Raw genomic sequence first — 68,383 nt, forward strand, 5'->3', positions numbered from 1 at the left:
ACTTAATACTTACTAGCTGTGGACCCTGGGCAAGTCACTTAAAAACAAAAACACACCCATACACACACACACACACACATATATATATATATATGCTCTTTTTGTGATGGAAAAGAATTGGAAATTGAAGGAATGAAGTAGAATAGTATTGGAATTATGTATGTTATAGATTTGAAGAAACCAGGGAGGACTTTTCTAAGCTGAAGTAAAGGACAAGGAGTGGGACCCAGAGAATAATGTATAGAATGATTACAGTAATGTAAAAATTATAACAGGAGTCTGAAACTTAACTAAAGTGACATCATGTGGATGCACCGCAGCTCACTCAGGGCATCTAAGAACTCTGGAGGGAAAAGGAACTGGTCTGGAATTAAGAAAGCAGAGCCAGAGTCAGCCTAAAGAAAAGCACTTTGAAATCTTTTTCCTTTTTAATTTAGTCTTTATTTAATGAAAAAATGGAACAGTTGGCATAATTCCTTCTTTTTAAAAATAGTATTTTATTTCCCCCAATTACATGTAAAAATAATTTTTAACATTTACTGTTTTTTTTAATGTTTTGAGTTCCCATTCTATCCTTCCTTTCTTGCTCCATGAGACAGTAAGCAATTTGATATAGATTATATATGTGCAATCATGTAAAACATTTTCACATTAGTCATTTTGTGGAAGAAAGTTCAAATTGGAAGCAAGGAAGGAAGGAAAATAGTATGCTTCAGCCTGTATTCAGACTTTGACAGAAGCTGACAGTTCTTTCTCTGGAAGTAGATAGCATTTTTCATCTTGAGTTCTTTGGGATTGTCTTAAATCATTTTACTGCTGAGAACAGCTAAGTCATTCACAGTTGTTCATTGTACAATATTGCTATTACTGGGTACAATGTTTTCCTGGCTCCGCTCACTTCACTTTTCATCAGTTCATGTATGTCTTTCCAGGTTTTTCTGAAATCATCTTGCTCATCATTTCTTTTTTTTTTTTTTTTTTTGCGGGTCAATGGGGGTTAAGTGACTTGCCCAGGGTCACACAGCTAGTAAGTGTCAAGTGTCTGAGGCCGGATTTGAACTTTGAATCCAGGGCCGGTGCTTTATCCACTGAGCCACCTAGCCGCCCCTCATCATTTCTTATAGCATAATAGTATCCCATCAAAAAGATATACCACAACTTGTTCAGCCATTCCCCCAAGTGATAAGCAGCCCCTCAATTACCAATTCTTAACCATCACAAAAAGAGCTGCTATAAATATTTTTGCACAAATAGGTTATTTTCCATTCTTTTTTATTTTCTTTGGGATGCAGATCTAGTAGTAGGTTTGCTGGTTCAAAGGGTTTGCAGTTTTATAATCTTTTGGACATTGTTTCACAATGTTCTCCAGAATGGTTGGCTAGGCTTACAATTTTACAAACAGTGCATTAGTGTCCCAGTCCAACATTTGTCATTTTCCGTTTCTGTCATATTAGACAATCTGATAGGTGTGAGGTGGTACCTCAGAGTTCTTTGAATTTGCATTTCTCTAATCAATAGTGATTTAAAACATTTTTTTCATATGACCATATATAGCTTTTACTTCATCTGAAAACTTCTTGTTCATATCCTTTGATCATTTATCAATTGGGGAATGACTTGCATTCTTATAAATTTTACTCAGCTCTCTATATATTTAAGAAATTAGGCCTTTATTAGATACTTATAAAAGAATTCCCAGTTTTCTGCTTTCTTTCTGATTTTGGTTGCATTGGTTTTGTTTGTGCAGAGACAGGGAAATGGGGCACAGAAGGATGGGAGGTTCAAGGAAGAGAAGGATGGATAGACCTGTGGGTAGAGAGACAGGGATCAGGGAATGGAAGGATAGAGGAATGGATAGACAAGAGCAGGAGGAAAATAGCAAAAAAAAGGGAGGGGGAATGGAAAGACAAGAAAATAGAGGGATAGCAAGTGAGGAAGTCATGGATGGGGGGAAATGGGGGAAAAAGAGATGGAGGATTAGGGATTGGGGGAGGAGGGGAGAGGGGCACAGGAGACTAAACCCCAGGAAGGGTCTGGCTCAGCACTGACCTGGGCTTGGTCTGTCCACCCCTGGTTGCTCCCTCCTTGGGCGAGGTTCCTGCTCTCTGGAAGCTGCAGGTTTGAGAATGGGTCTTAAAGGCTGTCCAACATTCATGGGCTCTCCATAAGGACAGGCAGGAGAGACTTGGACCCTGGGAGTTGTTCTTCCCTCTGTTACTCAGTGACTAGGATCCTTCTGTCAAGCTTAGGTGTCCTCCACACTGCCTGAGTGTTTATGGAGGGCAGAAGGCCAACTGAGAGCTGATTTAAAGGGAAAGGAATGAGGGCTGAGCGGAGCTTTCCCATATCGTTAAAGGCAAAGCCCCTCTCCTGTATCCCACTGGCAGCCCACAGGCCAGGGGAGGGGGGGGATTGGGTGACCACCAATCTTTATAGCGGACAAGTGAAAAGAACTAAAAATGCCATCAAAGGGGAAACAGGGAACAGTCCCTGAATGTTGAGAGAAAAGCACTTTGCAAGCCCTGGGTCCTGGACAAGCTTCTTAACCCTTTCGATGCCCCTCCAGCTAAGACTGAGCTGCAGAGAAAAGGCTGAGCATGGAGAGAAGCTTCTTCCCTGCAAGTTCCCTGTGCCAATGAGATCAGAGGCCTAGTGCAAAAATCAGTGATAATAAGAGGAGGAGAAAGAGGAGGAGGAGGAGGAGGAAAAGAGGGAGGAAGAGAAAAAGGAGGAGGGGAGGAAGAGGAGGAGGGAGAGGAGGAGGAGTTAACTGGACTTTCTAGGTAACTGCAGGTTTACCTACAAGCCCTCTTTTAAAAAGTTTGCTCCGTTCCTTTCTCCATCCCAGCCACTTCCAGAGGGCCCCTCCTGACCACCAACACCCACTCGCCCAGTGAACACGCTCCACAAAGAAAACTGTACACAAAACCAACAGAGCCCCGGAGCTCATCTAGCAGCACCTACAATTCTCCTCCCCCGGCGTCCCCACCTCCAGAGCCTGGATGACAGGGAGCCACCCTCCCACCGACATTGCCAGAGAGCAATTCTCCAGCTCTTTCAGTGAGCTGGAGAAGCTGTACAGGATAAGCCCACCATCCACGAGCAGGGGGCAAAGGGTGGAAAAGGACAATCCCCAGGCAGGCCACACAGAGCCCTGAAGCAGCCCTGGGATGGCTCGGAGGCCCCTCTTCCAGGCCCTGCCCAGACACAGAAGGGTCTCTCCACTCAGGCAGTGGGGTGGAGTGGCTAGTGCCCAGGTTGGGGGAGGGGTATGACTCTGGTCCCACTCTCTCCCCTGGCCCCCCTCCCCAGTTTTGCCAGCGTCAGTGACTGCAGGTCACTCCTGCCTTCAAGGGAGCCTTGATCTTGAGGCAGCGATGGGCAAGGTGCCCTGCCCTGTTCAGCTGCCGGCCTAGAGGGGTCTCTTCCCACTGTCTTGTTAGTCTGCAATGCTCATCCTGCCACCCAGTTTTCTGAAACTCGAAACCTCCAACTTTGTTTCCGATGTGGCTCCAAACCAGTACTTACTGGGTCCCCTCTTAGAGTCATCTGTTTCATTTCCTGTAAAATGGGGGTGAGGTTCCCTCACAAGACTTTATGAGATGGAGAGGGATGGTGGTAGTGACCGGCTCCAGTTTAGTGCAAATGCCCAGGCTCAGCTCAGTGCCCGGGCATATACTAGGTGCTTAATAAATGTTTATTGAAAGACCTGACTCCCTCCCTCCCTCCCTGCCTTCCTTCTTCCTTTCCTTTCTTCCTTCCTTCCTCTTTCTCTTTCTTTCCCTTTCTTCCCTCCTTCCTTCCTTTCTTCCTTTCTTTCTCTCTCTTTCTTTCTTTCTTTCTTTCTTTCTTTCTTTCTTTCTTTCTTTCTTTCTTTCTTTCTTTCTTTCTTTCTTCCTTTCTTCCTTTCTTTCTCTTTCTCTCTCTTTCTTTCTTCCTTCCTTCCTTTCTCTCTCTCTCTCTCTCTCTCTCTCTCTCTCTCTCTCTCTCTCTCTTCCTTCCTTCCTTTCTTTCTTTCTCTCTGTCCCCTTCTTTGCAGGCAGGTTCCCCTCCCCTTCCCTTTCTCAGCTCATTTCAGCCCAGCTCTCCAGCCCCCATCATGCAGCAGAGCCCCAGCCCATCCATCTCCCTGCGGCCAGAGCTGCCACTGGACGGCCTGGTATTGAGCGGCAATATGAAGAGGTGTGAGAGAGAGCAGTGGGCGCCAGGGACAGGCTGGCAGGAGAGATGGATGAGGGAGGCAAGGAGAGGGCGGCAGGAGAGCCCCAGGCAGGAGGGAGATGGAAGTGTCGAGGCAGGAGCTGTCATTAGGAGCGAACACAGACTCATCCAGATGTACACACTCAGGGAGGCCCATGTATACACGGACCGAGTAGTAGAAAGACTGCTGAATTTAGGGTCAGGGCACCTGGTCCAGACCCTGTGTCTGCCAACAAGCGCTCCAGCCTGGCAGACTCTGTCCTGAGCTCATCCCCTCTGGGATACTTGTCCAGTTTAGTCATTTGAGGTGGTTGAGCCGGGATGACAGATGTGGTCCAGCCTGGGGTGGTGCTAGCTGAGGCCTGCTTCTTCAACTGGTACAGCCCAGTCTGGGGTCAGGGATCCCCTAAAACAAGCCCCTCACACACGAGAACTGCAGAACATGGGGCATAGGAAGGAGCAAGAGTTCTCCCCGACAGCCCTCAAAGCCCCTGCATCCTCTCACTCACTCACCAACTTTGCCAGGTGCTTGCTGTCTGCGCGGCCCAGGGCCAGGCACCATGGAGGAAAGAAGAGAGGGGGAGAAGGTCCCTCTTCCTCTGCCCTGGAGGATTCTGCAGTCGGGAGAGAAATAGAGCTGGGCAACACAATGGGAAGTAGGGTAGACTGTGGGGAGGGGGAGAAGGGTTGGGGGGGTGCGGAAGGGCCCCATGTAGACTAGTGACTCCAGCTGAATGCTGGGGGCCCTCGAAGCCCAGAGCAGGCCCCTTCCCACTCCATCACCAAGGCCCTGGCCCAGCTGCAGGCAGGGGGCTGGGGAGGGCGGGGCTGAGCCAGCCAGCAGAGAGGAGCAAAGGGATCCTGCTGGACATGGTAAATAAGGCAGATCGCCTGGGGAAGCAGCGGGATGTGCAGGAGACTCTCAGCTCAGGATTCTGCAGCACCTTGGCAAAGTTACCGACATCTTGCTCAGTCTCAGTTTCTTCATCTGTAAAATGGGGGTGATGAGATGTAAACAGTATCCTTTGAACCCCAGGGCAGTTTTTCTGGCCCTCTCACCCAGGGATCAAGAAATTACATGTGAACAGTGGAGGGGCCGGCAGAGGCAAGGAGGCAGGCTGACCTCCTTAATGCAGTCCAATGGTACAAGGATTTATGACGTCCCTAGGCACCAGGGACACAGTGGCCAAAGTGAAACTGTCCCTGCCTTAAAAGAACTTGGGTGGTGGGGGCAAAGGAGAGAACCGTAACTTCGGTGGGGGAGGAGAAATCAGGGAAGGCTTCCTGTAGGGGGAGGGCAGCAGAGCTGATCTAGAAGGCAAATAAGGCTTTGAAAAGGCAGAGGGGGGCAGCTAGGTGGCGCAGTGGATAGAGCACCGGCCTTGGATTCAGGAGTACCTGAGTTCAAATCCAGCCTAGACACTTAACACTTACTAGCTGTGTGACCCTGGGCAAGTCACTTAGCCTCACTAAAAAAAAAAAAAAGAAAAGAAAAAGAAAAAAAGAAAAGGCAGAGGGGAAGAGGATGGGCCTGGCAGTTGTGGAGGGCAGCCAGCCTGGACAAAGGCCGAGGTGGGAGATGGCAAGGCAAGTTTGGAAGCTAGACCATGAAGCCAGTTAGCCAGGCAGAGTATTTATTAAGCACTGACTGTGTGCCTAGCTAAGCCAAGGGTCAGAGCAAAGCCGTTGCATAATCCCTGCTCCCGAGGAGCTTACATTCTTATGGAGAAGGGCCTCAGATGCCAAGCTCAGAAGCATGTATTTGATTTCCGGACGAGAAGAGAGCCGTTGAACCCTGGGGAGCAGGGGAGTGACTGCTCAGCCCTGAGAACAGCTGCGGGGAGGAGGGATTGGAGGGGAGAGGCTGGAGGCTGGGAAGCTGCTGGGAAGTTGTTGTGAGCCAGGTGAGAGGTGCTGGGGCCTGGGGCACCAGGATCAGGACTGTGGGAGTGGGCAGAAGGGGAGAGGATGGGACTTGGTACAACCTCGTGGGGCTATCATGGTGACCTTCAAGCCCTTATTAGTGTTGTTGCTGTTGGAACACGAGAAGGTCATCTTCCAATCGGCCCAGTCACTGGGGCTGCTCCGAATCGTGCTTCCGTCTAGTATAGAGGGGCCTCAGATTCTCCCACTGCTTTCAGCTTCCTTCAGTCCACAGTGATCTCTTCCCTTGCCCCCACTGAAGTCCCTCCTCACCCTCAGTGCCATCACCATCACTGCCCTTGCTTCCAAAGAATCTTGACTATGCTGGGCTGAGCTCATGGGCACCAGGACTGGGTCAAACTGGGCTCCAGGGCACCAGGGCTGGGTCAGACTGGGCTCTAGGGCACCAGGACCAGGCTGGGCTGAGCTCATGGGCACCAGGACTGGGTCAGACTGGGCTCTGAGGCAACGTGACTGGCCTGGGCTGGGCTGCTCCTGCAAACACAGGTCGGCTTCCCCGAGCAGGGACCCCGAGGGCCCTTAGGGCAGAGTCCCCGTCTTCGTTATCTCCAGAGCATCATCTGGAAATTGCTTGTGAGCGGGTCAGCTGCCAAAGAAGACAAGGGGGCTGGCCTAGTGGGACCCAGGAGGTGGGAGGAGATGGGGATGAAAGGCTGCCATAATCCTCTCCACTGCCCCCCTTCTGGACCACTTGCTCCTCAGCCCCGCCTGGTCCAGAGCCTTCCAAGAGACAGCTCCTGCTCACTGCCCTCCAGGAGTCTGGCAGTTAGGGCAAAATCTGGGCAAGGCAGTGCAGCTGCCCCCTGTAGCCTGAAAGGGACCCAGTCACCCACCTGTGGAGAGGAGTTCTATCTCCAACAAAGAGTCGGGACAATAGAGGGAGACCCTCGGAGAGAGACAGACCTAGAGAAGGCACTCCAGAGACCGGCAAAGACAGACACAAAGAGACACGGAGAGACCTGCGCCGGACGTGCAGAGACAAGAGAGAGCCAGGATAAAGGACACAGACCAGAGTGTGAGAGGAGACCCCGGCAGAGACCCTCCAGTGATGGCAGGTAAGTCTTGTGGGTGGAGGCTCAGAGATGTGGGTGCATGGGAGCCAGAGCTGGCCAGCCCGAAGGGCTCTGAAGGACAGGACAGGACTGAACAGAGCATCCAGAGTCAGACGGGAAAGCAGCCGCCCCCCCCCCCTCCATAGCAGGCTCCCGATTCAGTTTCTCCAGCTAAAGAGAGTAGGAGTCCTGAGTGGTTCAGGAGCTCAGGGTTGCAATCCGCCTTTGCTTTGGACCTGTGAGGTCAGCCAGGATAAGGGCAGACTGAGGAGGGGGAGAACGAGATATCTGTTTAAATATCTCAAGGGCTCTCACAGGGATTAGCTTGGTTCTGAGTGATCCTAGAAGGCAGAAAAGGGGGCCGTTACAGGAAGGCAAAGGCTTGTTCACAATAAGGAAGAATTTCTAAAGACTCAGAGTTGTCCAAAAAAACCGGAGCAGGTTGCTTTGTGAGGTACTGAGTTTCCCACTCCCAGAAGGGTGCAGCTACTGTAGGAGATGAACGTGGGTGATCAGAGAAGGCCTCCTGGAAGAAGGGGCCCCTGAGACGTGCTTGGAAGAAAGCCCGGGATGCTAAGAGGAGGGTTAGGCCATGGAGCCTGGAGAAACACTGAAAACCGACTGTTCCCATAGAGAGGTTGGCTTGGTTTTGCTTGGCTCCAAAACCAAGACAGCAGAGCGGCTTGAGGCTGAGGGAGCCTGGGCGGGGATGCCTGAGGGGGGATTCTTCTTCTTCTGGGACTGGTTGGTTGGCTGAGAAAGGGAAAGGAATAGGCTTGTTTGCTACTTGTCTCCCCCACTCAATTGTGAGCTCTGGGAGGGCAGGAACTGTCTTTTGCCTTTCTGTACCCCTGGCACTTTCACCGTGCATAGTGCGCAGCACATAGTAGGCCCTTAAGAAATGATCATTGATCACACAGCATCTCCTGTGTAATGGGCGCTATGCTAAGTGCAATGACAAATATCCTCTCATTCGGTCCTCACAATCACTCTGCGAGGTAGGTGCTATTATCACCCCCACTTTGCAGATGAGGAAACTGGGGCAGGCATCAGTTCCACGGTTTGCCCAGAGTCACAACAATCAGTAAGTGTCTGAGGCTAGACTTGAGCCAGTCTTCCTGACTCCAGGCCCAAAGCTCTATCCTCTGCTACTACCGGCTCTGAGCAGAGACTGGATGCCTCTAAGGAGCCTTTCAACTCTGAGGCACCATGATTTCTGCATGGAGGTGAAGGACACTAGTCTGTGTCTTTACACCCGGAGCTGGCTGAACCTTGGGCATCAAGTCCTGCCTCTCATTTGACAGATGGGGAAACTTGGGCTCCTACATGGGAAGTCACACAACTCGGAAGCGTTGGCATTTGTGTCTCTACACACATTCCGGCAACCCTTGACTGCTTGCTGTCACCTCCAGCTCCAAAGGCCTTTGCTTTTTTTCTAAAGGGATTGATGCGGTTTGGGCACAGGGTGGGTAGTGGCTCTCTCACTGGGACCCAGAGCCACGTGGCATTGTGGAAGAGACTGCACTGAGTCAGGATGTGACCATAAGCAAGTCCCTTTTCCCCTCTGGACCTCAGGCTCTTCCACTATAAAATGAGGGTGAGACCATCCCTAGGAGCACTCTCAATGCTATAATCGAATATTTCCAATTCCCAGGCTTCTGAGAGAGTGTGGAATGAGAAAGGAAGAAAGAAAGGGAGGGAGGGAGGAAGGAAGCAAGGAAGTGAGTGAAGGAAGAAGGAAAGGAAGGAATGGAGGGAGGAAGAGAGTGAGAGAAGAAAGAAACAATCATTTTTTTTTTAATTTTTTTTTTAATTTTTTTTTTTTTGGTGAGGCAATTGGGGTTAAGTGACTTGCCCAGGGTCACACAGCTAGTAAGTGTTAAGTGTCTGAGGCCGGATTTGAATTCAGGTACTCCTGAATCCAGGGCCGGTGCTCTATCCACTTCGCCACCTAGCTGCCCCAAAACAAGCATTTATTAAGCACCTTAAACACCTAGTATGTGTCAGGCACAAAGTGTGCTTAGCACATGCACTTTATAAATATTACCTCATTTGATCCTTACAACTCTGGGGAGTAGGCACTATTATAGTCCCCTTTTTACAGTTGAGGAAACTGAGACAGATGGGGATCAAATGCCTTACCCAGAGTCACACCCCTCTTAAGTGTCTGAGACAAGATTCAAACTCAGACCTTTCCAATGCCAAGTCCAGCACTCTGTCCCCTGTGCTACTCGTCTACCCAAAAAATCTAGTGAGTGAGAATCTAGAGCCTGAGGAACAATCCTCTTTGCAACCAGGCAGAGCCCAGGTCCCGTCACACCCATTGGTCACCTCTAAAGCAAAAGTCTAGCCTGCTCAGAGACCCTCAATAACCCAGACCTGGCTTCCCATGAGTGCCCCACCCAGTGTTAGCTGCCAAGGATGCCCTGCCCCTGCTGCTGGGTCAGCACTCCTCAGGACAAGGCAAGTCTGAAGTCAAACTGATCTGAGATAGCTTGGAAAAAGACCCACTGCCTTCACCAATTAACTAATGGGGGACCAGGGGCACTCAGGCTCAAAGAAAATTCTGAATTGTAAAATAGCTCCACAGAACCTCCCTGTTCCACTAGAATTAACTTGAGTCTCAAGGTCCCCAGTGGAGTGGAGGGATGGTGGGTGGATAGATAGGTCTTATCTGAGAACCCAGGCCCAGAGAAGAGCTCATTCTGGATGTCCAAGGTCTGCTTTCTGCTGCCATTCACTGGGGAAAGGGCTGGGGCAGAGGTGGTGTGCAAAGCCCAGAACAAGTTGCCCCGAACTTTGGTACCTCCATGCTTGGGGTCCATAACCCAGGATGTGAGAGGGGAGTGGCCATGTTTGCCATCTCACTGCTGGAAAGTATCCAATGCAGGACCTGGCTGGTTTTCTGCCCCTGGTGCCAACCACCCCCACCCGTCAGGTGGACACAGGTGCCTCACTGTGCCTCCTTGAAGTCCAAACATCCATCAGTTCTGAACCCAATCTTATCATCCCCAAATCAGCATTTCTCTACCATTTCCACAAGAACAGCTATGAGATGCTAATGCAGAGCCTTGCTAAGATCTCCTCACTGTCCAAGCACAGAGAGGGAGATGCACCCTCCAGGGAAGAGAAACCTGGATGTGGAACCAGGAGACCTGGGCTTGGCCGCTCACTTCCAGGGTGAACTTGGCATGAAGCACCTACTGTGTGCCAGGTTGATAAGCACCTACTATGCTCCAGGCCCTATGCTAGGTGCTGGAGATACAAAGACAAAAGGTGAGCAGTCCTTGTCCTCCAAGAGCTTCCGTTCCAATGGAGGAGATCTCTCACACACACACACACACACACACACACACACACATTTATTCAAAATAAATCATTGGTCATTGGTATGGGGCAGGGGCAGGCACCAATACTCAGAGTAATCAAGAAAGGGACCTTAGAGGTCATCTAGTCAAACCCCACTATCATTTTTACAGAGGGGGAAACTGACGCCCACAGGTGTGAAGTGATTAAGATGATTGAAACAGTGGTGTGAAGTGATTAAGATGATTGAAACAGTAAGCACCAGAAGCAGGATTTGAACCCAGGGCATCTGTCAGCTCCCACTGTGCCTCACTACCTCTTAGCCCCCGTTCTCTGGGGCTCAGTTTTCTCATCTATAAAACATATCACTTGCCTTCTCAATGGGGAGGGGAGGGAAGAATTTGGAACTCAAAAATTTCAAAAATTGAATGTTATAAGTTAATTGATTGATTAATTAATTTTTAAAAGGGGATGAGGGTATGTGCCCCTGTTTCCTCAGAGGCTGGGGCCACGGATAAGTAAAGGGATGTGAGGGATTATTGTCTTGGTAACGGCTCACTTATTGGAAGATCCCTTAAATGGCAACTTCTGTTATTTCTGGAGGGGAACCTGGAGGAAGCTAACAATAGTCCCCAGCACCGACCGAGAAAGATGCTCCCAAGTCTGCACGTCCAAGCTCGTGCATGCTTTTCTTCGGAGAATCCCCCGGGGGCCTGTCTCAGAAGTGGAAACTCGGCTTGGGACTCCCCTATGATATGCTAGCCGGCATACACTTGGAGACCTCCCATAATGGTCAGCTCATCACCTCCCTTTGGGTCTCCTCTGATTGTTAGGAAGTTTCCTTAGGCGGAGCCGTCCTTTATGGACTTCCGACTTCTCTGGGTGGCTCTTGGATCTGTCCTGGGCGGTGGGAGATACCGCAAATCTAATCCCTCTGCTTCCAGACAGACGGACGGCCACATACACTTTTCCTTAACACGGCATTTCCAGGCAGCCGAGGGGAATTCTGGGAGCTCTGAGCAGACTAGAAAGGGCGAGAAGGGGCTGTGGTCCAAGGCAAGCGCTCAGAAAACACAGAAAAGGGTGTTAGTGCATCTGGAGTTGGACGGCTGGACGTCTGGCCAGCTGTGCTCCTGCCTTCCTGAGGGGCCTCAGATGAGTCCCTTCCCTTCCCTGGGCTTTCTGTTTTTTGAGATGATGGGGCTCAGGCGGCTCCTTCCAGCTGTGACATTCTGTGGTCCCTTCCTCTGGGCCCCCTGCAGAATGGCATGCTGGTCCCCTGCCCCTCCCCCATCCCTGCCCCTCCGGCCATTCCCGTTCTGGAAGAAGACCAGGGTTGGGGGTGGGGGGGTAGAAATAACAAGTGGGAAAATTATAAAGTCTCGTGGGGTCCTCTCTGATGTCTCCCGGGATGTGGAGGGAGCTCGTTCTCTCATCCAGCTCTCTGACCTCGGGACCTAGCCCTACCCAACCCTTCAGTACTGTTCTTCCCCGGGCTGGTGCTGCCAGGGATCCCCCAGCCTAGACTCCCTGGCTCTCTTCCCTCTCCATGGCCACCTTCTTTCTTTCAGTAATAATAATGTCTTCCCTGGGACTCCTCTAACACCTCCCTTCCACTCAGACGCCACCCCAGGTTCAAGGCATTTTGTGGATATCAGTCAACATTTACTCAAAACCATACATAGCTGAGGGCAGCTAGGTGGCATAGTGGATAAAGCACCAGCCCTGGATTCAGGAGGACCTGAGTTCAAATCCGACCTCAGGAACTTGACACAAGCTGTATGACCCTGGGCAAGTCACTTAACCCCCATAACCCTGCAAAAAGAACCCAAAAAACAAACAAAAAAACCCCCATACATAGCTCACAAGCCCCCACTGGTGTGTTTCTTTTAGCAAGCAACCAAAGGACATATGGATTCAAAGCAAAAGACATTAATGAAAGAGGATAACGATATAAATTTATAGTATTTGTAGATAAGTGTATAGATATTTCATAAAATGGCATAGCAAGATGAATGCTTAGCACAGCAAGAAAATCACCTGTACACTCAGGAGTATACTCTTCCACAGGTTATCACACTACTGGTAGGGGAAGAGATGCACAAGAGATGCATATGAATAGGGAACATTCACAGAAAGGCACGTATATAGGAAACAGTTTGGCTGGGGAAGATTGTATATGACACATGTGGCCAGGGCACATGCATAATTGGGGCAACTCACGCCTCCACAATTGGCCAGGGAAAACTAAGATCCTCTGGTGGTACCTACAGTCGACCTGATTCCTCCACTGAGCCAGCCTGACCTCTATTGTAAACTTTTAGGTTGGCCAGTTGATGCACAGTAGATAGAGCACTGGACCAGGAATCAAGAAGACCCGAGTTCAAATTTGACCTCAGACATTTTTTAGCTGTGAGACCCTGGGCAAGTCACTTTACCCAGTTTGCCTCAGTTTCCTCATCTGTAAAATGAGCTGCAGAAGGAAATGGCAAACCACTCTAGTATCTCTGCCAAGAAAACCCCAATGATTGAACAAGCCACATAAAGCTAGGTTCGAACAATACTAATAAATGATAAATAATAAATATTTTTCCACACCTCACAACAACTCTTTAGGACAGGGCACATGATATAAGGAAGGCCGCGTAGGGTAAGACAAAGGTAAACACAAAGGCTCCTTGGGAACAGCAATGGCTTCCTTGTTTGTCTTTATACCTCCAACACTTGGCTCCAAGGCTGAGGCTGTAAAGTCCTTCACTGCCAAGAAGCCTGGGGCTCTAAGTTATATATTAAGTTTAACACCACATTACCCGCTCATCTGTGTCCCCTTTTGCCTGTGTATTTTTGTAATGTTTCATTGAAATGTTAACCATTATCAACCTGCCTCCCAAAGGTGTGAGGAGCAAATGAGATCACAAATGAGGAATTCACACGATGGATCCAGAGAGAAGTGTGAGGAAGGAAGCTCGCTAATTATCTCAAAGAAAATGCTTTCTCTCTCCCTTGCTTTGTTCTGTTTTATCTCCCAATGTCTGTTAGATCTCTTTGTCTCTCTCCTCTCCTTTGTCTCTGTCCCTACACACACATACACACACACACACACACACACACACACACACACACACAGCATTTAGGACCTTAGAGATGGCCTAGTTCCTCTTCACTTCAAATGACAGAGAAGGAAACTCGGTCCCAGAAACAGAACGAAATCGTCAGACAACTAGAAAGGGTGGAGGCAGGATTCACACTTGCGCTGGTGCCTCCTGCTCTCCTGGCCTCTTGGACAGAAGGTCATGACCAGGGTAGGGTGATCGAGGCTTTGATACCAACCAGGGGCTGAAATTTGGCAGGTACTTGTGTTCCTTCATTAGGGAGGAGCAGCTGGGCTCAGCCTGAGCACTTGGCAAGAAAAATGAGTTCTAGAGCAAAGCCCCCATGAGACCTCTTCCCCCTTGGCCTAGCCCTACTCTGCTGTCCCATTCCCAGCCTTCTGGGCAATAGACTCATGGTTCCAAGGTCACAGAACCACAGACTTAGAGCTGTAAGGGATCTCAGGGCCACTGTGTTCAACTCCTCATTTTACAGGTGAGGAAATTGAGGAACAGAGTGGTTGAGGGACTTACCCGGCTAGCAAGTGTCTGAGGCAGGATTTGAATCCAGGTCTTCCTCACTCCAGGCTTAGTGCCACAAGGATATGCCATCTACTTTCCCCAATAGTCCTGGGGTCCTGAGGCCTGAGGTCTAGCCAGGAGGTGTCCTTGTCCCACCTCCAACTGAATTTGCTTCTGCCCAGTGCTTGCTGAGGCACACTGCTCAACCCAGCCCTGCCAGGCCCCGTTCCTGACCAGGTGCTGCTTGCACATTGAGGGTGGATGTGATGTTTTCTCTCTCTCGTCCTGCTTCCCCCAGCCTTCATCTCTGCCAGCCTCAGCCTGCTGACTTCTTCTGAGGGCTACCCACTGCCTCCCTCCAGCCCGGAGTGGGCAGCCAAGCTGGGGCCCTCCCTGGGTTATAGCAGGGCCCCAGCTGCCACAGAGCCATGTAGGCTGGACCCAGGGGAGGCCCATCCCCAGCCGGGCTGGAAGAATCCCCACGTGTCCAATGTGACTGTTCAGCTGGAGATGAAGAGCCTATGGGAGGAATTCAACCAGCTGGGCACCGAGATGATCGTCACCAAGGCAGGAAGGTACAGTGGGGCAGGGGCAGGGCCAGGGCCGGCCTGACCGTGTCACAGGGACTCTTGATGATGGCTCCTCCGTTTCCTGGCAGGAGGATGTTTCCCACCTTCCAGGTGAAGATACTGGGCATGGACACACTGGCTGACTATGCCCTGCTCATGGACTTCATCCCCCTGGATGACAAGCGGTACAGGTGGGAAGACAGGAGGGAAGTGGGACAAAGGAGACCAAGCGGGGAGAAGAGAGGGATGAGGGGATGTGCAGTTGGAAGGGGGCCCTAGTGCTGAATTTGGACTCTGGAGTTATGGGTTTGAAACCTGACGCTGCTACGTACTACCCATGGGCCCTCAGACAAGGCACAGACACCATATGAGGACAGGTTGGAGGAAGTGGACGCAGTTAGTCAGGAGAAGAGAAGCCTGGGTGCTGAAGCAGGGGTGCAGACCAGGGAGCGGGGCATGAGAGCAGCCTTCAGGGCTACCCTATGGAAGAAGGATCAGGCTAGGCCCCTGGGGAAGGGGAGGGGCTGTTGCAAGAGAATCAGGGACTTGATGTCAGGAAAAACTTCCTGCCAACGTTCGTGTCCCAAAGCAGAATGGCAGGGGAAGGTTGGATGCCCAACCACACCGCAAAGAGATTCCTGAGAGAGGATTCTTGTTCAGGTGTGGCCTGGATTAGAAGCAACTTCTCAGGTCCCCTCTGACTCCGTGCCTCAGTTTCCTCATTTGCAACAGTTGTAATTTGTCACATTCCTTCCACCTCTAAATTCCTTCATTGAAGGATCAACCCCTTATTTTACCAAGGGTGGAAACTGAAGCTTAGAAAGGGGAGGAGACTTGCCCAAAGTCAAGACGCTGCAGGACACAGCTCCCACTTCTGCTTTCTCCATAGTAGCCCTGTCTGCTAGGGAGTGGTGTGAGCCCACTTTGTAGGTGATGCGACCTCAGAGCCAACACTAACTCAGCCCATTGCTCTTCCCACCATAGCCTGGGGCCTCTGAATAAATGAATGAGTGAATTAATAAAAGCAATTATCACACACTTGCTACGTACCAAGCTCTGTGCCAAGCCCTGGGATTATAACTACAAAAGCCTCCCTGCCTGTGTGACTCCGGCAAGCCACTTAATCTCCCTGTGCCTCAGTTTCTTTATCTGTAAAGTAAGGAAAGGCTTGGCCTAGATGGCCCCTGAAGTCCCTTCCAGAGCTAGATCTACTCTGAATCCTAAAGAAAATGCCCCCATTTTGCAGAGGAAGAAACTGAGTCTCAAAGAGAGGAGGTGACTTGTCCAAGGCCACAGGAGTCAGTGGGGGAGTCAGGATTTGAACCCAGGTCTTCTGCTGCTCTTGACATTCCAGCAACTCCCCCAGGGAGAAGGGGGAGGATTCCCTGGGGCCCCAGTGGGTGGCCCACATCTCCTCAGGCAGTCTGCCCCCCAGTACCGGAGAGAGCAGGAGGGAGGCAGGGACTGGGGTCTCCCATCTCGCCTTCCCCACTCTGCCCTGCAGATACGCGTTCCACAGCTCCACGTGGCTGGCGGCTGGGAAGGCGGACCCGGCCACACCCGGCAGGATGCACTTCCACCCAGATTCCCCCGCCAAGGGCGCCCAATGGATGCGTCAGATCGTGTCCTTCGACAAACTGAAGCTCACCAACAATCTGCTGGATGACAACGGCCACGTGAGCATGGACCCGTCGATGGGGGCGGGGCGGGGGATGGGCCCCGGATTAGACAATGGGGAAGAGGTGGAGGAGGAGGAAGAGAACCAATGGAATCGTGCCTCTCTCGGGTTGGTGCCCTGGGGCCGAGCTCCATTTACACCCGGGATGGGCACCCGGTGATACTACGAGGAGGGGACAAGGAAGAGGGACCAAGCAGGAGAGACAAGAGGAATGGGGAGTGAACCCAACAGTGGGTCAGGAGGGGGCCTTAGAATGCTGGGGAGCGAGCAGAGAGGAAGCCCGTGGAGACCAGCAAAGAGGCAACTGAGTCAAGCAGGTGAGACAGACAGAGAATGAAGAGAGAGGATGGAGCTAAGGGGGAGGAAGGGAAGATCCAGGCCGTCAGCGCAGAGGAGCTAAGGCTTAAGAGACAGCCCTAGAACCGGGGGCAGAAGCTGGAGGCCAGAAGGGACCCAAGAGCCCGGCGGATTTGGGCAGGAGAGACCCGGGTTCAAATCCCAGCTCTCTTCCTCACTAGCTGGGGGACGTCAGGCAAACTCTTCCTCGCTCTGGCCCTCCCTTTCTTCCTCTGGATAATGAGGGAGCTGAACCAGATGACTTCCAAGGCTCCATCCAGCCCTAAACTCTAAGTCATTTCCCTCTCTGAGTGGCAGGTTTCCTCCACTTTTTTTTTTAACTGGGCTGTGATTTCATTGGCTTAGGAACTCCTAGTGTGGAATCTTCCTCTACCAATGTAGACTGACAATCGGTCTATAATGTGCAATATTAATGAGCCAGCTGGGACACCCAGAAGGAAAGTGACTTGTCCAGGGTCACACAGCCAGGATCTGTCAGAGGGGGAATTTGAAACCTGGCCTCCCTGGTTCCAAGGTCCTCTCTCTATAGCCGGCTGCCTCTCTCCCTGTAAAAGAGAGATAATAAGGCTCTCTCTTTCACTCCCCATCTTACATTGGTGTCACTAAGACAAGTGCTTTGCAAATATTTGAGACCCCAGTATTGTATTATCAAGCCAGTCCTGGGGGATTGGGATTGTGCTGCTGTTTGTTATATCTAGAGATTCTGGGCTCCCAGATGGAGCGCCAGGATGGGCATTCTCTATCCTAGAAGGCAGGACACACAGCCTGGCGGCCCTCAAGGGCCTGCACCCTGGGCTCCCACCCTCAAGGCTTCTAATGTTCCCACCCTCCCTGGTGCCAATGGGCAACCTTCCCCAAGCTCACATCCCCTGCCCTCTGGGTGAGCCAGCCTCCCCACAGTCCCTTCCATCAGAGTAGGAGAGAGACCCCTACCAGGCCCCAGCCCATCTCAGCCTTCCCTCCTGCCTGGTTTATCCCCATGCAGATCATTCTTAACTCCATGCACCGCTACCAGCCCCGATTTCATGTGGTGTTTGTGGACCCCCGCAAGGACAGTGAGCGCTACGCCCAGGAGAACTTCAAGTCTTTCATTTTCTCTGAGACTCAGTTCACAGCTGTGACAGCCTATCAGAACCACAGGGTAAGAGCGTTGGCCATCCTTGGGCTTGGAGCAAGGGCGCTGGGGGTCTGGGGAATTGTCTGGGGTCAAGGGAGCCTGAGATCTTTCCTTCCTGTGACCCCAGAAGGTCTTTGCTGAAACCTACATTCCAATTCAAGCTTCTTTGAGCCTCGATTTTTCTTCCTTCCTTCCTTTCTTTTTCCTTCTAATAAAATGGGAATAACAATCTTTTCACTTCCTTCCCAGAAGGTTATGGGAAGGAAATGGTAAAGCATCACAGAAATGTGAGTTATTCTATCATTACTGGCTGTGTGACTTTGGGTGAGTCACATAACCTCTCTGAGACTGTTTCCTCATCTATAAAGTGAGGGGATTGGATTAAATGCTCTCCCTATAAGCAGGCAGAGAGAATGGGAAGTGCGACAGAGCCTTTGGCATTTGGGGAAGTCCTTTTGTCTTTCCAAAACCCAAGCCTCTTAAGGAAAGGTCTTGGGGTCACAGCATCTGAGGGGCCCAAGGAAGGATGTGGGGTCCCTCTAGTCCACCTTACCTGACCAGGAAGCCATTCATTTGCAATCTTACAGACATATAGATGAAAAATGGTCCTTTCAGCAATGTCTGAAGACTGCCCAAGGCAGCCCCTTCCCCTTTGGGATAGCACCGCTCCTCTGGAAGTCTTTCCTGACATGCCCAGTTGTAACTTCCCCCTATTGCTCTTGGTCCTTCCCCTTGGGCCCAGGGAGGACTCAGCTAATCCATCTTTCCCACCTCAGTCCTTCAAACACCCGAAGGTGGTGATCATGTCCCCTGAGTCTTCTCTTCAGGATAAATGGCCCCAGTGCCTTAACAATCTTGTGGCAGGAAGTCCAAGCCCATCACTACCCAGACTGTCCAGCTCTGGATGGTCCCTCTTTATGAAGCCCATTCTAAGATGGGTCCCCCAGAGCTACACACAATAATTCAGAAGGGGCCGGACCAGGGCAGAGGACAGCAGGATTCACACCCCTGGTCTTGGACACTGTGCCTCTTAAGGCTGCCTAAAAGCTCTCTGGGCTCTCTATTCTCCCCAAACTGACAAATCTTCAGGTAAATTGCTTTCTGGTCAGGTCTCTACCATCTCGCTCTTTTGGCATTGATTATCTGAACCTGTGTAAGACTTGACATTTGTTACTAGTCAATTTCATCTTCTTGCACTTAACCCGGAATTCTAGCCTGCTGACATCCTGCCCCTGTCATCCAGCGTGCCAGCTCTCCCTCCTGATTCAGGGACCCCATGAATTGGCTACGGGTGCCATCTCTGCCTTTATCCAAGTAGAATGGAACTTTGGCACACGCCCAGCGCCCCTCGAAGGGCCAGAGCAGGCACTGATGAACATGTCACAGAGCACCGAGCCCAGATCCCTGGAGCACTCCCCCTGCTGTGAGGTTCCTGACTTCCTACTTGGTCAGCCCCCAGACTCAGAGTCTCAGAAGAATATGGAAGGCAATACTCAATGGCTGCAGATGGGAGCAGGGGGGTGCTGGGCATGGGTAACAAGGACCCATCAGAGGTGATCAGCCCAGTGCCTCTTCACTCCTGGATCTGCTGGGTAGAGCTGAGGAAGGTGGAGAGTGGGGAGTGTCGTAAGGGTCCTGAGACCAGAAGGGTTCACTCCTACCCTAAGTCAAAACCAACTTCTTTCCTCTCCCCAGATCACTCAGCTAAAGATTGCCAGCAACCCCTTTGCCAAAGGCTTCCGAGAGTGTGACCCAGACAGCTGGTAATAAATGGGGCATGCAGAATGCACCTCACGTTCCCACGGGCTTTGTGGCTTATGAGACATTGATTATGTGGTGCATGGGGCCCAACTCTGGGGCCTGATTCTGACTGAGCTACACCCCCTGCTCTGGACCCTTTAGCCCTCCAAGCACACAGACCCCTGCCCAGATAGATGGGCTACCCCTTGTCCCCCCTCCCCTCCCTCACCAGCCCTCCCAAACACCCACACTTCTCTCTCTGTGCCCCAGGCCTAGGGCCCCAAGGCCCATGATCAGCCCCCTGGCCCGAAGCAGCCAGAGCAGTCGGGCACCACTGCTGAATGAGGACCACCAGGAGGAGCAAGGTAAGGCTCCAGGGTGGCAAGGGAGTCACATGGGACAGCTCCTGACTTTGGAGGGGCTGCAGAAAGCCAGCCCACTTTCCGGCCTTTCCTCCCAGGCTGAATTCCGGGTGGCTTTGGTTGGTTAGCTCAGTGAGTAGGGCGTGATGCTGAGAAAGCCACAGATTCATTCCCCACTTAGCCTGTGAGTGCGGCTCTGACTCCTGCCCACAGCCTGGCTTCGAAGCCCATCCCTTGTGCAGCTCCTGGGTGGGGAGGGGGAGGCAGATCCCAAGCCCTGCCTTGGTGCCATGTCCCAGGAGAGGCATTTTCACGTGACCAGCAGAGCTTTGGGAGGGGAAACTCCTGGGGATTGTGCCTCTCATCAGGGCTCACTCGCAGAAGGCAGGCAGTCCTTTATTTCTGGGCCTGTCCCAGTCCCCAGAACACTCTGAGTGTTTTAGGAAGAACGGCAAGGCAGGGACTGGTCCCAGGAGAACAACCTGCTCGTCGCTGTCCCCATTTCTATCACACAGCATGGTCCACAAGCACTTCTCTCACTGCCATCTCGTAGGGTCAGTTGTGCAAGAATTATTCCTCTTTTGTGGATGGGGAAACTGAGGCAAGTCAAATGTTCGGGATCACATAGTCAATCAAAGATCATGGAATTATAGATGGAAAGGGGTCTCAGGAGTCACCTGGTTCAGGGCCCTCTTTTTACAGGCCCAGATTGGAGAAATGACAAAGGTAGCAAATGAGAGCTGGGATTTGAACCCAGAACCTCAGACTCCAAGTTTAGCTAGCAAGTATTCCTTCCACTACAACATTCTGCCTCATCATTCTGTAAAATGATCTGGAGAAGGAAATAGCAAACCACTCCAGTATCTTTGCTAAGAAAACCCCAAGTGGGGTCACCAAGAATCGGACATGACCGACCCACAGCAACCTGGGCCCCAGAGGGCAGAGTCTAGAGGAGTAGGGTCAGGGAAAGTGACAGAGGCAGACTTGGGGTCCTGCCAGTGAGAGCTGTCCCAAAGTAGAATGGGCAGCCTTGGAAGGTAGGAAGCTCCCTGTCACTGGGGGTCATGTGGAGGGATTCTCTATGAGGTCCTCAGCTCTGAAATCCTGACTGTGGCAGTGGGGATAGCTTTGTTAGCAGATTGCTGCCATGGTGTGTGTTGGGGGGGCGGGGTCAGAAAACTTGGGTTCGAATCTCACCTTGGGCCTTAACTTGTATGACTTCAGCTTCTCTATGGGCCAGACTAGATGGAGACCTCAGAGGAATAGGATGCTCTGCCTAAGGAGGTGGGCCCAGGCCCCTTCCAGGAGTCTGAGCTTCCCTCCAGGATCAGGGCCCCCCGAGGATTCTGGGTGCCCTGGACATACTCCCTCCTCGGGAGTCTGGGGGAAGACTTGGGCAGTGTAGGCTAGAGCTAGGCCCCAGACCCCCGTCTGCCAAAGGCCGGGTCCAGCTGGGTGCACGGCTCATCCGGGAAACTCCTTTCTCAGACCTGGACAAACATGGCCGGAGCTTCCGCCCCAAAGTCTCCACCTCTGCCTCCAGGACCACCTCCCAGCTCCATCAGCAGCCAATGGGCCCCGTGCTGCCCAGAGAGATCTCTGGGCCCCCTCGGGCCAGTCCTGCCCACCTACCCCCAGAGGCCCTTCTGACCCCTCCTGGCTACAGGTCCATCTCCTACCACAGCCTATACCTGGGGGCCTCTGCCAGGGCCCGCTCAGCCCCGTATCCTCTCCCTGAGGCCAAGGGGATGGGGAGCCAGGGAGCCCTACATCTCCAGCCTCCTCAAAGTGTCCTGGGCCTCCTGGCAAGCAGCCAGGACCAAGAGTAAGCATCCAGAGGTGGCTAGGTGGCACAGTGGATAAAGCACCAGCCCTGGATTCAGGAGTACCTGAGTTCAAATCTGGCCTCAGACACTTGACACTTACTAGCTGTGTGACCCTGGGCAAGTCACTTAACCCCCACTGCCCCACAAAAAAAAAAAAAAGAGTAAGCATCCAGTGTGGGGGCACAGACAGCCCTGGCCCCATGACTTCCAGCAGGATCTCAGCCTCCAGATCAGCAGACCCTCCCCATGTTCCCCATAATTCAGCTTCCTCCTACCTGGTTTGAACCCCACCCTTGAAACTTCCAATCTTGTGATATAGGGCAAGTCATGCTCTTTCTAGCCCCCTGGACCCATTTTACAGATGAGGTAACTTGAGGCCCAGTTTTCTGGGGGAAAAGGAGTGACTTAGACCCACTCATAACTTCGCTCCCTGATTCCCAACCTCCTAGCCACACCTTGGTCCCCATCTAGCCCAGAAACATTAACCACCTTCCCCAAAAGCTGGGGGGGGGAGAGGGCAAGAGGGGCTCTAAACTGAGGTCACCTGACTCTCAATCTGTTGTCATATCTATTGACTGCTTGGGTGCCTTTTCTCCCTGACTGGAGGGAGTCATGGGCATTGGGGGAGAGGCTCCTCTTCCCTTTCAGACCCCTGGAATTTAATGTTGAAGTGAATTACCATCATCTTCAGCTCTGCTCCTCTGTGCTCTTCCCCCACTCCTACCCCCTCTCCCCCCTCCCACACACACACAGGGAAAAACAGCAGTGACCCAACCCTACCTGCCCCAAGAGCGAGACTGAGAGACCCAACCCAGACCCACAGGGTCAGAGGTCATGTTCAGACACCATGTTTGATGCCCCAGAGGAATGCCCCCAACTCTTGTCTCTGGCCACATTATAGGCCAGTGGATATTGGAAAGAGTAGGGATAAAAACCATCAGAACCTGGCACACAGACCCACCCTCTGCCCCTTCCCCCATACAGACCCCTCCTCTGCCCCCGGCAGACCCACATTTTCCCAAGGCTGTGGATTGGAGAGGCACCAGGAGACCCCTGGAAGCTGGTCTTTGGGGTTGGCTGACCCACACCCTCCTCCCCTATCCTGAGTTCCACAGGTTTGGGGAGGACCCAGGCCAGGCTGGAGGGGACATAGGCTTCAGGAACCAAAGCGATTGGGGGTGGGGGTGACTCCTGTCTCTGCTCCTCTCCTTGAACATTAAACAATTGGCATGAACACGTGCAGTAGTGAAGCTGATGGGGGGGGGGGTGCCTGATGGAGGACGGAGTTGAGACCCAGAGAGATCCTGGCCGGTCAAAGTCTGGCCCAAAGGAATAAGATGAGAGGTGGGCCCGGCTGGCTGTGATTTTATTGGTGTGAAGAGATGCTGATGAAGAAGCTCGGTCGGGAGCCGCCTGCTCCCTTCGAACACTACCCAAGGGGTGACCAGAGTCACTCACTCACCAGTCTGGACTGGGTGGTGTGGGTGGGGTCCACCTAACCCCCAGCGAGGAGCGAGGGGCCAGGACCAGTAGCAGCCCCCACGCCCCCGCTCTCCTGCCGGGCTCTGGCAGTCTGGGATCGGATGCTCCCGTTCTGGGCCGAATCTCAGGAAGTGCAGTGATCCGCTGGAGGACGCCCAGAGGGCGGCAGCCCATTCGCTAAAGGGCCTTGGGATGGGACCACTCGTGGATGGACGGGAGGGAATCTGAGACCTTTAGCTGTGGGTGTGGCAAAGACCCGCCGGCCACCTTCGAGGTCTGGGGAAGAGACAGACTCATAGACTCGTTCCCTTGGCCCCAGAGCTACTGAGGGGTGGGGGTGGGGTTGGGGGCGGGGGAGGCAGGGAAGCCAACTTAAGGCTGTTCTAAACCTCCTCCCGGTGAGAGCCGTCCCATAGTGCAATGGGCAGGCGATGGTGGAGGGGGCACCAGGGCAAGGAGGCTTCTGTGGCTTGGTAGAGAATGGCCAGTCAGGAGCGGCACCTGCCGAGGGATTGCGGATGGAATTTCACAGATATTCAGCGCCAACGCGATCAGGAATGATGTGCTTGGAGGCATTTGAATGGCTCAGGGTTTAGAGGTTTAAAAAGTGCCTCCTTCACTACCACCCTGAGAGGTAGAGTTTAAGTGCGATCCATTGTACAGATAGAGAAACTGAGGCTCAGGCCATGCGACAAGGTAGATGTCTGGGTTGGGATTTGAACGCAGACGTCTCCACTGTAACACAGAGGGGTCATCTTCTTCCCCAGCCTGTGATAGCGATGAGGAATATGTGGCAGTTGGAAAACTGCCTTCCCCAAGTTCATGAATGGGAGGTGACACAGAAAAAACCTTCTGTTGACCCGGGGAGGACCGGATTTGAGGGGTTGCCTTTTGTGGCTGGGGGTGGGGGTGCCACTGCCTTCCCAGGAGGCAGAGGGAGCCCCAGGCCTGCTACCCCGGTTTACAAGCCTCCAAGGCTCCAATCCCACCTTCTGGAGCCCTGAGGCCCTTCCGGAACCTGCCCTCTGCGGATTAGCCCGCATTTATCCCGTCTGACTCCCGTTTGGATACAGGGTTTCGCCGGTTGTGTTCCCCATCAGACCGGGCTCCCTCAGGGCAGGCACTACCCTCTTTGGCTTTTCTTTGCATTCCCAGCACACAGTAGGCGCATAATCAAAGCTTGTTTGCCCTAACTGTCTTCGAGGGACCTAGGAGGTCACTCAGGGTGACCCCTGCTCCCTTTTAGAGAAGGGGAGGGCGGAAAGTACTTGTCCAAGGTCATAGAGACAAGACAAGGGAGGGGGGTGGAGGGAGGTGTAAAGCCCGACCTCGAGCCCCAGTCTGAACGCCAAGGGAGGGGCTCTGAGAAGGAAGGGGGTGGAGCTCCCAGGAGTCCCGGCTCACACCTGGGAATCCCGCCCCGCCCCCCAGGGCCTACGGCCGAGGCAGCTAAGCCCCTCCCTCTTCCTGGGCCGAACCCCTGGACCCTTAGGGCGCCAAGCCCGGAGGTGGGGCCAGGGCCGTGAACACTGAACTCCGGAACCCCCTACCGACCCCGACAACGCCCCCTTACCCTGCACCCCCGAGTTTCCTTCCGTGGGTGCACTCGTGCACCCGCGCACACGCCCAGCCCCGGCTGGCGCGGGCCGGGGGATCGCGCCAGGACCCCAGTCCCGCCCCCCTAGGCCCCGCCCCCGCAGCCATCTTGCTCCTGCAACGGCCCCACGGGCTCAGGTCAGTCCTTGGGGGGAGGGGGAGGGCTCCTCGATCTCCCCCCTCCCCTCTCCTGGAGAGCACCCCGAGGCCTGCGCCTCGTGCCGCCCCCTGCCGAGCCAGGATCCTCGGGATACGGGCCAGACCCGCCCCTGGCCTTGACCTTGATAATAACCGAGCCGGATGACTCCTTCCTGTGGCACCCCTCCCCCTACCTACCCCCCAAAACTTCCCGTCTCGCTTTGCGGTTTTCAGGCTCCCCCTGGAAATACGCGGACGCGGGTGGGCGGGGGCGGGGCATTCCTGGGGTAGCCCCTGAGCCCCTCAGGGAGGGGGCAGCTTTGCCTTTGGGCGTCTGAGACCATCGGGACCGACCCCTTCCTTTTACGGCGCCAGAAACTGAGGCCCGGGGAGGGAGGGGTGGGGAGACGGGGAACTCGTGTCAGAAGTGGGATTTGAACCCTGGTCCTTGGATTCCAGGGACAGCGAGTGCGCCTGCTAGGGTTAGTCGAGCAAGCGGAAGGGTTCTTAGGGTGCAGACTGACAGAAACCTCAAGGAAGAGAGAACGTCAAAATTGGGAGGAGCCATGGCACGTAACAGCGGCTTCCACTGTATAGGCCTTTAAGGTCTGCAGGTGGCTTTCCTTTGTTTCCCTCGATCCCCCAACAACCCTTTGAGGTCGGATGGTCACCCGAAGGTCACAAATGTGGAAATTGAGGTTCAGACACCTCTCCCGAGCTAGTCGGTGTCAGAGGCCCAATTTGAACCCAGCTCCCTCTCATGTTCTAGACAACACAGCTGGAAGCCACCTGGGGGAGGGACTACCCCTTCCCTGGGCAGAGAAGCCCACTGAGGCCCAGAGAAGGTTCCAGCTCTAAGAGGGGAGTTCCTCTGGGAAGTACCTTGACCCAGGCCCTCTTCTAGCATCCAGCCAGGGCTCCTCCAGTGCTGGCTGAGCTTGGGGGCCTGGGGGTGACGACTTAATGGTGACCCTGGGCCCTGGGCCCAGAGCCCTTCTTTCCAGCCTGAGAAGGCCCTTCCATCACTGCACAAGCATTCCTCAGGCACATGCAGTAGGTAAGCACCCATGAAGAGAAAAAGGAGAGTGCCTGCCCTCTGGGACCTTACAGTCTATGGAGGAAACAAAGAGAGAGCTGGATACAAACTAGATACAATGTATTTGGGAGGAAACAGGGCTCTGTGGGAGGCTAGAGGGGGAGCCTCTTTTAGCAGCCAGGGGAGGCAGGCAAGGCCTAGAGCCCAGAGAGCTCCCGGCCTCCTGGTGCATAGTCACCGGCCCAGGAGGGACAAGCTGCCCTGTGGCCGGAAAGCCAAAGATCTCAAGGAGAATTCAACATTGTAAAAGTCCCCCCAAAGGCTGATTTGACAAAAGCATAAGGTAATTGGGAGCCATCAGAAATTAGTGACCTGGGAAGCAGCTGGTCGGATCACTTAGGACTCTCAGTATGAAGTTTGGGAGGGAGGGAGAGAGACTGAGAGACACTGGAGGCAGGGGAACCACTTGGAGACCATTATAGTAATGCAAGGGAGAGGCTTTTGTGGGGGGGGGGTGGGGGCTGAGTGCTGAGGGAGACGGGTATAGTTGAGGTTGGACAGTGAGAATCCACCGAGGGGGCAAGTGGAGCCGAGGTGGGGCCAGGCCAGGCTCCAAGAGGGAAGAGGGAAGAAAATTATTTCAAGCCCCCAAGATGTGGACACAACCCACCCCCAGGCCCCTGTGGTATAGAAGCAGCCCACCCTGGAGACCTATCCCAGGAGGACTTGGGGCATTTATTATTAAAGGAAGCACTATCTGAGGTCCGAGGGCCAGTGTCACCCATGGGGACAGGCAGTGGGGAAGAAGGCCCCCGGCCTGGACTTGAATGGATCCTGATTGGCCACGGAGGCTAGAATGAGGAGGAGGCCAAGGGCTGGGGAGAAGATGTCACCTCCCCAAGGTCACAGGCCCAGCCAGTAGCAGGCCCAGGATTTGAACTTGTGTCTCCTGCTTCCCAATCCCAGTGCTCATTCTCTTGGGGCCTCCCTCTGGTGCCCCGTTCCCATGCTGTGTAGAGTTGGGAGCTGGGGGAGGCAGGCCGCCTCACCCCGGCCTCCATCCCTCCACAGAACTCCATGGTGCCATGCTACCCACATTGCGCCTGGCCAGCAGGCTGCCCAGCCCCTGGAGAGGGAATGGCCCCCTAAGCCCAGAGGAGGCTGCTCGCCACTCCCTGTCTAGTGCCAATGAACTGCGCTGCCGACAGCTGCTGGAGGCCACCACAGCCAGGTACCGCCATCGGGAGGCCTCAGCGGCGGTGCTGGTGCCCCTGTGCTCCGTGCATGGAGATCCGTCTCTGCTCTATACGCTGCGCTCCAGCCGCCTCATAGGGAGGCACAAAGGCGACGTCAGGTACCCCGGGTGGGCACAGGGAGCCTGGGCTGATGCTGGCCGGGGCCCTCGTGCAGTAGCCAGCCGGCCCCAACCCCCTAGCCCTAGGAGGGAGCCCAGGGGCCCAGGAGAAGAGTTAGCTCCCTGGGTTTGGGGCTCACCCACCTGGGTGAGAGTTACTTCCCTCCTCTGGGCCGCAAGTTCCCATCTGTAAAATGGGAGGATTGGAGTAGTTGGTGGCTAAGGACCCTTCCCCGCTGCCATCCTATGGTTGTCTGACTAAAGCCCTGCTCAGATGGGTTCCCCAGAGGAGCCTGGCACCCCCCTAGCCCAGCACAACTCTGGACACAAGGGAACCCTTTGTCACTGTGATTGTACCAAGCCTGTAGAGCTCAAGGGGGGGGTGGGGGTCCATTGTTATGGGACTAGCCCAGCTCAGGGTCCAGCCTCTGAGAGCAGGCTGCTCTTGGGTTGGGGACTGAGTGGATGGAGGGAGCACACGTGTGGAAACATGGAACATGGAATGTTAGACCTGGGGGCCATTAGAACATGGAATACAGGCACTGAGAGAGGCCTTAGAACATAGAACACAGTATCTGAACAGGGATCTGGCATGAGGAACGTGGAAATATCAGCCCAGAGGGCCTGAGAACCGGAAAGGACCTTGGAACCTAGAACGTTAAAACTGGACGGCCGGGGCAACTAGGTGGCGCAGTGGTTAAAGCACTGGCCCTGGATTCAGGAGTACCTGAGTTCAAATCCGGCCTCAGACACTTGACACTTACTAGTTGTGTGACCCTGGGCAAGTCACCTAACCCCCATTGCCTGCAAGGAGAAAAAAAAAACAAAAAGAAAAAAACTGGAGGGCCCTGGTTTGGAGAAGCCAGAAAGGACCGAGGGCATCGGGGGGAGGTGCCATTGCCAGGGCGCTGCCTTCTGGCCCCAGAGCTCGCCGTCCCCAGCACGAGGGCAGAGAATGGAGGGCCTTTCCCAAGTTTTTGTGCCTCAGTTTCCCAGGGGGCAAGTGTGACCCTCAGGACCAGGATATTGTTGACACAGCTCTGCGGGAGACCAGGGAAGAGCTGGGCCTGCCCATCCAGGAGGAGAACGTGTGGGGTGTCATGAAGCCAGTGAATGACAGGGTAAGCCTGGCCCCTCCCCGAGACCCCAGCCATGAGGCTTAGAGAGGCTCTGGGCTGGCAGCCAGGCCTCCCAGGCTCCCCTCTGGAGGGAGCAGGCCCTGCCCCTACCCACTACCCACCCCCAAAGGAGGCCTTTACTCGAACCCTGGCTGTGCTCCTTTGTATCTTTGGCTGCCCTTCCATGGGCAAGGCACTGGACCTGGGGTCAGGAAGACCTGGGTTCATATCCTGCCTCAGGCACTGTGTGACCCTGGACAAGTCACTTCATCACTGCCTGCCTCAGTTCCCTTTTCCAGAAGTTGACTTCCAAGGTCCCTTCCTGCTCCAAACTTGGGATCCTTCTTCTGCATACAGAAAAACTCTGTCATTGTCCCGGTCATTGCCCAGGTGGGACCCCTGGAGTCTCTGGACCTCACGCCTAACCCGAAGGAGGTGAGTGAGTCCCATCTGGCCAGCCCAGAGGCCTCCCCAAGCCTGGCCCTGCCCCTTACACACCCTAATGCAAACATCTGCTGTGTGTGGAGCCCTGGGGGGCTGAGCCAAACCTGAGAGAAGGTGCCTGCCCTCACAGAGCTTCCACTTCCACAGAATGAAAGCAGAAATTTTTACACGACCCCAGGGATATAAAATAGGTGTATATAACCTTTGATCGTTGCCCAGTTTTTCACGACCCACAGTTTGAGAAGCTGGGTTCTAGAGAATCTCGCATCAGGTACGGCTTGGGTTAGCCAGCCTTGAAGGGACCTTCTGCTATTGTGGTTCTGTGGACCAGCCCCTGCTTAAGACCTCCGGTGACAGGGAACTCACAAGGCAGCCCATTTCCACTTTGGTACAGTTAGAATCAATTCCACAGGCCTGTGTTAAGCAATTCCTGTAGACAAAGCTCCCTTTGAAAAGGGATTGGGTTTTTTCCTTGTATTGGGCCAAAATCTGCTGCCCACAAATGAGCATAGTCCAGGTAATAGGTGGTACGTGCACCCAAGCTGTGGATCCTCCCTCCAGGAAGTCCCATAGGGAGAGCCATTGCTGACCACTTTCCCTTCTCAGTACCCTGCAGGACCCAGCATGGTGCCCTGAATGGTCAATTAATTTGTTGGACAGAACTGCTGCCCCCACTGCTGGCTCTAATGGGCTGCACTCCCCTTTCTTACCAGGTGGATGACGTCTTCACGATGCCACTAGCCCATCTGCTCCACCCCCAAAACCAGGGCTACACCCACTTTTGCCAACAGGGTCGCTACAGTTATACATTGCCCATCTTCCTGCACGGCCCTTACCGCATCTGGGGCCTCACAGCCATCTTCACAGAGCTCACACTGGAGATGCTGGTGCCAGGGACTTATCATCGCATAGCCCGTCTTGCTGGGCAGCAGAGGAGTGGAGAGACCAGGACATAGAGGACAGAAAGTTCAGCTGGGGGCACTAAGAACTTTGCCTCTTCCTCTTTTGTGCTTGCACCCAGTCACGCAGGGACCGAGCCAGCTGGGGAATCCAATACTGGTGGGGGCTCTTTATTCTTCCAAGTCAACCACAAGCAGCTTTTCACACAAACAAGATGAAGCCAGAAGTCCCATCTCTGCACGAAAAGGGGCTGCTGTGGGAGGTGGGCAAAGCTGTCTCTCAGAAGGGTTAGGGGGAGATGCTCTCTCTAGTCTCTTGGGTTGATGGCTGCTGAGCTCAACCCAGCCTCATTGTCTACCCTGTTTGGAATTCTTGGAACACATGCCCCATCTCCTGACTCCATGACTTTGCACGAACTGTACCTGGCCTTGTCACCTCTGCCTCTTGGTGTTCAGGACTTTCCCTGTGTCTCCCACCTTCCCCACCCTCCAGTGCCTTCTCTTTATCTCTTCTGTTCCTTAATTTGTGTCAGTTCCTTGAGGGCAGGGCCTGGTTTTTGCCTTACTTTGTATCTCAGTGCATAGCACAGTGACACATTGCAAGCACTCACTGGATGTTTGTTGACTGACTGACTCTGCAGACATATTCCTCCATCTAGCAAACAACCAACTTAACTCCACATTAACTTAATAAAGGCTGCCTTCTTTCACCTGAAGAGTTGTCTCTGGTTCATTCCCCAGAAGAATGGAAACTCCCTGAGGAGAAGGATTTTGTTTTGTTCTGCCTTTTTCTGAGCAGGTACTTCCTTGGGTTGGTGTTCCATGGGTTGGATCCCCAACCTCACCAGCCCAAATAGACACACACACCAAGTGTCCCAAACAAGACAAACTGGCCCAGAATCAGCTTGACCCCCTGTGTTAGAAGGAACCTCAGAGATTGTCTAGCCCCACGGGTTCCTGATCAGGAATTTCATCTGAACCATCATTGAGCAGAGACCGTTGGGTCTCTGCTTGAAGGTCTGCAAGGAGGGGCAGCCACCCATTCCACCTTGGGACAGCTCACTAGCAACACCCTGTGATGTTTAAAATCTAAATTGTGGTCGCCTTAAATTAGAAGCTTTAGCACCAGTCCTTGGGCATTAAACATTTATTAAAGCAGACAGATATTCCCATGGAGTTCAGAAAGTTAAGAAAAAAGCCTACTTAGCCTAGAATTCCAGCCTGGTCTGGTTCTTCCTCAAGTCCTCCTTCACAAGCCTGCTTTAATCAGGAACTCTCTAGCAAGCTGACTGTGGAAGCTTTTTATAGGTCTGGAACAGAGGCGGTCTTTACACGCTGCTTCAAGCTGATTGGTTGGTGTCATCCAAATCCATTGGTTTTGAAGGTGTTCTCAAGTTGAGTTCACAGTCTAGCTTCTGAGAACAATACCTTCTTAAGGGCTAGCCAGGTGTGATTACAATCCAGGTAACCTGAAGTAGGCTAATCAGTAGCCAATCACTCTCACTTGTTCAATCAGTCTAGATTAATCTCCAGGTGGGTCTTTGAGTATCTGCTAAATCCCATTATTTCATCACAACCCCCTCACCCCAGATCTTTTTCAGACAAACTACTGTCCAGCCAAGCTTCCATGAACTTGTATTTGTGTAGTTGATTTTTTTAATCCAAGGGTATAAGACTAGATCTATATTACATCTTATTCAACTTGGTCCAACATCCTAGGTTGTTAAAGCTTTTTGGATCCTGTTTCATTCCTCAAACATGATAGTTATCCCTCCTACCTTCCTACCTTTGTGCCTTCTGAAAATTGAATAAGCACGCCTTCTACACTTTTTATCCAAATCTTTGATTAAAATATTGACTAGAATGTGCCCCTTTCAGACCATAAACAGGAAAGAATAAACTTCGGAATCTAATGGAAAAATTAGAGACAAAGGAACTCTAGTGATTACTGAATGGAGACAGAAAGAAATTTAGATACTGCTAAGTTGTATTTAGCACCTTGACAAAAATTAAATATGAAGTCATCAAGATCTCCAAAAAATGCTGAAAAGTAGAAATATTAAACTTATCGTTTACTTATCGCATTTTGGCAAATGTTTTGCAGAAACCCAGGTCTACCATGTTCCCAGTATTCCCTTGATCTGCCCCTTGAGTAAACACCTGGCCAAAAGAAATGAGATCAGTCTAATACAACCTTTCCTTGATGAAGCCGTGCTAGCTCCTAGGGACCACTGTTTCTCTTTTCAAATGCTCAGAAAACAACCCTTTAATAATAAACACATCCTAGATGTAGAATGATGCCAGGATACAAAGTCAAGTGCACCGGACTACAGGTTGAACGATCCGGTCTCTTTGCCTTTCTTGAAAATTGGAACACTTGTGCTTCTCTTGTCCCACAACACCTGTTCTCTATTGTCTTTCAAAAACCACTAGGGGCAGCTAGGGGATGAAGTGGTTAAAGCACTGGCCTTGGATTAAGGAAGACCCGGGTTCAAATCTGACCGTAGACACTTGACAATTACTAGCTGTGTGACCCTAGGCAAGTCACTTAACCCTCATTGCCCCGACAAAAAAAACCCAAAACAAAACAAAACACTGACATTGGGGGAAGCTAGGTGGCACAGTGGATAAAGCACCAACCCTGGATTCAGGAGGACCTGAGTTCAAATCCAGCTTCAGACACTTGACACTAGCTGTTTGACCCTGGGCAAGTCACTTAACCCTCATTGCCCCACCGAAAAACAAAAAAACACTGACGACATTAAGGGGCAGCTGGTGGATAGAACACTGGCCCTTCAGTCAGCACTGGAGTTCAAGTCTAGCCTCAGACAATAGCTGTATGATGTGACCCTGGGCAAGTCACTTAACCCTGATTTCCCAATGAACACAAAAACCACCACTGCTGGCTCAGCCTTCCCATAAACCAACTTCTTCAGTAGCCTGGGATGCAGAAATCTCAACCCCTAAATGTTCTCATGACATTTACCTCTTGAGGTTTTAAATACCTATTTGGGGGCGGCTAGGTGGTGCAGTGGATAAAGCACCAGTCCTGGATTCAGGAGGACCTGAGTTCAAGTTTGACTTCAGACACTTGACACTTGCTAGCTGTGTAACCCTGGGCAAGTCACTTAACCCCATTTCCCTGCCCCCCCCAAATTAAATAACTATTTTCCATTTTTTTTGTTCTATTCTACTCAGACTAAAGATTTTTCCATTTTGTGGAGAAAACAGAAGCAGAATAGGTCTGAATTCTCCCTTCTCTCTACCATCTGTTATTGTCTATTCCACCCTGAGCAGCGACTCTATTCTCTGATCAACCTCTTGTCCCCAACCTAGCTCAGACAAATCATTTCTCACCAGCTTCACCCTCTCCTCCGTATTCTTATTTTTGCAGGGCAATGGGGGTTAAGTGACTTGCCCAGGGTCACACAGCTAGTAAGTGTCTGAGACTGGACTTGAACTCAGTTCCTCCTAACTCCAGGGCTGGTGTTCTATCCACTTCACCACCTAGCTGCCCCTCCTGACTGTATTCTTAAGGAATCATGTGCCTCTTATCCACAGTTGGGATCCTGTTACCTACTTCTCTGACATGTTCTTGAGACCACTCCCTATCTTGGTCAACTCCCATGGACAAGCTCAACTTTGTTTGTCAATATCCTTTCTAATAGAACGTATCTCCCAGATATGACACACTGACAGCAAACGACATTGTTGCTGCTGTCTCCTCCTATGCCGTCACTTCTTTTTTTTTTCCACAACTTGTGTTTTTTTTGGCTTGTTTTCTTGGTTTTCTGTTTTATTTATTTGTTTATTTTGAGTTCCTGTGTGGATGCAGAGAGACTAGTTGAGGCTCGGTTAGGGCTTTTTTTTTTTTTTTTTTGCAGGGCAGTCGGGGTTAAGTGACTTGCCTAGGATCACACAGCTAGTAAATGTCAAGTGTCTGAGGCCAGATTTGAACTCAGGTACTCCTGTCCACGGCCGGTGCTTTATCCACTGTGCCACCTAGCTGCCCCCCTATGCCCTCACTTCTGTCAGCACTGCCCTCTCCCTCATCCCCCACGTTCAATCTGTTGCCAAGTGCAATTGATTCTTTCCTATCTCACATCCTTTTCCTTCTCTCTCCATATAACTACCATCCTAAGTCCTCATCACCTGTCACCCAGGCTACTATCACAGTCTCCCCACTGTTCTTCCTGCCTCTCTCCCATTACTGATCCATGGTGCACCTAGCTGCCATCTTTAAAAAAAAAAAATTTTTTTTTAGCTGCCATCTTGATATTCCTAAAGTACAGTCTGATCTTGCCATTCCCCTGTACAAGAAGCCTCAATGGAGGGGGCAGTTAGGTGGCACAGTGGATAAAGCACCAGTCCTGGATTCAGGAGGACCTGAGTTAAAATCCAGCCTCATGGGCAGCTAGGTGGCGAAGTGGATAGAAGACCGACCCTGGAGTCAGGAGTACCTGAGTTCAAATCCAGCCTCAGACACTTAACACTTACTAGCTGTGTGACCTTGGGCAAGTCACTTAACCCCAATTGCCTCACTTAAAAAAAAAATCCAGCCTCAGACACTTGATGCTTAACAAGCTGTGTGACCCTGGGAAAGTCACTTAAGCCTCCTTGCCCTGCAAAAAACCAACCAAACAAATAAATAATAAAATTTTAAAAAGAAGAAGAAGCTGCAGCAGCCTCAATGGCTCCCTACAGCCTCAGGATTAAACAATGTACAGACATCCCCAGCCTTGAAAGTCCTTTCCTCTGTCCCAACCTGCCTATTCAGAATGATTCAGTACTCCACTTCAGGTACTGTCCTGTTCAGCCAAATTGCCTTCTAGGTGAGAAGACAAGACTCAGAAGGGTTCAGTCAACATTGTACACAGTATCATCAACATTGAGTGTTGATCTACTGTGATGGACTAGATTCTTCTCACCAATGCAATGGTACAGAAGAGTTCCAGGGAACTTGTGATGGAAGAGGATCTCCAAATCCAAGAAAAAAAAAGAAAGAAAGAACTGTGGAGTATAGATGCTGAATAAACCATACTATTTCTTTTGTTTTTGGTGCTGATGTTTTTCTATTTTGAGGTTTTTCGTCATAGCTCTGATTTTCCTCTTAAAACATGACAAATGCAGAAATATGTTTAATGTTATTATGTATGTGTGTGTATATATATCCTATATCAGATTACCTGCTGTCTAGGGGAGAGGGGAGGGAGGGAGAAAAATCTGAAATTGGAAAGCTTGTATAAACAAAAGTTGAGAACTATCTTTACATGTAACAGAAAAAAAATACTTTATTAAAAAAAAAAGAAATGTAGGGGCAGCTAGGTGGTGCAGTGGATAGAGCACCGGCCCTGGAGTCAGGAGTACCTGAGTTCAAATCAGGCCTCAGACACTTAACACTTACTAGCTGTGTGACCCTGGGCAAGTCACTTAACCCCAATTGCCTCACTAAAAAAAAAAAAAAGAAATGTAATTGGGAAATGTTTAATGAAATAAATAAAAATGCAATACAAGATGGATAATGTTAATTTGTGGGTTTCTAAGTTAATATGTGGCCAGAGAGAGATGTTTCTATTTGAGTCTGACAACATTGGTCTAGACTAGTAATCTAAATTTCCCTGCAGCATGAATATTGACTTAAAGGACACATACTAACATTAACTATGTTCTATTATATTTCTATTTATTTTAAAAAATATTTCCCAATTACTTTTTAAATTAATATTTTATTTTTTCTGTTACATGTAAAGATAGTTCTCAACTTTTGCTTATACGAGCTTTACAATTTCAGATTTTTCTCCCTCCCTCCCCTCCCTCCCCCCTCCCCTAGACAGCAGGCAATCTGATATAGGTTATATACATAATAACATTAATCCTACTTCTGCATTAGTCATGTTACAAGAGAAAAAAATCAGAGCAATGATGAAAAACCTCAAAATAGAAAAAAAACAACAGCATCAAAACCAAAAGAAATAGTATGGTTCATTCAGCATCTACACTCCGCAGTTCTTTTTTTTTTTTTCCTGGATTTGGAGATCCTCTTCCATCACGAGTTCCCTGGAACTCTTCTGTGCCATTGCATTGGTGAGAAGAATATAGTCCATCACAGTAGATCAATACTCAATGTTGATGTTACTGTGTACCATGTTCTTCTGGTTCTGCTCATCTCACTCATCATCAGCTCACGCAAGACCCTCCAGGTTTCTCTGAACTCCTCCTGCTCATCATTTCTTACAGCACAATAGTATTCCATTGTATTCATATACCACAACTTGTCCAGCCATTCCCCAATTGATGGGCACCCCCTCAACTTCCAATTCCTTGCCACCACGTAAAGAGCAGCTATAAATATTTTTGTACATGTGGGTCCCTTTCCCCTTTCCATGATTTCTTTGGGAAAAAGACCCAAAAGTGGTATTGCTGGGTCAAAGGGTCTGCACAGCTTTATCGCCCTTTGGGCATAATTCCAAATTGCTCTCCAGAATGGTTGGATCAGTTCACAGCTCCACCAACAATGGATTAGTGTTCCAATTTTCCCACAGTTTCTCCAACATTTATTATCTTCCTTTTTTGTCATTTTAGCCAATCTGATAGGTGTCAGGTGGTACCTCAGAGTTGTTTTTATTTGCATCTCTCTAATCAATAGAGATTTAGAGCATTTTTTCATATGGGAATAGATAGCTTTGGTTTCTTCATCAGAAAACTGCCTGTTCATATCCTTTGACCATTTCTCAATTGGGGAATGACTTGGGTTCTTATAAATTTGATTTAGTTCCCTATATATTTTAGAGATGAGGCCTTTATCAGAAGTACTGGCCTCAAAAATTGTTTCCCAGCTTTCTGCCTCCCTTCTAATTTTGGATGCATTGCTCCTGTTTGTACAAAAAATTTTTAATTTGATATAATCAAAATCATCCATTTTGCATTTTATAATATACTCTATCTCTTGTTTGGTCAAAAACTGTTTTCCTTTCCAAAGATCTGATAGGTAGACTATTCCTTTCTCTCCTAATTTACCTATGGTATCACCTCTTATGTCTAAATTGTGTATCCATTTTGACCTTATTTTAGTATAAGGTGTCAGATGTTGGTCTATGCCTAATTTCTGCCATACTATCTTCCAGTTTTCCCAGCAGTTTTTGTCAAATATTGAGTTCCTATCCCAGAAGCTGGAGTCTTTGGGTTTATCAAACACTACATTACTAGTGTCATTTACTACTGCATTTCCTGAGCCTAGCCTATTCCATTGATCTACCACTCTATTTTTTAGCCAGTACCAGATAGTTTTGATGACTGCCACTTTATAGTAGAGCTCCAGGTTTGGTACCGCTAACCCACCTTCCTGTGAATTTTTTTTCATTATTTCCCTGGATATTCTTGATTTTTTGTTTTTTTCCAGATGAATTTTGTTATTATTTTTTCTAGCTCTATAAAATAATTTTCAGGTAGTCTGATTGGTATGGCACTGAATAAGTAAATTAATTTAGGCAGTATTGTCATTTTTACTATATTAGCTCTGCCTATCCATGAGCAATTGATATCTTTCCAATTATTTAGATCTGATTTGATTTGTGTGAAGAGTGTTTGGTAGTTGTGTTCATAGAGTTCCTGGGTTTGTCTTGGCAAGTAGACTCCCAAGTATTTTATATTATCTACTGTTACTTTAAATGGAATCTGCTGGGAGGGGAGGGGCTAACCCTGCAGAAGGTACCCAGGGCGGAGAGGAGGGAGATGGGGTTTGCCTAGATCTGAAAGTGACACGGATCCCTCCCCTTCTCTCCTCCTCTCCTCCTTCCCTGGGAGACTGAGGACCCGTTTCCAACCTTGCCTCTACTCTTCAAAGTTTGCTTAAATCTCTGATTAATCAACTCTGAGCGCCCGATCGGCCCATGCAGCTCCTAATTTGTATGTAGTTAGTTCCTTACTGTGAATTGCCAGCCATAGGAAATAAATGGACGGTGAGTGCCGACTCTCTCTCTCTCTTCAGTGTCAGGGATCTCGCTACAACCCAATGAAAGCGAATCTTATTGGCTTTATATTTCATAACTTCCCCAAGCAGGAGCACACAGGAATCGGAGATTTTTCCCTAGGCAAAAGCCTAAGATTGAAGGGGCAGAAGGAGGCTTGGAGCGTAAGGAACTGGAACTGCCTCCCCCAGAGGAAGTGGGCAGTCCAGAATTTTTGCTTTGCCCTAGTTCTTTCCTGGTAGGTTCAAAGGGGCTCATCTGATGTGAAGTGACAGCTGCCGCAAGTGTCAGAGGCAGGATTTAAACCCAGACCAGCCTTCCACAAGAGACTCTTAACCTTCTTAGTGCCAAGGATTCCTGTGGTGGTCTGGGGAAGCCTGGGAACCCCATCACAGAACCATGTATGTGTTGTTTTAAAATTAATTTTGCTATTGCTATGTCAGTTTTGGGTAAACATATTTTAATTTATTAATATGATACCAGTAGAGGGGCAGTTAGGTGGTGCAGTGGATAAAACACCGGCCCTGGAGGACCTGAGTTCAAATGTGACCTCAAACACTTGACACTTACTAGCTGTGTGACCCTGGGCAAGTCACTTAACCCTCATTGCCCTGCAAAAAAAATAAATAAATAAAATTATACCAGTAAAAGACTGACCACGTGTCTCCCTAGCTTCTCATGGTCTCAGGTCATGTGGTAGAGGAAGCAGGGAGAGAGCTTCAGCATGCCAGTTAACCTGAGCAGGAGAAAAGCCCCAGAAGATCCATGCTGTCTCCACAGCATGTGGTTTCAAGAAGAGTTCAGAAGACCTAGAGCACCAAGCCAAGAGGGCTCACAGTGTCTACCAAGGGTTTTTATCCTTTTTCTTTTCTTTTCTTTTCTTTTTTTTTTTTGTGTGAGGCAATTGGGGTTAAGTGACTTGCCCAGGGTCACACAGCTAGTTAAGTGTCAAGTGTCTGAGGCTGGATTTGAACTCAGGTACTCCTGAATGCAGGGCCAGTGCTTTATCCACTGCGCCACCTAGCTGCCCCCAAAATATTTTTTAAAACAAGTTCACAGACCCCACTATCAGACTACCTCATATAACATATGTACAGATCAATTCATACAAAGTAGTTTGAGAAAAGACAGAAGCAGAGGGGTAGAGCCAAGATGGTGGAGGAAAGGCAGAGACAGAGAAACGGAGAATGCTAACAAATGAGGTGGAGATCAGGGAAGGCTTTATGAAAGAGCTGAGCCTTAAAAGTGTGACCCACAGTCCAAAGGACCCTGTCCTACAAGGGACTCCGTCTTTGGGCTCACTTAGATCTGGATTCACTCAGGGCTGGGGTGATCCAATGGAAGAATCAACTCTCTGTCTCTCTCTCTCTCTCTCTCTCTCTCTCTCCTTCTCCTACCCCCACTCTATAGTAAACTTCCAGGGAAAGCCCAAAACAAAGTATAAATGGGGCTCACATCTAGGGCTTTCCCAAAATGTGGGTCACAGGGTCCCTTTTTAAAAAAAGTATTCAATGTATAATGTAGATATCAAGTCTGGAGCAACAATTAATTTCCTCTGACCCAGAAAATGCCCAGGACACAGAGGACTTGCTGGAAAAAGGAGGGTTAATATAACATAAAACATTGCCCATTAGTCATTCTACTCCCTGAGGAAGAAGATGAGTTTGTACAAACACAGAACACGTCATTAACTTTCATCTCAGATGTGCCACATCCAGGAGATTCCCAAGGGCCAGATCTCTGACCTGCCTCTGACCTTGCCAAGGCAAGGTCCTTTCTAGTCCAGGAATTCCAAGAATGAGCCTGATGGTGGCTCTGCAGTGCATAAGAGGGCCTGGCCTGAAGTCATCTTCCTGAGTTCAAATCTGCCCTCAGATACTTCCTAGCTGTGTGATCCTGAGCAAGTCACTTCATCCTCTTTGCCTCAGTTTCCTCATCTGTAAAATGAGCTGGAGAAGCAAATGGCAAATGACCCCAGTATCTCTGCCAAGAAAATCCTAAATGGGGTCACAAAGAGTCAGATGTGACTGAAATGAGGAACAGCAACAACAATCTAAGAATATTCCTGGACGTGGTTCCCTTCTCTTCTGAGAAGTTTGTTGGTACAGAAAACTCCTCCTGCCCTGAGTTAGCAGGATTTCCTCTGATCACCCCTCCCAGAGTGGGCTCTCCTTGCCTCCTGTGCACTGTAGTTATCCCTTCCACACCTCAACTTTTCCCATCGAGATCTCCACCTATCATGGGGTGGCATAAGAAATTAAATGGGAATTGGGGGGGAGTTTTACAGAAACCAGAGATGACACGAAAGAAGTTTAGGAACTCAGAAATGCACAAAATGGATGTCTTGTATTATATCCTAGGAACCCAAATTTTACAATGAGTTGCTAGAAACACCCCATAAAATAAAAGAAAAAATTCAGATTTCTTCTTTGGCACAAAAAGGGGGGGAACCAAAACATTGTACATGGATCTTCCAGATGCACCACAATTCCAAAGAATTCATGTTAAATCTCCAAGGCAACATGATGTGGTGGGATAAACACTACATTTGGATTTAGAGGATCTGGGTTCAGATCTCTGCTCAGTCACCCACTCCTTGTATAACCTTAACCTTCAATTTCCTCATCTGCTAAGCGAGGGCATTGGACTCTGCGATCCCTGCTAGCAATAAGCTGATGAAGCTGCAATCTTGGGAGCCTATACAAATGTGAGGAGGGAAGGAAGGAAGGAAGGAAGGGGGAGGGAGGGAGAGACGAAAGAAGGGAGGAAAGAAGGGAGAAAGGGGAGGGAGGGAGAAATGAAAGAAGGAAGGAAGGAAGGGAGGAAGGATGGAAGGAAGGGAAGGAGGAGGGAGAGACGGAGGGAAGAGGAAGGGGGGAGGGGGAGGGCATAGTTAGCCGGCCTGAGGAGTTCCCATGGCCACTCCTTCGTCTACTCTCTGCCTTACATGTTGTCTCCCCAGTCAGAACATGGGGACTCTGGTTTTTTGCCTTTCTTTGTATCTCCAGGGCTTAGCACAGTGCCCATAGTAAAAGTTTAATAAACACACACTGACCGACTGACTGACTGACTGACTGACTGACCAACTGACCGCTCTGGGTCCAGCCCAGCTCTAGAGCCACAGACTCTTGCTGTGTGACTGTATCTCTCCCAGGATCCCGGGCTTGCCAGCACTGGGTCTGCCCTTTGAGTCTAATGCTGCCCTGATCTCAACTCACCCCCGAAGCCAGGCTAAGTGGATCAAGCAGGCAGCCAGGTTGGGACCCAGCCTGCCTCCTGATCACCTTGGAAAGGAAAGATCCAGAGAAAAGAAGATTCCAGAAGGGGGCCGGCTCTTGCAATAGAAGAGCCTGGCACCTATAGCAATGGGTTAGTGACCAGGAAACTGGGGTGGGGGCTTGAGAAGAGGAAGAGGGAAGAAGAAAGGGGGTAGAGGGAGGAAACCAAGTCACCCCCTCCTTTCCCTCACTCCACCCTGGGGGCCCTGTTCTGCATTTCCAATCGCTTTACCCTTCTCCCTCCCTTCCCTCCTCTCCCCCTCCAAGCATCCTTCCCATTTCTCACCTTTGTTGGCAGTTAGCAAGAATAAATTACTTTTTAAAAATAACTCCATTTCAAGGGCGATCAAGTCAGAGGTGTTGGGGGAAGGGAAGGTCCCAGACCACCTGGGGTGGCTACTCAAAGTTGGGTCCGGAAAGAGAAGAGGGAACTGGGAGGAGGGGCAGAATGGTGGGAGGGGCCAGAGAGCCCTGAGAAACCCCCCCAAACTCCAAGTGACAGACCCCAGTCCTTAGAACATGTGTGTATGCCATATATGGGGGTGTGAGGATGTGTCTCAGTCAACTTTTGTGATGGGAAGGAGAGGGGGTCTAGGGGAGGGAAGGGAAGGGGTGCCTGGAATCTGGTATGGACGAGGTCTCTGCCAGGGTGCTCTGTGATACTCACACGCTTCTCTCCCGGTGAGTGTATGGGTGAGTGTGTGAGTGTGTGTGTGTGTGTGTGTGTGTGTGTGTGTGTGTGTGTGTGAAGGTGCCTGTGTGCATGTCAGCCTCTAAGTATGATAGAGGTCATGACTGGGAGCAGCAGGTTGGGTGTGATCAGTGGGTGTGTGTTTTTTGGCATATGACGTGGGAGGAGGGGTGGCACAAGGCCAGTCGTTGGGGACCAGTGTCTCAATGGGGGCGTGAGTCCGTATTGGCCAGTGTGTTTATTGGGAGAGTGTGTGTACTGTTAGTATATTGGAAGGGTGGAGGAGCGGGGACTAGTGTCTCAGTGTGTGTGTGTGTGTGTGTGTGTGTGTGTGTGTGTGTGTGTGTGTGTGTGTGTGTGTATGCGCGCCTGTCCTCGTCTGTCCTCGTGGCGCTGCAACGGAGGACGCGGGGCGGTCACAGACGGTCCAGGCTGGAGCCGGGGTAGGAGACAGACAAACACGCAGCAGAAGCAGCAGAAGAGGCGGTGGCAGCCACGGGCGGGCGTCCGACCTGGAACCTGAAGGCAGTTGGTCCAGTCCCGTGTGTCCGTCAGCCCGAGGGCCAGGTGAGTCCTCCCACCCCCTTGCCCTCAGCAGTCTCGGGACACAGAGGAGAGCGCACCCTCAAGATCCCCCCAAGCAGACCCCTGAGGTCTCCTATCCTGCATCTACCTCAGACCCCTCTGGAGAAAGCCCGCCCAGAGCAGACACCCTGGACAAATATCCCCCTAAAACCCCCCAGCCTCTCCTAACACCAAAACTCCCCCATTCTGATACTCCAATGGGAAAGAGACCCCCCCAACTGCTGCCCAGAACAGACCCCCCCCCAGACATGGCCCCAAACTAGGACCTGTGTGCTGGTGGGTAGCCCTCCACAGGGACTTCCCAACCTCCCCTCCCACTGCAGCCCAAGAGACAGACCTCTCCCCAGAAAAGAGACTTCTGGTCCACAAGGTCACTCCGCAACCCCCCAATCAAATACAAACACATAAGCCCCTGACGGCAGGATGACCAAGCCTCCCTAACATAACCTTAGCTGGGCTCTGGTCCTGCCTTGCCCAAAATGCACCCGCCCCCAGGCCCCAGAGTCCAGTGCCCTGCCCCACCCCCTAGCTGTAGCTGAGCTCTCCCCAGGCTGCCAGCCAGCACCTGGGCCTGGGACGAAGTCTCAAGCATCCTGTCCTCCCACTGGGGCTCGTCTCTAGTCCAGCCAGCTGGGCTCTGGGTCTGCTCCTAGAGTGCTCCCTTCTGCCCACTCCTTCCCTTCCCACCAAACTGCCCCTTCCCCTTGTCCAGCCTTCTTGCCATTGACCTTCCCCGGGCCTGCCCACTCCCCTTGATCTTTCCTGCGTTCAGTCTCCTTCCTCATGCCGACCCTTCCTCTGTGTCTTGCCTACTTTCCCTGACCCTTCCCCTTTGTCCAACCTTCCTCCCCTCTATCTGGCCCCCTTGCCCTCCCGGTGTCCAGCCCCCACCTCACGCCGGGACCTCCCAGACTCTCTCAGGGTCCTTCTGGCCTGTCAGTGCCCATGGCCACGTCTGGCGCCCGTGGGGAGAAGGTCACCATGCAGGAACATATGGCCATCAACGTGAGCCCGGGGCCCATCCGCCCCATCCGCCAGATCTCCGACTACTTCCCCCATTTCTACCCCTTTGCTCCTGCCCTGCTTCGGGCCCGGCCAACACTGCCTGCACTGCCTGACGGGGGCAACCCTGTGGAGGAAGCCAGGACCCCAGCAGTGAAGCCTGGAGGCTCTCAGCTTCCCCAGGGCCTGGAGGCAGAGCAGGATGGAGACTCAGATGAGACCAGTGAGTGCTCAGGCCCCCCGGGTCTGCCAAGGGGAGGGAAGGGGAAGAGGAAGAGGAAGAGGAAGAGGGAAGGAGCTGCCTCACCTCCCTCCCTTGTCCTTGTCTGCCTAAGCAAGGCCTGGAGAGACACCCCTGCCCTGGCCAGGTACCTAGCCCAGGAAGGGGTCTCCCCCTGACAGTGCTTCCAATGGGTCAGGTTCACATTTTTAACATAGGTACAACCCATGAACCCACCTGTGCTGAAGCACACAGACAGTGCAGGCAGGCATGAACACACACACACACACACACACACACACATACACACACACACATACACACACACACACACACACACACACACACTGCTGCTCCCATCTGGAGCTGCCTGCATCAGCCTGCAGAACACAGAAGGTGACCCTTCCTTGGGCCCTAGATTCATGGGGGTCCAGCTGGTTCCATGGTGGGGGGGTGACATCAGCAGAGCCCAGGCTGGAGGTCACATGGGTGTGGGGAGCTGAATCAGAGGAAGATCCTGGAGGCTCCTACCCCCATCTCTGCTCCATTCCCAACTAAGAACCATGTAGGAAACAGCCCCGCCCCCCATCCAGGTGGAGACACTGGGCTCTTGGTTGGTCATCCGCCTCCTTCCTGGAACCTTTTCGTTTCTGGTCTAAGCCTAAGACCCCCCCTCAGCCCCTAGTCAGTCAATAAACATGTCTATAAGTGCCTACCATGTGCCAGGCACTGGGCTAGACATTGGAGAGCCACAGAGAAGTTTGGAGAGCTGAAAAGCAGACAACCCAAAAATAATTATGTGCAAACCAGCTATAGATGGGACAAAGAGGCAATAATGGGCAGAGGGAAGGCACTAGACCTCCAGGGGACTGAGAAAGGCTCCTTGGAGAAGGTGGCACTTCAGCTGGGACTCCCAGGAAGCCAGGAAAGGCCAGAGCTCACGGACTGTCCCTTCTCCCTCCCCAGCTGCTCTGGGTTCCCTTGAATTCACCCTCCTCTTGGACCAGCAGAACTGTGTCCTGCACTGCACGATCCATCGGGCCAAGGTGAGAGGACTGGTGGGAGGGAGGGGGCCTGAGGCAGCAACTTCCCACTCTGCCCCCATCCCAGAAGGCCCCCTGGCCCCTCTCTGAAACCGCCAGCCACGACCTTCTGTCCTGTAGGGTCTGAAGCCCTTGGACTCAGGCTCCATCGACACCTTTGTGAAGGCAAATCTGTTGCCAGGAACAAGCAAGGTAAACGCCAGGGAAGGGCTGGGAGGGTGGGAAGATGGAGGGGACCCTTTGGGGGCTTCGTCCTCCAGGAGAGGAAGCAGAGGACCGCAAAGGGGAAGAGGCTGTCCAGGTGACAGACTAGCCAAAGTAAGAGGCAGCGCCAGGTCCTCTGGATCTCGAGGGAGCTTGGTGAGCCTGGGACCTGGGGTCCGGACTTTGTCAGAGCTGCCTTCTCTCATCCACCACCCTGCCCCCCTTCAAGGAACTTCTAGGATGTCAGGCAGACAAGACTGGTGGATGCAGAATGACTTGAACCAAGAAGGTCCCTTCTAACAAAAATCCCAGTCTTCTGCCATTAGAGTGACATTTTAGGGCAATGGTTGTAATTACCCAAGGGCAGCTAGGTGGCGCCATGGTGTATCAAGCACTGGCCCCAGAGTCAGGGAGATTCATCTTTTTTTTTTGTTGTTTTTTTTTTTTTGTGGTGAGGCAATTGGGGTTAAGTGACTTGCCCAGGTTCATACAGCTGGTAAGTGTTAAGTGTCTGAGGTCGGATTTGAATTCAGGTCCTCCTGACTCCAGGGACGGTGCTCTATCCACTGCGCCACCTAGCTGCCCCGAGATTCATCTTCATGAGTTCAAATCCAGCCCCAGACACTTACCAGTTGTGCTACCCTGGGTAATTCACTTAACCCTGTTTGCATCAGCTTCCTCACCTGTAAAATGAACTGGAGAGGGAAATAGCAAAACATTCCAGCATTAAATTTCCCTGGAAGGAAAGTTATGGCAGATCTGGACAGCACACTCCAAAGCAGAGACATCGCCTTGCTGACAAAGATGTGGCTTTTCTAGTAGCAATGTATGGCCGTGAGAGGGGAACTATGAGGAAGGCTGAGTGCCCATCATCGACCCTTTGGAATTTTGGTGCTGGAGAAGGCTTTAGAGAGTCCCTTGGAAAACAAAGCCGTCAATCCATAAAGTCATTCAGGCTGTCCACTAGAAGGTCAGGTAACGCAGCGGAAGCCGAAATGCTTTGGCCACATGCTGAGAAGACAGGACTCACCGGAAAAGCCCTAGTGTTGGGAAAGATTGAAGGCAAAAGGAGGCGGGCACGGCAGAGGATGAGATGGAGAGAGAGGGTCACGCAAACAACCAGCAGGAGCTTGGGCAGACTTTGGGAGATGGTAGAGGACAGATGGGCCCAGGGTGCTCTAGTCCACGGGGCACGAAGAGTGGGATGTGATGGAACAAGAGAAGGCTGAGATCCTTGTGGGCTGCAGCTTCCTGAAGGAGGTAGAAGAGTTAGAACAGGGCTATGAAGGCTGAGTAGGATGTTGTTGAAGAAGAGAAAGGTCTCTCCAGGTGGAGGCTGTAGCATAAACAAAGGCCTGTGGACAGGATGAAGCATGAATGTGGAGAGAACAGTGACGAGCCTGGAGTGATATGTGATATAAGAAAGCAGTGGCATGGAGCAGCTAGGTGGCGCAGTGGATAGAGCACAGCCCTGGAGTCAGGAGTACCTGGGTTCAAATCCGGCCTCAGACACTTAACACTTACTAGCTGTGTGACCCTGGGCAAGTCATTTAACCCCAATTGCCTCACTTAAAAAAAAAAAAAAAAAGCAGTGGCAGCTAAAGTTAGATGGGGTGGTTGGGGCCTAGAATTCAAGAGAAAAGATTTTGGATTTCTCCTGCTGGTGAGAGGGAATCTTTAAAGGTTCTTGGGCAAGAGTGTGACATAACAATAATAATAATTTCATATTTAAATAGCATTTCCAGATTTTAAAAATATTTTGTAGTCAGTATTCTTCTTCTCATTTTACATATGAGGAAACTGAGGCTTTGAGAGGCCAGGCCCAAGGTTACACAGGTAGCGAGGGAGCGACTAAGGCAGGATTGGACCCAGGTCCTCTGCTCCAGACCTGTACCCTTCCCATTGGACCACAAGGATTGAGGAAGATGGGCCAGATGAAAAGAATAAGGAAGAGACTGGAGCAGAAAGAGCAGTTCGGAGACTATTATGATGGTCCAGACAAGACACCACTGATGGGGGCCTCACGTAGATGCTGGCTTGTGATGCTGGTCCTGCTCATGGTCATGGTCACAGGTGATAGGAGAAGGGAACAGATGCCAGAGAGATTTCAGAGGGGAGAAGGGAAAGACATTCATATGGGGAGTGAACATGCAGGGGGCTGAGCTTTCCAGACAGGACACAGAGGAAGGCCCCACTCTGAGCCATAAAAAGGGTGCAGGCTACACACAGGCTGAGGTCCCTCACAGCCCAAGGCCTCCCAGGCCCCTCCCCAGCCATTCTCCCCCTCTGCCCAGGCAAGTCAGCTGCGCACCCGGACAGTGAGGGGCAGCCGAGGCCCTCACTGGGATGAGACGCTTACCTACCATGGCTTCACCTGCCAGGATGCTGGGCGTAAAACTCTGCGGTGAGCCCCCTGCATGTGTTCTCTGCCTGGGTGGCCCCCATCCAGGCCTGTCATTCTTTTCCAGACCCCTCCCCCAGCCCTCCCAGGGGGCCCTCAGGCTGGCTCAGAGTTATCTGCCAGTCTTGCTGGGGGAACGACCTTTGTCTCCCTTACAAGACTGGGTGCAAGGCTTCCCGTTGGGGATGTCAAAGGAGAAGTGTGATCAGTCATAGGGGCAATCTGTGGGCTCCAGCAGTGAGAATGAAGGAAGGGCCCCTGATGTGCTGGGGAGGGCTTAGGGAAAGCCTTGAGTCAGCTGGGGTGGGAAGCTTGGCAGAAGTACTTGGTCCCAGAGATCCCTCACACCCCCAAGCCATGTGCTATAAGGAAATGTCTGTTAGGTGCTTTGTAAAGCTCAGCTGGAAAGCTAGGCAGAGGAAGGGCCCATAGCCCTGGGATAAGGTGGGGGCGGGGGGGGGGCGGGGCAGAGGGCAGACCCCGAGCAGTAACAGAGCCCCGGGGTCTGAGAGCAGGCTGTGCGTGTGTGAGGAGTCCCGCCTGAGGAGGCGGGCAGAGCCCCTGGGGGAGCTGCGAGTGCCCCTGAAGAAGCTGGTGCCCAACCTGACACGAAGCTTCAACATCTGCCTGGAGAAGAGGCGCCTGGTGAGAGGACGGGGCAGGGCAGGGGCAAGGGGCATCAGGGATGAACTTGGGGGATGGGGCAGGGCCCCAGAACAGCCTGGGCAGGAGCCTAGGGCCTCAGGGCTCCCGCTTCTGCCCTCTGCATTTTCAGACCAAGAGGCCCAGGAGCCTGGACACTGCCCGGGGCATGTCCCTGTATGAGGAGGTAGGTCCCCCAGGGCCAGGGCTGGGGCTGCTGCTGGGGAAGGGGCTGGGGAGGGGGCTGGAGATGAGGCTAGGGCTGGAGATGGGGAGGGGACTGAGGTGGGGGTGGGGCTGGGGAGGGGGCTAGGGCTGGAGATGGGGAGGGGGCTGAGGCTGGGGCTGGAGATGAGGTTGGGGCTGGGGAGGGGGCTGGGGAAGGGGCTGGGGCCAGGGCTGAGGCTGGGACTGGGGCCAAGGCTGGGGCCGGGCCAGGTAGGCCCCATTCCCATCACTAGACCCTGTCACTGGCATTGCTGTGAGCAGAGGCCTGGCTGCACCAGTTTCAGGCCCCCCTCAGCTAATTCTATTTTGGGTAGAAGCTAGGGCCTTCCAAGCTTCCTCGCTGATGCTAATCACTTGGACGTCCCCTCTCCTCTGATCAATCTCCTGGTGCCAGTGACAGGCTGTCCACAGGGGGACAGCTGGAGGGGGCCAGGACAAGATGGAAAGAGAGATGAGGGCACCCGAGGAGAGGGACCCCACGAGACCCAAACAGTTCTAGGGTCAGGACACCAGCATCAGCAAGGAAGAGGAGGGGGGTGTCAGGGCTGGTGCAGGGCCAGGGGTGGCTGGGTTTGAAGGTCAGGCCCTGTATGCTCTGGGGTGGGCAGAGGGGAACGGGAAGGCTGGGGGTACAGGGTGGGCCTGGCCTTTCAGAGGGACAAACAACCTGGGGCTGCCCTCCAGGGCCACACCCAACTGCCTGTTCCCACAGCCCCAGGCCCCAAGGTCAGACTTTCAATCCAGGGAATGAGGTGCCCTACAAATGCATCCCCTTCATCCCCAGCCAGTGCCCTGAGGGCTCTGGGCAGGGGGCCCTCAGCTTGACCATAGCTTAAATGAAAGGCAATACAAGGTTAACACTGGCTGGGGCCTCAGGACAGGGGTGTCGGGCTGGGAGGGGCCTCAGGACAGGGGGTGTCGGGGCTGGGAGGGGCCTCAAGACAGGGGGTGTCGGGGCTGGGAGGGGCCTCAGGACAGGGGTGTCGGGCTGGGAGGGGCCTCAGGACAGGGGTGTCGGGGCTGGGAGGGGCCTCAGGACAGGGGTGTCGGGGCTGGGAGGGGCCTCAGGACAGGGGTGTCAGGGCTGGGAGGGGCCTCAGGAGAGGGGGTGTCGGGGCTGGGAGGGGCCTCAGGACAGGGGTGTCGGGGCTGGGAGGGGCCTCAGGACAGGGGTGTCGGGGCTGGGAGGGGCCTCAGGACAGGGGTGTCGGGGCTGGGAGGGGCCTCAGGACAGGGGTGTCAGGGCTGGGAGGGGCCTCAGGAGAGGGGGTGTCGGGGCTGGGAGGGGCCTCAGGACAGGGGTGTCAGGGCTGGGAGGGGCCTCAGGACAGAGAACATCAGCATTGTCAGGGGCCTTTTTCCTGTAGCACCAAATAGCCTGCAGTGCATCTGAAGCCCCCCAGTCTAACTCCATTCGGAGCCGCTGTCTCCCATATCGCCCAGTCGGGGTCGCTGACGAGCTCCATCTTTGCCCCCCAAGCCTTTGCAGAGGCCGTCCCCTGGCCTGTCTCTCCTCCTTTAAGGCTCAGTTTAAAGAACCGAGCACCTATCGGTCCGCTGGCAGATGGGTAAACCGAGGCCCAGAGTAGAAAGAGGAGTTTCCTAAGGTCACACAGGGAGTCACAATGCTCCTGACTCTGTCCCATCGGCCTTAGGGAGCAATCTGGAGCCCCCTCCCGTGCCCTCCCCAGTGCTGCGGCCCTGCCCCCTGGTGGGCAGGCCGTGTCACTGCTACGGAGCAGGGAGAGCCAGCTCCTTGAGGTGCCCCGCCCCCACCCCCCTTTCCTGGTTTGGCTAAGAGCTCACCGGACACAATTCAGTCCAGCTCCACCATTTAAAGGGTCCCCAGGGGCAGCTAGGTGGCGCAGTGGATAGAGCACGGGCCCTGGAGTCAGGAGGACCTGAGTTCAAATCCAGCCTCAGACATTTAACACTAGCTGTATGACCCTGGGCAAGTCACTTAACCCCAATTGCCTCACTTAAAATAAGTAAATAAATAAATAAATAAATAAATAAATAAATAAATAAATAAATAAATAAATAAATAAATAAATAAAGGGTCCCGGATGCCTGCCCAGCCCCTGTACTGGGGCGGGAAAAGAATCCCCTAACTTGCATCAGCAGCCCGTGCCGGACCCGGCTGTGACTGCTGCCCGGCACCCCCCTGCAGGAGGAGGTGGAGGCAGCCGGAGAGGAGAGGGGCCGGATTCTGCTGTCGCTCTGCTACAGCTCCCAGCGGGGGGGCCTGCTGGTGGGGGTCTTACGCTGTGCCCACCTCGCCCCCATGGACGCCAACGGCTACTCGGACCCTTTTGTGCGCATGTGAGTGAGCAGGGGCATTTCTAGGCCAGGTTACCCCTAACCCCCAATTCCCTCCCCACCCAGTAACCCCTTGTCTCTCAGCTTCCTGCGACCAAACGTGGGGAAGAAGTCCAAATACAAGACAACGGTCCGGAAGAAGACCCTGAACCCCGAATTCAATGAGGTGAGTGGGGAGCCAGGCCTGGCACCAGGCCCTGCCCCAGCAGGTGCCCATGGAGCCAACAGTGACAAGCCTATGTCTGCAGGAATTCTTCTACGCGGGGCAGAGAGAAGAGCTGGCCCAGAAGACCCTGCTGGTGTCAGTGTGGGACTACGACCTGGGCACGGCCAACGACTTCATTGGTGAGGGCTGGGGCAAGGGCTGTGGAGGGGAGGTCCTGGGGGCTTGGCTGAGCATCACACACCCTCCCACCAGGTGGGGTGCAGCTGAGCATCAATTCCACTGGGGAGAAGCTACGGCACTGGCGTGAGTGCCTGGCCCGCAGCGACCGGCGCCTGGAGCTGTGGCATCCGCTGGACGGAGCGCCCCCTCAGCTCAGCGACTAGGCCTGGAGAGGAGAGCCCGGGAGGGAGGGAGGGAGGGAGGGAGGTATCCAGGCCATCTGGGAAGAGAGGGCAAAGGAGGCCCCGCATGGGCTTATTGGGGGCCAGGCAGGGATGGTCTATGGCTACAAACACTCCCCCAATAAACACTGGTTCAGTGCAGGGGCTGTGCTGTGCCCATTTCTCTGACTGGAGGCCCAAGGGCCGACCTGGTCCGGCTCTTCCTCCCTCTGTTGCAGCACAGAGCAGGGCACCTTGGGGGTCCTCTAGGTCTGCCTCGAGGGGCCAAGGCCCAGGGCCCCCCACCTCCGAGTCCCAGGCCTGGCTTCTTCCTCTGGCCTCCCCCAGGAGAGGCGGGCCCACTGCAGGGCAGAAAGCAGACATGGGTAAATAGAAACTCAGCAGCTGCCCAAGCGCAGCCCTGACTTTATTCACACAGACCAGCACAGGAAGGGGAAGAGGGGTGGCAGGCTCCCGCCTAGGCGGCCTGGCGGGCTGAGTAGCCCTTTGCGAAACGTTGCATCCGATCCTCGAGCTCTGGGCGAAAGTGGCGGATCAGGCCCTGTTCGGAGAGGGGCGAGAGGAGTTATGGGGCAGAGCCCTGTTCACACGGGGGCCAGTCCCCCCATTCCTTTTGTCCCCCCCTCCACCAACCCAGGGACCATTCCCCTCATTCCTTGTCCCCTCCTCCACCAGTACCTGCACAGGCCAAGCGGCCCCATCACCCAGGGCACAGATGGTGTGGCCCTCAATCTGCTTGCTGATCTCCCAGAGTGCGTCGATCTCTGACACGCGGGCATCCCCCTTGACGAACCGCCACATCACTTTGTTCATCCAGTCCACACCTGGGGTGGCCAGAGAAGGGGTTCTGATGACCTCCCCCTAGAGCTCAGTCTGGGGCCCACACAGGGCTCCCCCTCCCCCCTCCCTCACCCAGGCTCGGGGTGCTCACCCTCCCGACAAGGAGTGCACTGGCCACAGCTCTCGTGCTTGTAGAACTCGATGAGGCGGGCAATGGCTTTCACGATGTCAGTCTAGGGGAGCAGGAGTCGCTACTGAGGTGGGGGGAGAGGGAGGACACTGGGACCCCCCCTCCCCAGGTTTGAGAGGGCAGAGCAATCCTTCTAGCACCAGGGGAGATGCCATGGGCAGGGGCGGGCAGGAGGCGTCCTTACTGATCGGTTCATGACGATGACGGCGGCAGTGCCCAGCCCTGTCTGAGCTTGGATCAGCCCATCGAAGTCCATCAGAACCGTCTCACACACAGACTTGGGGATCAGAGGGGTAGAAGAGCCGCCGGGGATCACCGCCAGAAGGTTGTCCCAGCCACCAGTCACACCCCCTGGGGGGGCCACAATCCAAGTCAACTCTTGCCCCCCAACCCCCTCCTCCCTGAGCTCCCTCCCCCAGCCACCAGACTCCCAGTCTCACCCGCGTGCTTCTCTATCAGCTCCTTGAGTGGCACCGACATCTCCTCCTCCACAGTGCAGGGGTAGTTGACGTGGCCAGAGATGTTAAAGAGCTTGGTGCCGGAGTTCCGCTCCCGGCCAAAGCTGGCAAACCAGGACCCGCCACGGCGACAGATGGTGGGGGACACGGCCACTGTCTCCACGTTGGCCACGGTGGTGGGGCAGCCAAACACTCCTGTCAAACGTCGGGGAGGGGGCGTCTGGGCAGGCGGCCGCCACCTCCTCACATTCACAGCCCGCAGCCCACTCCCTCCCAGTTCTCTCTGCTGATGCTCCCGTAAGGAGCAATGGGAGCTCCCACTTACACCCAGAGGTCAAGGGTTCTTGTAGAGAGGTTGGACTAGTACCCCCACCTCCATCATGCAGCTGAAGGGCCCCAAGGCCCAAGGAGCTACTGCTGCAGTTGGGGCAGGAACTCAGCCCCAGCTCCCTGGGCTCCCAGGCCAGTGGGGTGGTCCCCAGCAGCTCTTCCCCCACACTGAGGCCCGCTTGCAGTACTGTGACTGAGCTGTCCAGAGGCCCCCCTCTGCCCCCACCCCGGGGCCCACAATGGGGTTGGGGCAGACGCTCTCCCAGGACTGGCCAGCCCTGGCCCTAGTGTCGGGCTTCTGATGGGCTCCCTGGGAGGGCGCACAGGTCACATACCCACATCTGCAGGGAATGGTGGCTTGAGGCGGGGCTTGCCCTGCTTGCCCTCGATAGACTCAATGAGCGCCGTCTCTTCCCCACAGATATAGGCCCCAGCTCCCCTCACCACAAACACATCGAAGTCGTAGCCAGATCCGCAGGCGTTCCTGCCAATCAGCCCGGCCTCATAGGCTTCTCTTATGGCCACCTGTGGGGAAGGGGCCAGGAAGAGAGGGCCATGAGGGGGGGGGTCAGGGGGAAGAGGGCCTTGGGGGGAGGCGGGGTCGGGGGAGAGATTGTCAGTAGGGCCAGGAAGAGAGGGCCATGTGTCAGCATTGCTCCTGGGCACCCAAAGGTGGCCTACACTTGGTCTCGCTCACCTGCAGGTTGGAGGCTTCGTTGTAGAACTCGCCGCGGATGTAGATATAGGCAGCCCGGGCCCCCATGGCACGGCCCCCTATGAGGCAGCCCTCCACCAACTTGTGGGGGTCATGCCTCATGATCTCCCGGTCCTTGCAGGTTCCTGGCTCCCCCTCATCTGCATTCACCACCAGGTATTTTGGCCTGGGGAAGACGGGGACCCATCAGCCAGTGGAGCCGCCCAATATCTTTTCCTACATCATTCCCATTTCCCTCCCCCAAGGAAGAACAGTCATTGCCTCTCCACTCCGGCATCCACAAGCTCTGCCAGCCGGGACCCCGAATCCCCCATCTCCATTTTACTCCACACAATCTTGCCCCCCACTCCAACATGAGCACCAACCACCAACCATCCTAGCCCTCGCTGGAAAATCATCTTAGGTCAAGGAGGAGCAGCAGGGGTGAGGAAGGGCACAGCCTCCCATCTCTGCACATCTGGAAGCTTCCAAACAGCCCTGGGTGGAAGGCAGGGCAGAGGTTCTCACTGTCCCCATGTCAGACAGGAGAAACTGAGGCTGGGAGCTCCCACCTTGTAGAGTCTGTTGGCACCGGGCTGTAGCTGCTTCCCCCTTCCTCCTCCTCCCCATTTCCTGTCAGCCCCCATCAGCCCCCACCTCCCCCCACCTGCCATCAGACGGCTTGTTCATGAAGCTCCACTTGAGGCCCGTTGGGAAGCCGGCCCCTCCACGGCCCCGAAGGCCCGAGGTCTTGATCTCGCTCAGGATCCAATCCGGCCCCTTCAGCAGGATCTCTTTCGTCTTATACCAGTCGCCCCGACTCAGGGCCCCCTTCAGCCTGCAGGTGGGGGGGGGGGAGAGAAGTGGAAGGGATGAGTTGGGGAGACGATTCCACAACATCCCCCCTCCCCGAGGTGAGGCACAAGACGGCTTAAGTACCTCCACTCATGGCGGCCATAGAGGTTGGTAAAAATGCGGTCCTCATCCTTGAGGGATCCAAACGTTGTTTTCTTGGGGGGCGCCTGTGGAGAAGGGAGGCTCGGGAGGTCCAGGTCCCAAGAACCCGTGAGCTTGTGGCCCCCTCCCTGAAGTGTCTATGGAGCCTTAGGAAGGCCATCGCACCAGCAGGAGCAGGGCCAGGAGGGCTGAGTTTGGGAAGCCGGGCTCAGGTTTTGGGCCTCAGAGGGAAGGGGGGAAGCCCCGTCCACAGCAGGCATCAGGGGCAGGTCGTGCAGCCCCCAGCCACAAAGGCCCAAACCAGAACCCAGCCTCCTGCCCCCACAAGCCTTCCACCCCATGGTCCTTCACTCCCTCCCCCTCCCATTCAAGTCAACAAAGATTTTAAAGCACCCACAATGCCCCTGCCCACGAGAAGCTGAAAGTCTACCCAGAAACCGTGACCTGTAGAGGTGACCTGGATCAAGGTCAAATGTCTCAGGCCAAAGGGAGAACCCCAAGGAGAACAAGGTCATACAAGGTCATCTAGTGTGGGGAGGAGGGGGTGCATTCCAGGCATGGGGGACGGCTGGGAGAGGTCAGAACAAGATCTCGGCCACTTTCTACCTGGGAGATCTCGGGCAAACCCCTTAACCCACCAGGGACTCAGTTTCCCAATCTGGCCTGGATGACTTCTCAGACCCTTCCAGGCATGCTACTACTACTACTACTACTACTACTACTACTGGGGCACTTGAAGGCCTGTTTTGATAGGTTATCTCATTTGATCCCCATCCCCTGGGAGGGAGAGTTCTGTTAGTGTCCCCATTTTGCAGATGAGGAAACTGAGGCTGAGGCTCAGTGTAGGGTCACATAACTAAAGGGGGGCGGTCTTCTAACTCACTGCCCCCCAATCTCCCAGCTGCCTATGGTTCAGGGTAGCTGGTTCCTTGGGAAGCGGGTCGGGGGTGGCTTAGGTTATAGGGTAGACATCCTGGAAGGCTTTGAATGCCAGACCAGGGAGGGGAACCCCACTTAGCAATTCGGAGGGAGGTGGGGAAAAAGGGGGAGCCTCCACCCCTAAGTCCCGGCTCCTCCTACTGACAAAACCAAGCCCCGCCCCTTCTTGCCCACAGCCCCGCCCCACTCCCCCCCCCCCAAGCCCCATCCTTTCTTCTAGACCCTGCCCGGGTTCTACTCGCCCCTCCCAACCCCACGCGACCATGCAGTCCCGCCCCTCCCTTTAGCCCCGCCCCTCCCCCCTCCCCTCCAGGTCCCGGGGAAAGGACTTACCGTCCCCACCTCCTGGAAGGTGAGCCGGGCCAGACCCCTGGCTGAGAGCGCCCCCCGCACGAGCCGCTGCACCCCCAGCATTGTGCAGGCCTTGGAGGGGGCCACGGGCGGCGGGAGGAGGACCGAGGCTTCGCGGCGCCGCTGCCACCCGGGGCACGGACCTTCCCGCTGTCACCTTCGCTCCGCGGACGGGCAGAAGCCGGGGCCACAGCGCAGGAGTTTAACGTCACCCGCCGCGCCACGCGCTGGCGTCACGTTGCCACGAGGCCCCGCCTCTGCGCCGGAACGTCTGTCGCGGCTGTCCGCCTGCGTCACGCCGTTCCGGCCCGAGGCATTCTGGGAAACGTAGTTTCACCTTCCTGGCTGGGCTGGCTCCCTGGCCAAGTGACTTAGGAGAGAAACGGGACCTCTCTGAGCCTCACTCTTAAATTAGGGATAATCGTACCTATAGGGCCCAAAGCCTCCCCCCGCCCCATGATGAGAATTCCCCCCAGTCACATGTGTAGAAAGTGTTTTGAAATCCTCAAAGCGCCTTAGAAATGTCAGTCTTTGTCAATTCCACCTCCACCCTGGGGTCAAGGTTCGCTGACCATGGGAGTGGAGATGTCAGAGGCATGCAGGGAGGGTGGACGCGGGATGCTCCTGTGGGGGCAGGGTAAGGGAGAAGTCTCTGATGACACCGAAGTTGTGCGTCCCCTGGGTGACAGGGGACAGCGGGGATACCCTCCACGGGGGGAGGGGGGGGCGGCTGGAGATGACGAGCTGTGTTTGGGACATGCAGGGCTGGGCAGAGCTTCTCCCTGGACCGACGTTCCAGAGAGCACCTATTTCCGGGAAAGAAGGTTCCCAAGGGCAAAGACTTGGTCATTCTTTTAACCTTACTATCTTCAGCAAGAAGCGTGGTGCCCTGTGCATGGTCATAAATCTCTGTCGATCACCTCCCTATAGGATGATCTCTCTATCCTGTGGGTTCTCACAGCTTTACTGGGCTGCCTTGGCCTAGAAGGGGGAATTGTGCCTTCCTAGTCCTCTGGTTTCTACTGAAAATTCTCCTTTTCTCCCTATATATTATCTGCCCATGGTTTCTGCACTTGCAGCTCATCTCATGAATAGCATTTATTAAGGCATTTATTAAGCATCTACCCTGTGCCACCCACTGTGCTGTGCATTAAGGAGACAAGCAAGGTATTGATATGAGTATTGGGGATTTTAGATATCGGAATCAAAAGTGTTCTAAATTCACTCAGATTATTAATAGTATCAGTTCAGAGGTTACATAGGATTTCTATGCTATTACACCTACATTTTGAAATTAATGGTATGGGTTTATTTTCATAGAGATTTTCATGCTTTTGAGATTGTGTTTTATACTTAGTTTTTAAAACAAGGAGAATATTTGTAAAAGCTTTTTATAGTCATGTGATCAAGTTTATATTTTATAATACTCTTATTAATATTAAGTTCATATTCATTTAGATTTCCCTAGTTTGAATTTCATTGTCTTTTATTGTTCCATGTGTATTTTTTTTCTATTTATTCATCTCTAATTTTGAAACATTGCAAGATGGTTTTGATTTTATTATACAATGTTAATTCTAGGAGTATTGTGCTCCCATATTCTGAGTTGTTTGTTTTTGTTATTTTTTCTCAACTGATTATTTGATCAAACTCTTTAAAGCATTTCCCTGGCAAATTGTTTGCCATGGCAAGTGTAAATTGATTCTAGAAGTATTATTTTTGATAAGCATATTCCAAAAAAAAAAAAAAAGAGGGGAACATTTGTAAAAGTTGTCTTTGAGATTGTGTTGTGCTTTAACTTTTATTTAAATATGTTCAGATTTTTCAAAAAAGTAATTGTATACTAAGTAAAAAAAAGGGGTATTATTTGAAATTGTTGCATAATTATATATTGTGTTCTGAGTCAAGATGTATTCACATTTTTTGCAATCATTTATTATCCTCAATTTTTAAATCCATATGAGACTTGGATTATGGGAACTTATCATTTAAGACATTAATTGCCTTTATTCTGAGTTATCAGATGCCAGTTGGCCAAGATGCCATCCAATCACAAGAGGAATACATGCAAGAGCAGACACTGAATTGTCACATGAGGGGAGACATGCATGAAGTCAAGGTATGGCCGAGGGAACGGCTTTTGACTAATGTTGAGGTTGGATTCTCTTGGTTTAATATTTTATTTTATTTTTCCCCACAATATTGTACAGATGGCTGGAAGTATTCATCCCACCCATCTCACTTCTACACCTGGCTTCCATGCTCCCTCCTATATGCCTGATGCCATGGACATCTCAGTCCCATGCATCTGATTAAGTCTGACTCAGTTTCTTCCAATATGTTCGGTGGCATGGACATATATTCCATCCACCTATTTTAAGCCTGGCATACTGTATGGGCAGTACATATTGCTCAAGTGTGGGAATGCTCATATCCCATCATTTCTCTGTTCTTTTATGGTAACCCCCATAATTATCTCAGGTGTCATGATAAATACAGTGTTGAATTTGGCCTTGACACCTGTTACCAATTATATTAGATTTTTTAATTTCTCATAATGGCATGAGGATAATTAGGCAGATGATGCAAAAAGTGATAAAACAAAGATAAAAATTATTTTTATTAATTAATATTGCAGCAATTGTCTTCTCAATTACCCTCCATAAGGGGGGACTATAGTAATATTATAATTTTAAAGAATGGTTCAATTTTTGTTTTATTATATGTTTCATGTGTAACAACTAAGATTCTGAATTCCCTTAGACATGTTTTTGAGAACTTTCATTGTTGGATTTGATTATTGACAAAGCTATTTTAAAGTTGTGTTAAGCTCAATTTTGTAGGAAATTTTCCTGGCTGATTACCAGCATCCACACATCAACCCCTGAAAAGACTTCCATTCCACGACTACACCTAGAGGACATCTAAGAAAAGACTTTCAGAGACTTTAAATGAACAGTTTTGATTTGTTGTTTTTGTTGTTTTTTTTCTCTTTCTGTTATAATATACACCATCTGTAACATGTACTCTCTGCAGAGGCCCTCCCTTTGCAAGACTAATGTCAAAGCGTCGGTTCATGAGGACAAAAAAAAAATCGCCCCTCTGGACAAAACTTTCCTCTCTTCCTTTTCTATATTGTTGTTCACATATTATTAGCTAGCAATAGTTATTATATTCTTTTTACTGTTCCGTCAAGGAAACATTTTGTTTCTTGAGGAACAACAGGGGGGACTGTAACGATTGGAATAACGCCACCTGCTGGATACTAACTGTAGAAGAGTTCTGCCCATGAAGCGAAGGTCTTTGAGGGCAAGACCAGGAGTCTTTTCTTCAGGAGTCAGGAAGTGACGCGGACTAGTGGGAGGAGGAAGGAAGAGACTGGCGCTCAGTCTCGCGCTCTCTTTCCTTTGGACTCTGGTGGAGAGCGGAGCTAGAAATGTGCTCTCCCTTTAATAGCTAGGAATTTAGGCCTTTTTCTCTCTCTTTACCAAATTCTTATTCTCCTTAATAAATGCTTAAAAGTCTAACTCTTGCTAAAGCTTATAATTTATTGGCGACCACTCATTAGATATTTTAGACAGTTTAGCTAGAATTTTAGCCCTTAACAGAAGACAGTGATTTAAGGAAAACAAAAACAGTCCCTTCCCGCAAGGAGCTTATATTCCTGGGGAGAGAAAAGTGAACAGGTAAATAAAATACAAGATGAGGAGTAATGGGAGCAAAGGAGAGGTCCAGACAACAAGCTCCAGGAATAGAAAAGAAAAAAACAACAACAACAAAAATGATGGTAAAGAACATCAACAAATCACTTTTTAAAAAAGTAACACTTGGGGCAGCTAGGTGGCACAGTAGATAAAGCACCAGCCCTGGAGTCAGGAGGATCTGAGTTCAAATCCAGCCTCAGACACTTAACACTTACTAGCTGTGTGACCCTGGGCAAGTCACTTAGCCCCAAATGCCTCACTTAAAAAAAAAAAAGTAACACTGAAGAAAACAAAGAGAAATTGAGACAGGAACACAACAATTTTGTTACTGCCTTAAGTAATTTGAACGTTAAAAAACAATTCATAGGTAACTGAGGTTCCCAATTACATCTACAATTCTTTTTATTCTGTATATATTGAAATACATGTGGGTTTCTTTGCTGATAAATTCACTAAAAAAGAAAGAAAAACTTCAAAAATTCAAGTTAGTCTCAGTTCTTTAATTCCTGATAAGTTTCTGAATTCTGGAGTAAGGAGTGGCTCCCCAAAGCATTACCCAGGAATTCAGAAGAATATGTGTATGCATGTCCTTGCAGTTGAGAAAGACGTATAGGGTCCCTGTGTCTTTGAGTTCAGCCTGATGTTCTCCCTAGTTGAGAATTCCTTCATAGCCATCCCAGCCTCCAGCTTGTGTCTGTCTTCAAAGGCTCAGTTAGCTTTAGATCAGTTGAGATTCAAGGGCACACATCACACAATGGCCGGATTGAAGCAGTTTTTATGGGCTTTCTTCCCGGTAGCACCCAGCTGATCCTTTTAGGTTTATTATCTCTCACTTTATTGGAGCCAAACAGATTAGCTCTCTGGCCTCTTTGGGAAGTTCTGGCCAATCAATCAGGGGAAAGGGGGTGGGATCAGTCAAATGTTCAGACCGGATTCTCCCATAGGGCAAATTGCATATCGAATGTTAAAAGTTCCACAGTAATCTAGTAGGCACAGTAAGAGTGAGAATGTCACAAACCTCTGCTTTTCTCAGTCTACTATATTCCATCCTTCTGTGATCTCAACATGAGTCCTTCCTGGATGATGATAACTTAGTGATGCCTGCCTGCTGTCTGCCACTCATCTCATACACAAACACTGTTACACACAATACCTGGTCACATGGAGATATCACACAAAAACATTCACACACAGATCAGGTAGGTGCAGACCAGCTGCCAATTGGCACTGATAGTTTCCACTCTGGAAGTTCTCAGTACCAGCAGAATCACAGATCCTTTCAAAGACTGACAAAGCTTGGGAGGCAACACAGTGTTGAAGGTAGAATCATGGGATCCGAATTCAAATCCCTGCTTTGCCACCTATGACCTGTGTGACCTTGGACAAGTCATCTGCTTCCTTGGGCTTCAATTTCCTCATCCGTGAGGAACTAAGTGACTTCTCAAGTCCCTTCCAGCTCTGAGCCTATGAATCTTTCAGCCTGATATATTCCCATTATAATAGCTCTCCCTATTACACATTTGTGCTTCCAGCATGTAGAAAATCATCAGCTCTGTGTAGCCAGGGAGCCATGCCCAGAGCATAGGACAAGGGAGCCCCCACAAGGCAGTGGAAGGGCCCAGGAGGCCTGAGCAGGTTGTGAATCTTTATCCTCATGATAGTTTGAGTTATTTTTCTTCTATTCTCTTCCCTTTGCTTTCTAGATCCATTTGCCCAAACCAAAAGGGGGACTAAGCCATTGATGATCTTGAGAAGAGAATGCTGACAAATCACCAGTCACTCTGGCCTAGGCCAATCCAATCCAATGTAATCAACCCTTTTTGAGTGCCTTCTATGTGTCCGGCGGGCAGCGAGGTGGTGACGGGTATAGGGCACCAGTCCTGGACTCCATAGTGCCTGACACATTGTTGTTGTTGAGTTCAACTCATACATCCTAGCTATGTGACCCTGGGCAAGTCACTTCACCCTCTTTGCCTCAATTTTCTCATCTGTAAAATGAGCTGGAGGGAAGCAAATGGAAAATCACTCCAGTATCTTTGCCAACTAAACCTCAAATGAGGTCAAAGAGTTGGACAGAACTAAACAACTCAACAACAATAATTAATCTTAATATAATCCCCTCGAACCGGGGGGGGGGGGGTCCTCTGGGAGTTCCAAAACCCATTATTTTCTCACAATTGCATCCAGCAGTGAGAGAAATGGCCACCCCCTTTTGTAACCACCTGATGGACCAGCCCCCAGACACAGAGGGAGAGAGGCCCTCATGTTGCCCCTGGACAAGACTCAGGACTTGGAGCCAAGTTATTTGTGTTGGGGAGTCAGAAAGGAGAGAGGAAGGGCTTTGGGCCCATGGCTGCATTGGATGGGCTTTGTGCTATTTGTCAGGACAGCCAAGTGGTGCAGTGGATAGAGCACTGGGCCTGGACTTAGGAAGACACAAGGTCAAATCCAACCTCAGACATTTACTAGTTGTGTGACCCTGGACAAGTCACTTCACCCTATTTGCCTCAATTTCCTCACCTGTAAAATAAGCTGGAGAAGGAAGTGGCAAAACACTCCAGCATCTTTCCAAGAAAACCCCAAATGGGATCACAAAGAATCAGGCACAACTGAACAACAATGAAAAAAATGCTATTTGTCACTTGTGTTCCAATACTTTTGAATGTAAGTCACCTAGTTTGTTCTGCCTATGCTAGGAGGTTGTGGAATAAATCCTGACTGGTCTAGAAGGGAGAGGGGGCTTCTAAGTTGTTAAGGCTAAAATTCTAGCTAAACTGTCTAAAATATCTAATGAGTGGTCGCCAATAAATTATAAGCTTTAGCAAGAGTTAGACTTTTAAGCATTTATTAAGGAGAATAAGAATTTGGTAAAGAGAGAAGAAAAGGCCTAGATTCCTATCTATTAAAGGGAGAGCGCATTTCTAGCTCCCTTCTCCACCAGCGTCCTCAGGAAAAAGCCAGAGTCAGAACGCCAGGCTCTCGACTTCTTCCTCCCATAAGCAAACGTCACTTCCTGATGCCAAAGAAAAGACTCCTGGTCTTGCCCTCAAAGACCTTCACTTCATGGCAGAGCTTTTCTACAGTAAGTCTCCAGCAGGTGGCGTCATTCCAATTGTTACAGTCCCCGCTTTGTCAAAAATACTAGAATATAATAACCTATGCTAACTATGTTAATAACAATATAGAAAAGGGAGAGAGGAAAGTTTTGTCCAGAGGGGCGATTTTTTTGTCCTTATGAACTGGCACATTGACATTGGTCTTACAAAGGGTGGGCCTCTACAGAGAGTACATGTTACAGATGGTGGATATAATAACAGAAGGAAAAACAAAATCAACAAAACAAAACTATTCATATAAAGTCTCTGAGTTCTCTTGTCTTCTTGGAGTGGTAAGATGTCATCAGGAGGAAACTGGATTCTGGTCCGGAAAACGGCTCTGGAATCTGGTCTCTGATCTAGAAAACTGGATTCTGCTCATCATTTCTTTTTTTTTTTTTTTTTTTTTTAGTGAGGCAATTGGGGTTAAGTGACTTGCCCAGGGTCACACAGTTAAGTGTCTGAGGCCGGATTTGAACTCAGGTACTCCTGACTCCAGGGCTGGTACTCTATCTGCTGCGCCATCTAGCTGCCCCTGCTCATCATTTCTTAAAGCACAATAGTATTCCATTACATTCATGTACCACACCTTGTTCAGCCATTTCCCAATTTATGGGCATTCTCTCAATTTCCAATTCTTTGCCACCACAAAGAGAGATGCTTATAAATATATTTGTACATGTGGGTCCTTTTCCCTTTTCTATGATTTCTTTGGGATATAGACCTAGTAGTGGTATTATTGGGTCTAAGGGCATGCACAACCTCCCAGCCCCGCCCCCCCAGCTCCAAATTGCTCTCCAGAATGGTTGGATCAGTTCACAACTCCACCAACAATGCATCAGTGTTCCAATTTTTCCACAGCTTCTCCAATATTTATTATTTTCCTTTTTTGTCATATTAGCCAATCTGATAGGTGTGAGGTGGGATTCTATACATAAATTTTCATATGTTTTTTGTTGCCTGCCCCATCAGAATCTAAGCCCACTGAGAGTCGGGATTGTTTTTTTTCTTCAGACTCATATCTCCAGTGCCCAGCGTAGTGATACACACATAGCAAGTACCCACCAAATGCTTGTCATTGATGAGTTAATTGAAAATGAAAAACACTTTCACACTCTTGACTTCCTACCAGGGAGAAGCAGGTTTTCTCCAGATGAAGCCAGACTGTTCATTCTCCAAGTTTCTGGACTTCTCGTCCTCTGGGAACTGAGTATCCTTCTCACAATGCCTCCCCCCCCCCCCCCGTGGTCCACATGCTGCCCCCCACACCTGCAATGCTCTCCCTCATCTCCACCTGCTGGCTTCCTTCATGCTCCAATGAAAATCCCTTCTAATTTTCTTATTAGATTTCTTTATGCAAATGTTTTCAAGTTTTATGTAATCAAAAGTGCCCATTTTATTTTGTCTTATCCTCTCTTTAATTTGTGTATTGTGAGATTTAAAATTGGATATTAGATCATAAATCTCCCCTCTTTAACCTTTCCCTTAATTTATCTCCCAGACTAGTGAATGGAAGAAGCTTCTGGTTTTCTAGTTAGAGCTTTTAGTGTAGGGTAGTTACCAGGTGATGTTGATTAGAGGGATAGGAAAGTAGAAATACAATACAAATCGTCTTAAGTCTAAGCTTAGTCTATATTCCATATAAAACTCACCAAAAGCCCAAGGCCACCTTTGGGGGGGAGAGAGAGACCGAGTCAAGCGCGTGCGGCTAACGGCGAGCCGGGCTGAGTCCAACTCCAATCCACGTCTGTCTGAGCAGCGCCAGTCATCGGACCAGGAGAGCAGGCAAGAGATCCCACTTCCATTCTCTCCTTGCCTTTTAAGCTCACACCCCGGAAGTGGAGTGCTAGCAGGCAGACTGGCGTGCGTAGCTCATGCCATTGGTCTCCTCCCCGAAAGGGTGGTCCTTAAAAAAACTGGTGTCTCTCCATTATCACTAACCGACTGTTAAAACTTTTTACCACAGTATTAAGGAACTCTTCCCCTATCCATAAATCTAAAAAGTAATTTCTTACTTGCTCCTCTGATTTAATATTATTTATGTATAATTGCTAGGGAAGGGAAAGGAAGGGAAGGGAGGAAGCAGGAGATCAGAGGGAGGATTGGGAATGGTGTCAGATGGGGGACAAACCTCCAGGTTTTCCTGAAGCTTACCCTAGCAATAAGATTGAGGGGTTCATGGCAAGGAATTGGAAGTTGAGGGGATGCCCATCAATTGGGGAATGGCTGGACAAGTTGTGGTATATGAATACAATGGAATACTATTGTGCTGTAAGAAACGATGAGCAGGAGGAGTTCAGAGAAACCTGGAGGGTCTTGCGTGGGCTGATGATGAGTGAGATGAGCAGAACCAGAAGAACATTGTACACAGTATCATCAACATTGAGTGCTGATCTACTGTGATGGACTATATTCTTCTCACCAATGCAATGGTACAGAAGAGTTCCAGGGAACTCGTGATGGAAGAGGATCTCCAAATCCAGGAAAAAAAAAAAAGAACTGTGGAGTATAGATGCTGATTGAACCATACTATTTCTTTTGTTTTTGGAGCTGTTGTTTTTCTATTTTGAGGTTTTTCCTCATTGCTCTGATTTTTCTCTTATAACATGACTAATGCAGAAATATGTTTAATATTATTATCTATATATAACCTATATCAGACTACCTGCTGTCTAGGGGAGGGGGGAAGGAGGGGAGGGAGGGAGAAAAATCTGAAATTGGAAAGCCTGTATAAACAAAAGTTGAGAACTATCTTTACATGTAACGGGAAAAAAATAAAACACTTTATTAAAAAAAAGATTGAGGGGTTCAGGGCCACCTGTGGGAGTGACCTTGAGAAGGCTCCAAGAAACAACTCTGCCATCAAGAGCCCCACCCTGAGAGGTAGCCAACATCCTTGTGAACTCCCACTAAGCAGGGACTGAATCTCACAGGCCATGAACCGGCTATAGATCTCAGAACATAGAATGTGGAATGGCAGAGCTGGCAGAGACCTTAGAATACAGAACACAGGATTTCATATGGGGAGAGGTCTTAGAGGTGAGAGGGAATTTAGAGAACATGTTTTTAGGTCCTTGTTGTACAAAGGAGGAAATTCAACTCATCAAGCACTTATTAACCACCTACTGTGTGCTGGACACCAGGGATATGAAGACAGTCATGAAGGAATCCTCAGCCTTAAGGAGATTGACTTCTGGGGGTGGGGTGGGGGGTCAGTGGCTTGGAGCAAGCAAAGGAGAGTCTCCCACTAGAAGGAAGGGAGAGTCAAGGCCAGGGAGGAGTTTGGTGGGAGGCTGGTGCTCATCTACAGCAACAACAGCTGTAGGGCTCAGGGCCTTGTCTTTGTGCCCAGGGCCTGGCATAGAGCTCAGCTGTTCCTGTAAATGCCTGGAGGTTTGAGGATGGACCCAGGAACTGCTGCCACAGGCCACACTGCATGTCCCCACTCATGCTTGCTCTGGGGAAGGCCCCTCTCCCCCTCTCCCAGACCCCCCCCCCCCAATTTCTTCTCCCTGACCCTACTCTAGAGTCTTCAGTGTCTCCTCATCACTGCGCAGCTGCCCGGTCTGGCACTCAAGGCTGTCATCCATTGGCAGTCTCCCCCACCCAGCAGTAATGTTTCTGCCTCACTTCTGCCCTTTCCTGCCCTGTGACTTCTGCTGATGCCATCTCCTAATAACACTCTGAACTGCTATTGTTGGTCAAGTCAATGAGCACTGATATTAATCCCCTGTGCCAAGTGCTGGGGATACCAAAGAAAAGTCAAAAGACAGTAAGTGGGAGCCATAGCTAGGCGCAGACAAAGGCCAGGCGAGGTGTCATCTCAGAAGGAAAGCTCTGCACCCAGGGGAACTGGGAGAGGCCTCGTGCAGAAAGTGGGGCTTTACATCCAAAAAAGAGAAAAAGAACCTCCTTGTACAAAAAGATTCTAGCAGCTCTTTTGGTTGTGGCTAAGAACTGGAAATCAAAGGAATGCCCATCAATTGGGGAATAGCTAAACAAGCTGTGCTATCTGATGGGGATGGAATATTATTGTGCTCTAAGAAGTGAGAAGCAGGAGGATTTCAGAAAGGCCTGGAAAGACTTGTATGAATTGATGTATTGTGAAGAAAGCAGAACCAAGAGAACCTTGTGTACAGAGACAGCAATATTGTTTGATGAAGAACTGTTCTCAGCAATACAGTGATCCAAGACAATCCCAAAGGACTAATGATGAAACATATTGTCCACCTCTAAAGAAAGAACTGCTACTGAATACAGATTGAGGCATGCTGCCTTTCGCTTTCTTTCATTTTTTTCCTTTATTCGAGTCTTATTATGTAAAATGACTAAAGCAGAAATGTTTACATAATTGGACATGTATAACCTGTATCTGCTGCTTACCATTTCAGGGAGGGAGGAATAGAATTTGGAATTCAAAACTTTAAATAAAAATGTTTTCTAAATTTTTTTTTTAAAGAAAGTGGGGCTTTAGCTGGGACTTGACTGAAGCCAGTGAAATTGAAGTGGGGTGGATTGAATTGATCATTTAATCATGTGGGGGTGGATTGAATTGATCAAATTAATTGTGAGGCATCCCAAAAGAATTACAAGACTCAGTGACACAGTTTCCCAAGTTTTAATGAAAAACTGCTGACCACAGGGAGAGCACCATGGAGATAGGTGCCTCAAATAGGGGGAAGAAGAATAATTATATTATAGTGAGAAAAAGTAGGTTATCTCCTCATTATCTTAATCTCCTTGTCAGAGGTTTATGGGAGGTCTTATGGTGATTTGGACTTCCTGGGATTCTAAGACAACCTCCGAGGTGGCTACCTTTTTCCTTGGAGGTGTGTTTTGGGGGTTTATATGTCATAAGGTGAACCTAAGGACACATTTGGCCTTTTCTGATAAAGACATTCTTTTTTTTTTCTTTTTTTGGGTGAGGCAATTGGGGTTAATTGACTTGCCCAGGGTCACACAGCTAGTAAGTGTTGAGTGTCTGAGGCTGGATTTGAACTCAGGTCCTCCTGACTCCAGGGCCAGTGCTCTATCCACTGTGCCACCTAGCTGCCCCCTAAAGACATTCTTAAACTTGTCAGACCCAGAGGGTCTTTGTGTTTATGATATTTCTTTACTTAAGGTCTGGTTTCTAGGTGTCCTGTCATCTAGGAATATTAATGGCTATTGATGCTTAATAGTCCCTAGTTACTGTCTCTGTTGACAGTATTGGTTTATAGGGATTGAACCGTCTTGGTTACTGCAAGAACACAGACCTTAGTTTCTCTAACCCTTTTAGGTACTATTAATCTTAGGTTATCTGTTAACCCTTTTAGCCTCCATCAAAACCAGGAGAGGGAAATGAGGCAGGAGGGAATTCTAAGCAGGGGGAACCAGTATTAATGTCACTGGATTCCAGAGTATGTAAAGGGAATAAGGTAAGATGGAAAGGTAGTAGAGATCCAGGCTATGAAGAGATTTAAAAACCTAAAGGGGTGGGGGGCAGCTAGGTGGCACAGTGGATAAAGCACTGGCCTTGGATTCAGGAGGACCTGAGTTCAAATCCAGCCTCAGACACTTGACACTTACTAGCTGTGTGACCCTGGGCAAGTCACTTAACCCTCATTGCCCTGCAAAAAAGAAAAGAAAAGAAAAACCTAAAGGGATTTTATATTTGATTCTGGAGATCATTGGGAGATACTGGAGTTGATTGAGTGGGGGAATGACTCAGCAGTGGAGAAGATAGACTAGGGTATAGAGAGACTTGAGGCAAGACCCACCTTCAGGCTCCTGTAATTATCCAGGTGTGAAGTGAAGGGGGTCTGGGCCAGGTGGGTAGCAGCTGTGTCAGAGAGGTGACGATATATATGAGAGACCTTGGGAAGGTGGGAACATCAAGATTTGGCAACAATTGGATATGTGGGTGAGTG

At 51.1% G+C, this 68,383-nt stretch overlaps 5 protein-coding genes across 7 annotated transcripts in view; 3 read left to right on the top strand and 2 right to left on the bottom strand.

Annotated features, from left to right (window-relative positions):
• Positions 1 to 2,177, bottom strand: part of ACY3 (aminoacylase 3) — an 11,219-nt gene extending 9,042 nt beyond the window's left edge. Inside the window, exon 1 of the mRNA XM_043970158.1 lies at positions 2,050 to 2,177. Coding sequence (XP_043826093.1) covers positions 2,050 to 2,155 — 106 coding nt within the window. The 5' untranslated portion in view covers positions 2,156 to 2,177. The remainder of the gene's footprint in view (positions 1 to 2,049) is intronic.
• Positions 2,178 to 7,072: 4,895 nt separating this feature from the next.
• TBX10 (T-box transcription factor 10) lies at positions 7,073 to 21,765 on the top strand. Its single transcript, XM_043970154.1, has 8 exons — positions 7,073 to 7,199; positions 14,412 to 14,688; positions 14,772 to 14,873; positions 16,187 to 16,358; positions 17,703 to 17,858; positions 19,530 to 19,597; positions 19,845 to 19,939; positions 21,425 to 21,765. The coding sequence occupies exons 1-8, from the start codon at positions 7,193 to 7,195 to the stop codon at positions 21,763 to 21,765; spliced, it is 1,218 nt and encodes a 405-aa protein (XP_043826089.1). The 5' UTR covers positions 7,073 to 7,192.
• Positions 21,766 to 24,711: 2,946 nt separating this feature from the next.
• NUDT8 (nudix hydrolase 8) lies at positions 24,712 to 30,547 on the top strand. Of its 2 annotated transcripts, none has more exons than XM_043970161.1 (5): positions 24,712 to 24,978; positions 27,086 to 27,245; positions 28,357 to 28,489; positions 28,844 to 28,921; positions 29,644 to 30,547. In XM_043970161.1, exons 2-5 carry the CDS (start codon positions 27,100 to 27,102, stop codon positions 29,884 to 29,886), a joined length of 600 nt encoding a protein of 199 aa, XP_043826096.1. In that variant the 5' UTR covers positions 24,712 to 24,978; positions 27,086 to 27,099; the 3' UTR covers positions 29,887 to 30,547. The 2 variants fall into 2 exon arrangements, with proteins under 2 accessions (XP_043826096.1, XP_043826095.1); XM_043970160.1 differs by having other exon boundaries at positions 24,713 to 24,978; positions 27,086 to 27,368.
• An 11,299-nt stretch (positions 30,548 to 41,846) lies between these two features.
• On the top strand, positions 41,847 to 50,977 carry LOC122730783 (double C2-like domain-containing protein gamma). Of its 2 annotated transcripts, none has more exons than XM_043970151.1 (11): positions 41,847 to 42,332; positions 43,262 to 43,575; positions 44,539 to 44,618; positions 44,736 to 44,807; positions 47,114 to 47,223; positions 47,736 to 47,865; positions 47,996 to 48,049; positions 50,261 to 50,412; positions 50,494 to 50,575; positions 50,658 to 50,754; positions 50,828 to 50,977. In XM_043970151.1, the coding sequence occupies exons 2-11, from the start codon at positions 43,296 to 43,298 to the stop codon at positions 50,956 to 50,958; spliced, it is 1,188 nt and encodes a 395-aa protein (XP_043826086.1). In that variant the 5' UTR covers positions 41,847 to 42,332; positions 43,262 to 43,295; the 3' UTR covers positions 50,959 to 50,977. The 2 variants fall into 2 exon arrangements, with proteins under 2 accessions (XP_043826086.1, XP_043826085.1); XM_043970150.1 differs by having other exon boundaries at positions 41,851 to 42,332; positions 43,235 to 43,575.
• A 365-nt stretch (positions 50,978 to 51,342) lies between these two features.
• Positions 51,343 to 55,892, bottom strand: NDUFV1 (NADH:ubiquinone oxidoreductase core subunit V1). Its single transcript, XM_043970147.1, has 10 exons — positions 55,658 to 55,892; positions 54,368 to 54,450; positions 54,096 to 54,266; positions 53,432 to 53,615; positions 53,070 to 53,259; positions 52,387 to 52,599; positions 52,131 to 52,297; positions 51,908 to 51,989; positions 51,655 to 51,800; positions 51,343 to 51,517 (listed from the first exon to the last, which is right to left on the bottom strand). The coding sequence occupies exons 1-10, from the start codon at positions 55,736 to 55,738 to the stop codon at positions 51,434 to 51,436; spliced, it is 1,401 nt and encodes a 466-aa protein (XP_043826082.1). The 5' UTR covers positions 55,739 to 55,892; the 3' UTR covers positions 51,343 to 51,433.
• Positions 55,893 to 68,383: the final 12,491 nt, after the last annotated feature.

This window comes from Dromiciops gliroides, chromosome 6 (genome assembly GCF_019393635.1).
Source record: "Dromiciops gliroides isolate mDroGli1 chromosome 6, mDroGli1.pri, whole genome shotgun sequence".
Classification (NCBI taxonomy): Eukaryota; Metazoa; Chordata; class Mammalia; order Microbiotheria; family Microbiotheriidae; genus Dromiciops; species Dromiciops gliroides.

Coding starts and splice junctions, on each gene's coding strand:
- TBX10 (XM_043970154.1), top strand. Junction 14,689..14,771: donor ATCGTCACCAAGGCAGGAAG/GTACAGTGGGGC, acceptor GTTTCCTGGCAG/GAGGATGTTTCCCACCTTCC. Junction 16,359..17,702: donor TGCTGGATGACAACGGCCAC/GTGAGCATGGAC, acceptor ATCCCCATGCAG/ATCATTCTTAACTCCATGCA.
- NUDT8 (XM_043970160.1), top strand. CDS start 27,100: ATGCTACCCACATTGCGCCTGGCCAGCAGGCTGCCCAGCCCCTGGAGA. Junction 27,369..28,356: donor AGGCACAAAGGCGACGTCAG/GTACCCCGGGTG, acceptor TTTGTGCCTCAG/TTTCCCAGGGGGCAAGTGTG. Junction 28,922..29,643: donor TCACGCCTAACCCGAAGGAG/GTGAGTGAGTCC, acceptor CTTTCTTACCAG/GTGGATGACGTCTTCACGAT.
- LOC122730783 (XM_043970151.1), top strand. CDS start 43,296: ATGGCCACGTCTGGCGCCCGTGGGGAGAAGGTCACCATGCAGGAACAT. Junction 43,576..44,538: donor TGGAGACTCAGATGAGACCA/GTGAGTGCTCAG, acceptor CTCCCTCCCCAG/CTGCTCTGGGTTCCCTTGAA. Junction 50,576..50,657: donor TGAACCCCGAATTCAATGAG/GTGAGTGGGGAG, acceptor CTATGTCTGCAG/GAATTCTTCTACGCGGGGCA.
- NDUFV1 (XM_043970147.1), bottom strand. CDS start 55,738: ATGCTGGGGGTGCAGCGGCTCGTGCGGGGGGCGCTCTCAGCCAGGGGT. Junction 54,267..54,367: donor TATGGCCGCCATGAGTGGAG/GTACTTAAGCCG, acceptor CCCCACCTGCAG/GCTGAAGGGGGCCCTGAGTC. Junction 53,616..54,095: donor AACAAGCCGTCTGATGGCAG/GTGGGGGGAGGT, acceptor CGTCTTCCCCAG/GCCAAAATACCTGGTGGTGA.